This window comes from Pseudophryne corroboree, chromosome 4, assembly GCF_028390025.1.
Source record: "Pseudophryne corroboree isolate aPseCor3 chromosome 4, aPseCor3.hap2, whole genome shotgun sequence".
Taxonomy (NCBI): domain Eukaryota; kingdom Metazoa; phylum Chordata; class Amphibia; order Anura; family Myobatrachidae; genus Pseudophryne; species Pseudophryne corroboree.
In genome coordinates, this window is record NC_086447.1 from 915857349 (window position 1) to 915929437 (window position 72089).

Sequence of the window (72089 nt, forward strand, 5' to 3'; positions counted from 1 at the left end):
ATGACAGGCAGGAGGCACTTGTGGATGCGGAAGGTCTCCTGAAAGACAAGACTTGAAAAGGCGCTGATGAATTTGGTGAAGCTCACCGTGAGCTCACCGAGAGTGATACTGAGGAGCTGGAAGGCACTGAGGTGCTTGGAGGCACGGAGGTGCGTGGAGACGCTGGGGTGCTTGGAGGCACTGAGATGCTTGGAGACACTGAGGTGCTTGGAGGTACTGAGGTGCATGGAAACGCTGAGGTGCTTGGAGGCACTTGAGGTGCGTGGAGACGCTGAGGTGCTTGGAGGCACTGAGGTGCATTGAGGCACTGAGGTGCGTGGAGATGCTGAGGTGCTTGGAGGCACTGAGGTGCGTGGAGACGCTGAGGTGCTTGGAGGCACTGAGGTGCATGGAGATGCTCAGGTGCTTGGAGGCACTGAGGTGCGTGGAGACGCTGAGAACACTGGAGATTGTGAGACGGAGGACACGCTGAATGCTGGGAACACTGGAGACTGTGAAACAGGGAACACACTTGCACAAAGGGAGCACTGAAGTCTATCACTAAAGAGAGACGATACTCAGGCGCCGGGCTATGTCCGGCATACACCTTTGAATTCCCCGCCTTCCTCCGATTGGTGGAGGGGAGCCAGTGACGTCACCCGCCCACCACCCACGTGACAGCCGGGCGCAATGGCGGCGCCCACGCTCTGGAGAACCGTCGGGAGCAGCGCCGCCAGACGCCGGGACCCAGCGACCACCGGAGGCGGGGACCGCTAGAAGGACCAGCGGACACGCAGTGGTAAGTGTGGCGGCCGCTGCCCCTGGCATGTGACACATAGCACCAAATCAACTGTGCTCCCCCGTTTTGCACCCTGTTACTTGTACAGCAGTGTGGGAAGCCAGGCTCAGCGTCTCTGTAGTCCTGTGGAGAAAAAATGGCGCTAGTTAGAGCTGTGAGGGCTAAGCCATGCCCCCTTAATGGCGCGCTTCAGTCCCGCTTCTTTTATATATATTTATACTGGCGGGGGTTTATATATTCATGCCAGTGTTCAGTGATGAGGTTTAATGCTGCCCAGGGCGCCCCTGCTGCACCCTGTACCTTACAGTGCCGCTGTGTGTGTGGGAACATGGTGCGCAGCGCGTTACCTCAGACACTCAAATCTTCTGCCGTCACTGAAGTCTTCTGATCTTCTTCTACTCACCTGTCTTCTGACTTCTGGCTCTGCAAGGGGGGTGACGGCGCGGCTCCGGAAACGAGCATCTACGCACAGCTAGCGATCAGACCCTCTGGAGCTAATGGTGTCCAGTAGCCTAAGAAGCAGAGCCTTTGAACTCACTGGAAGTAGGTCTGCTTCTCTCCCCTCAGTCCCACGAAGCAGTGAGCCTGTTGCCAGCAGTGCTCCCTGAAAATAATGAACCTAACATAAAGTCTTTTCAGAGAAATTCAGTAGAGCTCCCCTGTATGTGACCAGTCTCTGAGCACAGAATCTAACTGGAGTCTGGAGGAGGGGCATAGAGGGAGGAGCCAGTTCACACCCATTCAAAGTCTTAAAGTGCCCATGTCTTCTGCGGATCCCGTCTATACCCCATGGTCTATGAAGCATCCCCAGCAACCTCTAGGACGTATGAGTAATTGTGGAGAAACAGAATAGACGTTGGTGACAGATAAGTTTGCAGAGGCAAAGAAGATTTTATAAAATGTGACAAGTGGATTGGGCACTACAGGGGAGTGATTTTCTACTTGGTCTACTCCCCGTGAAAAAATGTTGTGTTTGTTGTATCGCTATTGGGACTATCCCAGCCATCAATCCAGTGTCCTGTCCATCCTAAGTTCATAGGAAACCCGGTTTCTGTGAGATAATTATCTCTACCTGTGATGGACATGAATCTAGAACAGAGAAATGTAACCTTAGTCTTCGTGGGTGTCTAACATACTTTGTACTTCCTGAGCGGGAGCACATTATATGTATATCATATCTAACAAAGTTCCTGTTAAGTTAATCAGGGGCCATTTCTGCTAGAAGAAGAAGAAGCAAAAGTTTAGAGGCCCCATCTTAACCCCAGCAAGTTTTGTCAAAGGATAATGTTGCATTTATTTTGTTCTTCCCATTAGTCGAATCTGTGTTTTCTATATGGCTTGTGATTCCTTACTATATGTCCCTTGGTCCCATCTATGTGTTGTTAGGAATGTTTGTGTTTGTTTTTTGCCTTGCATTACCTCATTCCTGCCTCTAGGGGTCTCACCTGTTGCCTCAGGTCTGAATGGCAGTTGCACACTGCCTCTGCACGGTAATTACATGATTGTGTGCACCTGCAGCCCAACGCCTGGGGCTGCTATTTAACTCCAGCTCACAGGCACCTAGTTGCAGATCATTGTGGTTCCGTATGGAGTGAGACTGGGCTCTCTCCAGTAACCCTGTTCAGATTCTGCCTTATTTGCTTCTTGGAGACTTCCCTGCAGTTTGCTAAAACGCATGTGCCTTGCTTCTGGACTTCTTACCCTGCCGGTTCAGCATCTACATTTCTGGACTATTATTTGCAGTTTGTTTCCATTCCTGCCTGATCACTTCATTTTTTTGGTATGTTATTTTTCCCCTGCTTGATTTAAACACGGATTTCTTCATGTTTATTTTGCATTTATGTTTAACCTGAAATATTCCATTTATCGTGTTTTGTTCCATATAATCAAGCATCCAGTTTATATTTATTTTTACCACCACTTTTTCCATAATAAACTTTACTTAATTTTCACCTGGCTTCAGCTGACATCTTTCCAAGCACGCACACACAGAGAACTCTAGAAATCGTTACAGAATGATCTGCCAAAATAAACGTGTGCAGGAGTTTTGTTTTGATTCAGCTGAATCTCATAAAATGGCTTCACTTCAGAAAGGTTCCCTGCCTCTCAAGTTTTTGCCGTTTTTGAGTTCTGCATTGCTGGTGGATTTCAGAGAGAAACTGGAGGGTATTCAAATCCTATCTTCAGAGATACTGTCTGCTCTGCCTGAAGATTCAGTAAGATTACCTGCTCCCTTTAAGGAGACGCAGGAAAAAAGGGGAAAAGATCAGTCTGGTGCTCTCAATTCTGGCTGCTGTTTTTCTAGCGTAAGCAAAGGCAAGTTTTGGAGTTTTCCACGACCCAGTCTCTCTGAGGAAGAAAGGAGACATAGAAGGGATAAGAAGCTCTGTTTTTATTGCGGCAGGTCGGGACATTTTATTCAGTTATGTCCTGCTCGCAAACATAAAAAGAGCTTTTCTCATTCTGCCATAGTGCCAAATTCTGCTCAGTTATGCCACTGTGGTGCTCAAATTTCGAAAGGAGGGGTGTACGGCCAAGCGACCCCTGGAGGGGTGTCCGGCCAAGCGACCCCAGGAGGGGTGTCCGGCCCAGCGACCCCAGGAGGGGTGTCCGGCCCAGCGACCCCAGGAGGGGTGTCCGGCCCAGCGGCTCCAGGAGGGGTGTCCGGCCCAGCGGCTCCAGGAGGGGTGTCCGGCCCAGCGACCCCAGGAGGGGTGTCCGGCCCAGCGACCCCAGGAGGGGTGTCCGGCCCAGCGACCCCAGGAGGGGTGTCCGGCCCAGCGACCCCAGGAGGGGTGTCCGGCCCAGCGACCCCAGGAGGGGTGTCCGGCCCAGCGACCCCAGGAGGGGTGTCCGGCCCAGCGACCCCAGGAGGGGTGTCCGGCCCAGCGACCCCAGGAGGGGTGTCGGTCCCTGCTGCCCTTGCCTTCGGGCATGAGGTCCCTGCTGCCCTTGCCTTCGGGCATGAGGTCCCTGCTGCCCTTGCCTTCGGGCATGAGGTCCCTGCTGCCCTTGCCTTCGGGCATGAGGTCCCTGCTGCCCTTGCCTTCGGGCATGAGGTCCCTGCTGCCCTTGCCTTCGGGCATGAGGTCCCCGTTGCCCTTGCCTCACGGCATGAGGTCCCCGTTGCCCTTGCCTCACGGCATGAGGTCCCCGTTGCCCTTGCCTCACGGCATGAGGTCCCCGTTGCCCTTGCCTCACGGCATGAGGTCCCCGTTGCCCTTGCCTCACGGCATGAGGTCCCCGTTGCCCTTGCCTCACGGCATGAGGTCCCCGTTGCCCTTGCCTCACGGCATGAGGTCCCCGTTGCCCTTGCCTCACGGCATGAGGTCCCCGTTGCCCTTGCCTCACGGCATGAGGTCCCCGTTGCCCTTGCCTCACGGCATGAGGTCCCCGTTGCCCTTGCCTCACGGCATGAGGTCCGAGAGGTGTCCGCTTCGCCAGAGGTCCAAGAGGTGTCCGCTTCGCCAGAGGTCCTAGAGGTGTCCGCTTCGCCAGAGGTCCTAGAGGTGTCCGCTTCGCCAGAGGTCCTAGAGGTGTCCGCTTCGCCAGAGGTCCTAGAGGTGTCCGCTTCGCCAGAGGTCCGAGAGGTGTCCGCTTCGCCAGAGGTCCGAGAGGTGTCCGCTTCGCCAGAGGTCCGAGAGGTGTCCGCTTCGCCAGAGGTCCGAGAGGTGTCCGCTTCGCCAGAGGTCCGAGAGGTGTCCCCTTCGCCAGAGGTCCGAGAGGTGCCCGCCTTGCCAGAGGTCCGAGAGGTGCCCGCCTTGCCAGAGGTCCAAGAGGTGCCCGCCTTGCCAGAGGTCCACGCCTTGCCAGAGGTCCGAGAGGTGCCCGCCTTTCCAGAGGTCCACGCCTTGCCAGAGGTCCGAGAGGTGCCCGCCTTGCCAGAGGTCCGAGAGATGCCCACCTTGCCAGAGGTCCACGCCTTGCCAGAGGTCCGAGAGGTGCCCACCTTGCCAGAGGTGCCCGCCTTGCCAGAGGTCCGAGAGGTGTCCACCTTGCCAGAGGTCCGGCCAAGGTCTGTCCGGCCCCTGGAGGGGGTTCTGCCTGCCCAGCCCCAGGAGGGGGTTCTGCCTGCCCAGCCCCAGGAGGGGGTTCTGCCTGCCCATCCCCAGGAGGGGGTTCTGCCTGCCCAGCCCCAGGAGGGGGGTCCGCCTGTTCAGCCCCAGGAGGGGGGTCCGCCTGTTCAGCCCCAGGAGGGGGTTCCGCCTGTCCAGCCCCAGGAGGGGGTTCCGCCTGTCCAGCCCCAGGAGGGGGTTCCGCCTGTCCAGCCCCAGGAGGGGGTTCCGCCTGTCCAGCCCCAGGAGGGGGTTCCGCCTGTCCAGCACCAGATAGAGGTGCCTGCCATGTTCGAAATCCAAGATTTGCCTGAGGAACTGCCTTACTTTTACGGAAATATCTCTCACTGTTTAGCTCTCTTCAGATATTTTCTGAGTTTTGATGACTTGTCCCCTATAGATATCATCGCTAACTTATGTATGAGATTCAGAGGGAGGGCCTTGAAGTGGGTAAATGGTCTGATAGATAAGGGAGATCCAGTGTTACAAGATTTGCCCGCTTTCCTCAAGGCTGTGACCGAAAGATTCAGTCCACCAACTGTTCTCACTCTCCTAGATGAGTCTACTAAGGTGTGCCCCTCTGAGAACCTGCCTTTGCAGTCTGGGGAGCGCCCTCAGTTTTTCAGATGTGGGCAGGTATCTCTAGGTGTTCACACAGATTGCTCGGCAAGTTTAACATCTACAAGTTTACCATCCGCTCTTGATTCCATCCAGGAAAATAAGAGGTCAGTTCTACCGCTGGGTGGTGGCTCCGACTCTGAGAGTGAGCTTCTGGATGATCCGAAACTCGTTTTTGATGGACCTGTATTGCCTAAAAGTGTCTTTGTGACACCTTCAAATAGGGTTAGGCAACCCATTAAGAAAAAAGGAAAAAAGAAGAGAAGGTGAACTTTGAGGCGTCTGGAATCCGCCTGTTTAAGGGGGGGATAATGTTAGGAATGTTTGTGTTTGTTTTTTGCCTTGCATTACCTCATTCCTGCCTCTAGGGGTCTCACCTGTTGCCTCAGGTCTGAATGGCAGTTGCACACTGCCTCTGCAGGGTAATTACATGATTGTGTGCACCTGCAGCCCAACACCTGGGGCTGCTATTTAACTCCAGCTCACAGGCACCTAGTTGCAGATCATTGTGGTTCCGTATGGAGTGAGACTGGGCTCTCTCCAGTAACCCTGTTCAGATTCTGCCTTATTTGCTTCTTGGAGACTTCCCTGCAGTTTGCTAAAACGCATGTGCCTTGCTTCTGGACTTCTTACCCTGCCGGTTCAGCATCTACATTTCTGGACTATTATTTGCAGTTTGTTTCCATTCCTGCCTGATCACTTCATTTTTTTGGTATGTTATTTTTCCCCTGCTTGATTTAAACACGGATTTCTTCATGTTTATTTTGCATTTATGTTTAACCTGAAATATTCCATTTATCGTGTTTTGTTCCATATAATCAAGCATCCAGTTTATATTTATTTTTACCACCACTTTTTCCATAATAAACTTTACTTAATTTTCACCTGGCTTCAGCTGACATCTTTCCAAGCACGCACACACAGAGAACTCTAGAAATCGTTACATGTGTTTAATAATGTGGCTTGTGTTTTCTGTCTAGGGGGGTCTATATTGACTATGTGTCCTACTACTCCTACAATCTCTGGCAAAATGCCCTTCCTTCCTACAAGTGTAACATATTATTGACCTTGACTTACCATTAGGGATTTGGGGTTAGAGCTGATGGGTCTTTCCTGTATGTGCCTGTATACTTACCGTCCTCAACCTCTCCTCCTGTTGTTCTCTGCGCCTAACAATATTCTTGTGATGTTCAATAGCACACTCTCTAAGATTAGCTACTGTGACCCCTTTCCAATTTGGTAAAGAAGTCTGCACCCTGACCCTCAATGCCTTATTGAGACCGTCCATTAGCACAAAGACAGCCACCTCCCTGTAATTCTCTCATTGTTCCCTATATCCAATACCCCAGTGTATGTGGCCATTATTGCAGATGTCCTCTGACATATCCACCATTATCATAGGTGATTTCAATATTGCTATTGATTGTCCAAAATCTACTGCTCATGCCTCCAAACTACTCTCTCTAACCTCCTCTCTTGGCCTCTCCCAATGGAGTGATTCCTCTACTCATCAGGAGGGCCACTGCCTTGAGCTAGTATTCACTAGACTATGCTCCAGCTATGAACTCACTAACACTCCTTTTCCCCTCTCAGATCACAACCTTATCACCTGGCATGCTCTCCTCCGTTTATTCAAACCCTGTGTTGCTGAAGTCCTCCAATCTTCCTCAAACCCGCAGAAATATTAACACAATTAATCTTCAAGAACTTTCCACTTCACTCCAGCAACTGCTTTCACCTATTTCTGCATTCACCTTTCCTGAGATGGCTGTATCACACCTGAATGAGACTCTAGAACTAGCCCTTGATGAAGTGGCTCCAGCTACCCATCACACTCCACGTAGGCCTAGATGTCAACCATGGCACTCCAAATTAACAAGACAACTACAATTTAATACCTACCGGCAAATCCTTTTCTCCTAGTCCGTAGATGATGCTGGGGTCCACATCAAGACCATGGGTTATAGACGGTTCCGCAGGAGCCATGGGCACTCTTAAGACTTTTCAGTGGGTGTGAACTGGCTTCTCCCTCTATGCCCCTCCTCAAGACCTCAGTTATAAGAACTGTGTCCAGGGAGACGGACATTTCAAGGAAAGGATTTACTTTAAACTAGTGGTGAGATACATACCAACTCACACCCTAACCATGCCGCACACATGGCATTCAATGTAACACACGCCAACAGGCATGAACCAATTGCAGCAACATGCTGAACTAAGATAAAACAACTTGTGTAACTGTAATAACTAAACTGCAGGTAAAGTACGCACTGGGACGGGCGCCCAGCATCCTCTAAGGACTAGGAGAAAAGAATTTACCGGTAGGTATTAAAATACTGTTTTTGTAGTTGTCTTATTAATCGCTTTGTGCCCCCCTTATTTACACCCTGAATACTTGTAGTTAGAAGTGGAGGAGGACCAGCTATGTCTCTGCAGCCTGAGGAGAGAGAGAAAATGGTGCTGAGTAGTGTGCTGGCTGCCTGAGGAAGAAGCTCCGCCCTTTTTACCTCAGAGACTGTTTGTAATATTTATACTGGCGGGGGTAGGGCTCTTTGCCTGGGCATCTTATACCCCCTATTAGCCAGTTTATAGAGGTATTTTGCTTCCCAGGGCACCCCCCGCGCACCCCGCGCCCTGCACCCTTCAGTGCCTGTGTGTGTGGGCAGCAATAGCGCGCTGCGCTCCCGTCAGCCGCGCTGTACCTCAGCCGTCACTTTACTTGATAGAAGATCTGTCTTCTTCTACTCACCTGTCTTCTGACTTCTGGCTCTGCGAGGGGGGTGACGGCGTGCTGTGGGAGTGAGCATCTAGACACGGCTAGCGTTCAGTACCCTTCAGGAGCTAATGGTGTCCTGTCAGCCAGAAGTAGAGCCATGAAACGCTTCAGGAAGTTGGTTCCTACTTCTGCCCCCTCAGGCTCACGAAGCAGGGAGACTGTTGCCAGCAGTTCTCCCAGAAAATAAAAAACCTAACATAAGTCTTTTCAGAGAAACTCAGTAGAGCTCTCAGAGTGCATCCAATCTGCCTGGGCACATTTCTAAAACTGAGGTCTGGAGGAGATGCATAGAGGGAGGAGCCAGTTCACACCCACTGAAAAGTCTTAAGAGTACCCATGGCTCCTGCGGAACAGTCTATAACCCATGGTCTTGATGTGGACCCCAGCATCCTCTAGGACGTATGAGAAAACTCACACGAAAAGTTGAACGTCAGTGGCGTAAATCTCGTATTTCAAGTGACTTCCTCAAATATAAGACTGTCTACCATTCTTATACAAATGCCCTGGACACTGCCAAACAAACATATTTCCAAACTCTTATCTCTGCTCAAGCCTTTAACCCCAAACGACTCTTTAATACATTTAAATCACTTCTGAATCCTCCCTCATCTACCCCACCAGCCACTATCAAGGCACAGGATCTTGCTTCCTACTTCAAGGAGAAGATTGATAACATCCAAGATGAAATGGTATGCACTTTGGCAGCCAGTGACCTGCTCCGTTCTTTACCTGAACCCTCCGGCACACTCTCTTCATTTGATCCCACAAATGAAGATGAAGTATCATCACTCTTCTCATCCTGCTTCTCTCTACTACCTCTCCTCTTGATCCTTTACCCTCACAAATAAGTAACGCTCTGTCTCTGGTTCTCATCCCTACTTTAACTAACATCTGTAATCTCTCTCTCTCTCTCTACTGGTATTTTTCCTTCACTCTTCAAGAATGCAGTGATTACTCCCATTTAAAAAAAAAATTTTTTTTGACCCTAATGCTATCTCAAACTACCGCCCTATCTCTCAGCTTCCTTGTCTCTCTAAGCTACTTGAGAGACTTGCATACACTCGACTCACACACTTTCTTAACTCATACACTTTGTTGGACCCACTTCTGTCAGGCTTCCGTTCCCAACATTCCACAGAGACAGCACTGAATAAAGTGGTTAATGATTTGGTCACTACGAAGTCTAAATGCCATTACTCACTACTGTTAGGGTCTCCTGCCCGATGCTGCCACGTCGTCATGGCAACCGGGAGACAAGTGCTAGCGGAGTAACCTGAGCGCAGCTGATACTCCGGTTCGGGTCTTTTGCTGTGCAGTGGTTACAGGCTCTGTGCACGGCAGGGGATCCGGTGCTGGTTTTTGTGCTCACAGTCTGTGAGGTCTGACTGGGGCGTGGACAGCACCTGCTATATAAGGCCTCTTCTCAGGTTAAGCAGATGCTGCTGAATCTTTGTTGGTTTGTCAGTTCCTGAAAGTTAGCCAGTACTGTGTAGCTTTGTATTTGTTGTTGCTTACTGCAAATAGGCCTGGGGATATGTTACTACACTCTGCCAATCCAGACCTAGCAGTAAGACTGGAGTCAGTCGTTTAACTTGCTGGGGTTCTTTTGCTACTCTGTGAACTTAGCAAGTTTGCAGCTGTATTCTCAGACTTGCCTGCCTAAATCCTATCTCACTGTGCAAGGTGTTCAGGTGTCAGTTTAGTGGCAGTAAGCTGAACCTGAAACTCTCCTTGTGTCTATCATTCCATCTCTGACCAAGGAGTTTACTGTCACACCCGTTGGTAACCCTTTAGGGTTTTGCTGTTGCCCTTAGCAACAGCATTTCGGGTTCTCTACGTATTAAAACACAACATCTTGCTTTTTCCATCTGAGCATTACTAATACTAGGGAGACACCCAGATTCTTAGCCTCTGGGCTTCTCTGTTCACTTTGTGTTTATTTTGTTACCCTATCACCTTCTGTGTACGTAATGTCATATCCCCCAGTCTGTCTGTGAGTTCATTTGTTTTGCATCCCTATCCGTTCAGACACCAGTACATTCCTGCAGGCACTGGTGTGCATAACAGTTCAGACACCAGTACATTCCTGCAGACACTGGTGTGCATAACAGTTCAGTCACCAGTACATTCCTGCAGGCACTGGTGTGCATAACATATTCAGCAGCCTAATACTCCTGTTGAAATTTTGTGGGAATATGGAGCATACCCCTCAAAATACGTTGCAACAGGTGGTCGATCGGGTGCAGGTCCTGACTCGACAATTTAATGATTTGTCCATTAAAATGCACACCTCCCAGGCCGCTGGCGGAGCTCCCGCAGCAGCAGCACCTTCGGGGGTTAAGGAGCCGAAAGTAAATCTCCCGGATCGTTTTTCTGGAGATCGCTCGCAGTTCTTTTGTTTCAAGGAGAGCTGCAAGCTATACTTCCGGCTTAGGCCTCAGTCTTCTGGGTAGGAGATTCAGCGGGTGGGCATAGTGATTTCCTTGCTACAAGGAGACCCACAGGTCTGGGCATATGGGTTGCAGCCTGACTGTCCATCGCTTAAAAGTGTTGATGCTGTTTTTACGGCACTGGGCATGTTGTATGATGACCCTGACAAGATGGCCTCAGCCGAGGCTCAGATTTCGATCTTTAAGCAAGGGCGAAGGCCAGTTGAGGTATACTTTACGGAGTTTCGGAGGTTGGCCCATGATACCCAGTGGAATGACCCAGCCCTGAGACACCAGTACCAAAGAGGTCTTTCTAACCAGATAAAAGACCAACTGGTACAATATCCCTTGCCTGATAGCTTGGATCAGCTCATGCAGTTATCCATCCGGGTGGATAGACGGCTCAGAGAGCGTAGGCTTGAAAGGGAGACCGAGGTTTCCTTCTTTCCCAAGGGAACCTCAGACTCTGAGGAATTTTCCAAGGACCCTATGCAGATTGGGGCTACCCGCCTCTCCTCGCATGAGAAGACGCGGAGGAGACAGCAGGGGTTGTGTTTGTACTGTGGGAATAAAGGTCATGTGGTAGTATCATGTCCAGAAAAGCCGGAAAACTTCAGGGCCTGAGGGTGATGGGAAATATCCTGTCAGGCCAGAAGTCAGAATTTCCCAAGAAGACTTTTATCATTTGGTGACCTTGAAGATCCTTGGTCAAACTGTCAAGACTGAGGCCTTTGTGGACAGTGGGGCCGATGGGGTTTTTATGGACCGCCAATTCGCCCTGAAACACTCTGTTCCCTTAGTACCCTTGGCATCGGAAATTGAGATTTGTGGGTTAAACGGGAAACCATTATCCCAAGGTAAAATTACCTCTTGCACTAGCCAGATTTCTTTGTTTATTGGAGCCACACACTCTGAAAAATTGTCCTTTTATGTGACTGTCTGTACTTTTGCCCCATTGGTGTTGGGGTTACCCTGGTTAAGGGCCCACAATCCTCAATTTGACTGGGTCTCTGGGGAGATTCTTAGTTGGGGTACGGATTGTTTCAGGAGTTGCTTGTGCCTTCCAGTCAGGCTCTCACTGCTAAGTTTGCCAGGATTGCCAGTGTGTTATGCAGATTTTGCGGACGTGTTCTCCAAAAAAGTTGCAGAGGTACTACCTCCCCATCGCCCCTATGACTGTGCCATTGATTTGTTGCCAAATGCTAAGCTTCCCAAGAGCAGGTTGTACTCCCTGTTACGTCCTGAGACTCAGGCTATGGCAGAATACATTCAGGAGAACTTGGCTAAGGGATTTATCAGACCTTCACAGTCTCCAGTTGGGTCGGGGTTCTTCTTCGTGGGTAAAAAGGACGGTTCGTTGCGACCCTGCATCGACTTCAGGGAATTAAACCGTATCACGATTAAAAACTCATACCCACTGCCTCTCATTTCGGTCTTGTTTGACCAGCTTCGTACTGCCAACATTTTTTCTAAGATTGACCTACGCGGTGCGTACAATCTAATCCGAATAAGAGAGGGGGATGAATGGAAGACTACCTTTAATACCCACTCAGGGCATTATGAATATTTGGTGATGCCTTCTGGGCTCTGTAATGCCCCGGCAGTCTTCCAGGATTTCAAGAATGATGTACTCAGGGAATATTTGGATAGATTCTTAGTTGTATACTTAGATGACATCCTAATCTTCTCCCATTCCCTGGAGGAACATCGGAAGCATGTACGCTTAGTCCTCCAGAAACTCAGAGACCACCGGCTTGGGGCGAAGCTGGAGAAGTGCGAATTTGAAGTTCAGCAAATCGCATTTCTAGGATATATTATCTCCCCAGAAGGTTTCCAAATGGAGGGTTCCAAGGTACAGGCAGTCCTGGATTGGGTGCAGCCCACTAGTTTGAAGGCGCTTCAGCGTTTCCTGGGCTTTGCGAATTTTTATAGACGATTTATCGCTGGATTTTCGTCTATAGTAGTGCCCTTGGTGGCACTCACTAAGAAAGGGGCGGATGTTGCTCACTGGTCTTGTGAGGCTAAAGCGGCTTTTGCCCGTCTCAAAAGGGCATTTGTATCGACCAAGGTGCTGCGACACCCAGATCCAGAGCGTCCTTTTGTGGTGGACGTGGATGCCTCTGAGATGGGTATTGGGGCAGTGCTCTCTCAGATGGGAGTGTCTGATAATCGCCTTCATCCCTGTGCTTACTTTTCCCGTAAATTTTCGCCTGCCGAGATGAATTATGACGTGGGTAACCGGGAATTGTTGGCTATTAAGGATGCACTCGAGGAGTGGAGACACTGGCTTGAGGGGGCTAAGTTTGTGGTCTCAATTCTCACCGACCATAAGAATCTGGCATATTTAGAGTCAGCGAAGCGTCTCAATGCCAGGTTGGCACGATGGGCTTTGTTTTTTGCTCGCTTTAATTTTTTTATAACATATCGCCCTGGGTCAAAAAACATCAAGGCTGATGCGCTCTCGCGGAGTTTTGCTCCAATCCAGGAGACCACCGAGGAGCCGTTGCCCATTGTGTCCCCATCATGTATTAAAGTGGGCATTACCCAGGACCTCTTATCATTAGTCCTTAGAGCACAGGAGCAGGCTCCTCCAGACCTTCCGGTAGGTCTTTTGTTTGTGCCTCCTAGGTTAAGAGAGCGAGTGTTCCTGGAATTCCATGCCAAGAAGTCGGCAGGTCACCCGGGTATTGTCAGAACTCGGGAGTTGCTATCTAGGGCGGTGTGGTGGCCCTCGGTGGCTAAGGATGTGGATCAGTGGGTTCGGGCATGTGACATATGTGCCCGAAATATGACTCCTAGAGGGGTTCCTGTTGGCCCATTACATCCACTCTCTATCCCATCTAAGCCATGGACCCACATTTCAATGAATTTTGTGGTGGACTTGCCCAAATCCTCGGGGATGACAGCCATCTGGGTTGTCGTTGACAGGTTTTCGAAGATGGCGCACTTCGTTCCACTAGTTGGGCTGCCATCGGCCAGATGCCTGTCTGAATTATTTATGCTGCATGTTGTGCGTCTCCACGGGTTGCCACTTGATGTGGTCTCTGACCACGGATCCCAGTTTGTGGCCAAATTCTGGAGGGCATTTTGTTCCGATCTCCAGATTTCTGTCAGCTTGTCGTCAGGCTACCATCCGCAGTCTAATGGGCAGACTGAAAGGGTGAACCAGTCCTTGGAGCAGTTCCTCAGGTGTTATGTCTCCAAGGGTCAGACTGACTGGGTTGCTCATCTGTCCATGGCGGAGTTTGCCTATAACTGTTATGATTCCCGTACTCCAGACCAGAAGAGATCTTATGACAGAGGTCTGAGTACTGGGAATATATGCTGGTTGTGGGAGCAGGAGAGCCTAGTAACCCCTGGCGCCCTAACTCCGTTGTCTCGCCCGTGTTATCAGAAATCCCTTGCGAGACTATGGATGCTTGAGCCCATGGCAGCCGCGTTCGAAGGGCGGATTATGTCTGCCCAACCCCGATGCCCCCGCAGGTCTTAATGGGAGACAAAGGGAAATCCGAGACAGGGTGATAACAAGGGGCCCTCTGACTAAGCAACCAGGCCAGGGGTTACAAGCTAACTAACTTTAACCAAAGGTATGTGCGGACTAGCCGCCAGGGAAAAGGACAACCAAAGATCCACTGATCGTTACTCCTATCCAGCACCGCTGGATACCAGAGTGGATCTGTGGGAGCGGAATCCTCCGCAAAAGCTCCAGAACACAAATTAACTAAATAATAAACAGTAAGCGGACAAGCCGCAACACACGGCTGAGCCGCTACTCACGACCACCACAGGATGTTAAAGGTGCTCGGTCAGACTTCAGGAATAGATGGCAAACTTCCGAGTACAGGATCTCTGAGGACAGGAACAACCGGATTGAGCAGAACTGGAAACTCTCTGTAGCAGACACAGGCAAACAGGAAGCTATCACCGGCGTCTGTAAGAAGTCCTGAGGGTGCCTTTATTCAGGAACCCTCCAATCAAGATCCAGACAGGGTAATCAACGGAAATGCCGTGCAGCTTGCATGCTGCACGGCCAGCACATAATTAGGTAATATAGGACAGACCCAGCAACGGGGAACGCGGCTGAACGTGGCGTCCCCGTTGCTAAGGTCAGAGCGGCTCTGTGCGCCCGGCGTCTAGCGTTGCCAGGGAGCCGGCGGCTGAACGCGCACGGCGTCCCTGGTTGCTAGGCGCCGGGCCGCACCGACGAGCGGACCCCGGCGCCTAACAGTACCCCCCCCTTGAGGAGGGGTCAAGGAACCCCTAAAGCCAGGTTTCTGAGGAAATTCTCGAAAAAATGCCCTTTTGAGCCTTGGGGCATGAAGGTCCTCATCCAGGACCCAAGACCTTTCCTCTGGCCCATAACCTCTCCAATGTACCAAAAAATAAAGCCGACCCCGGAACAACTTGGAATCGAGAACCTTCTCCACCAAGAACTCCTGCTGACCCTGTACATTAACTGGAGATCTCCCCTGAGATATTTTACGAGGAAATCTACTGGACGAAACATAAGGTTTAAGCAATGAGCAATGGAAGGTATTTCCGATCCGTAAAGTTTTTGGTAAGCGTAACCGGAAAGCAACTGGATTGACTTTTTTGAAAATGAGAAATGGTCCAATAAATCTAGGACCCAATCTGGCTGAGGTTTGTCGGAGTTTAATGTTGTGAGTCGACAACCACACCCTGTCTCCTACTTTAAAAGTGCACGGCCGCCGGAGCCTGTCAGAAAATCTTTTTTCCCGGAATGCTGCTTTTCTGAGAGCCAGGTGCACTTTTTTCCAAATAAGTTTAAGATGAGAGGTCAGGGCCAGAGAGGAGACAGAGGAATGTTGAAAAAATGAATTAGCTCTGGGGTGAAAACCAAAAACTGCAAAAAATGGAGACACATTGGTGGAGGAATGACAGGCATTATTATAAGCAAAGTCCGCCAATGGAAGAAACTCAGACCAGTCATTTTGGAGTTTGGCCGAGTACAAACGCAAATATTGTTTAAGAGATTGGTTAACTCGCTCAGTCTGTCCATTGGATTGGGGATGATAGCCGGAGGTTAATGATAATTTCATCTTCAATGAAGCACAAAAGGACTTCCAAAATTGTGCAATGAATTGTGGACCCCTGTCAGAGACAATATCAGTGGGTAAGCCATGGAGTCTGAAAACATGGCGGAGGAACAAGACTGCCAATCCCTGGGCAGATGGCAATCGGGGAAGAGCAATGAAATGGGCCATTTTGCTAAAACGGTCCACTACCACCCATATGACTCGGCATCCAGCTGACAGAGGGAGGTCCACCACAAAATCCATGGAGATATGCGACCATGGCCTAAGGGGAACATTCAAGGGCATAAGTTGACCAATAGGCAAAGAACGGGGAACTTTATGCGGTGCACAGACCTGACAAGAAAAAACAAACTCTTTAATGTCTTTGGAAAGACCAGGCCACCATACTGAGCGGGAGACTAATTCCAAAGTCTTAGCGATTCCCGGATGCCCGGCAACCTTGCTATCATGAAACTCCGCCAAAACAGTAGCTCTCAAAAACTCAGGGACAAAAAGACGACCAGCAGGAGTATTTCCAGAAGCTTGATGTTGAAGCAGTTTTAACTGGGTAAATACATCCTGTGTGAGGCCTGCCCGAATGACTGAAGACGGAAGTATGGGAGTAACAGGACAGTTGTCTTGCACTGGAAGAAAACTGCATGACAGGGCATCTGCCTTAGTATTCTTGGAACCTGGCCTGAAGGTGATAATGAATTTGAAACGAGTAAAAAATAAAGCCCAACGAGCCTGCCGGGCATTCAGTCGTTTAGCAGATTCAATGTATTGAAGATTTTTGTGATCAGTCAAAACTGAAATGGTATGGGTCGCTCCTTCAAGCCAATGCCTCCACTCCTCGAAAGCCCATTTAATAGCCAGCAATTCCCGGTTACCAACATCGTAGTTGGATTCTGCAGATGAGAATTTCCTGGACATAAAGGCACAAGGATGTAATTCAAGGGAATCTGGATCCTTCTGAGAAAGGATAGCCCCTACTCCAACCTCCGAGGCATCAACCTCAACAATGAAAGGCAATTCTGGGTTGGGATGTCTAAGGACAGGGGCAGAGACAAAGGCTTGTTTCAAGGCCTGAAAAGATAACTCAGCTTCACATGACCAATTGGTAGGATCTGCTCCCTTCTTAGTAAGTGCCACAATGGGAGCAACTAGGTCAGAGAAAGAGTGAATAAATCTTCTGTAGTAGTTCGCAAACCCTAAAAAGCGCTGAATTGCTTTTAAATTGGTGGGTTGCGCCCAACTAAGGATGGCTTGGAGCTTCTTAGGTTCCATACGGAATCCCCGAGGGGAAATAATGTACCCTAAAAAGGATACCTCCGTGACATGAAATTCACACTTCTCCAGTTTGGCATATAGGTGATTTTCACGTAATTTCTTTAGCACCTGACGCACCTGGGTAACATGTTGTTCTACAGAGTCAGAATAAATCAAAATATCGTCTAAGTAGACTACAACGAATCTTCCAAGAAATTCACGGAGCACATCATTAATGAGATCCTGGAAAACTGCCGGAGCGTTTGACAGGCCGAATGGCATAACCAGATACTCATAGTGGCCTGATTGAGTACTGAATGCCGTTTTCCACTCATCCCCTGACTTGATTCTGATGAGGTTATATGCTCCTCTAAGGTCAATTTTAGAAAAAATCACAGCCGAACGTAGCTGATCAAAGAGGACAGAGATCAGCGGCAGAGGGTAAGTATTCTTTACTGAGATTTTATTCAAAGCTCTAAAGTCAATGCAGGGTCTGAGTGAACCATCCTTCTTCTCTACGAAGAAGAAACCTGCACTTAATGGGGATTTAGATGGCCTGATAAAACCTTTCCCAAGGCTTTCTTTCACATACTCATTCATGGCCACAGTTTCAGGACCAGACAATGCATATAACCTTCCTTTAGGCAACGTGGCACCAGGAATTAGCTCAATGGCACAATCGTAAGGCCTATGGGGAGGCAGAATATCCGCATTGCCCTTGGAAAACACGTCGACAAAATCCTGATATTCCTCAGGAATGGGTGCAGGAACGGCGGCAGCTACTCGGATAGGAAGCGTAATACATTCTTTATTACAGATGGTACCCCATTGTAAGATCTCCCCCGACTGCCAATCAATGATGGGATTATGAAAAGCCAGCCAAGGGTGACCCAGAACCACAGGAACTGCTGGACAATGAGTAAGAAAAAACTCAATCTTTTCAGAATGCAGGGCACCCACCGAGAGTAAAACAGGAGGTGTACCTAGAGAAATAACCCCATTGGACAAGGGACTCCCATCTAAACCATGCATGGTGACACACCTACCCAAGGTTAACTGAGGAATACCTAAGGCCTTGGCCCATGTTAAATCCATAAAGTTCCCTGCAGCTCCACTGTCCACAAAAGCAGAGACCGAGGAACAGAGGCTGCCAAAGGAAACTTTAGCAGGAACTAACAGTGAATTATTTGAGGAGATAAGCTGCAGACCAAAGTGAACCCCCTCACAACTCACTTGGTCAGGAAGTTTCCCGATTTGTTCGGACAACTACGGGCAAAATGTCCCTTACCTCCACAGTATAAACAAAGACCAGAATTTTGCCTCCTGGTTCTTTCTTCAGGAGACAATTTGGAGAGACCTATCTGCATAGGCTCCTCCATGTCTACAGGAATGGAAAGCACACAAGGAGTAGACCCGACAGATGCTCCTTTTTCAACCCTCCGCTCTCTGAGCCGACGATCTATCTTAATAGAGAGCTCCATGAGTTTATCGAGAGTCTCAGGAGCGGGATACTGAAGGAGACTGTCTTTTATAGAGTCAGATAAGCCGAGGCGAAACTGACTGCGCAGGGCTGGGTCATTCCATCCACAGTCGTTCGACCAACGGCGAAACTCCGTACAATAATTCTCTGCGGGATTCCTACCCTGTCTAAGAGCACGCAACTGACTCTCAGCGGACGCCTCTCTATCAGGGTCGTCATACAATAGCCCTAAAGATTTTAAAAATGCGTCTACAGACGATAAGGCCGGATCGTCTGTCTTTAAACCAAAAGCCCAGGTCTGAGGATCCCCCTGAAGCAGAGAAATAATAATTCCAACCCGCTGAGCCTCCGTACCTGAGGAGACTGGTCTTAAACGAAAATAAAGTTTACAAGACTCTTTAAAATTAAAAAACTGTTTTCTATCCCCAGAAAAACGGTCAGGCAGATGCATTTTTGGTTCAGGGATGACCCTCGGGGAAGTCCGTAACAGATCTTCCTGTGAGCTCACCCGGAGGGACAGATCCTGAACCATCTGAGTAAGTTCTTGAATCTGACTAACTAGAAACTGGCCAGGATTTGGCCCAACACCGGCGGGATTCATGAGGCCGACAAAAATCTCCCAACTGAATAAGTGAAAAAATTAACTCTTGTTAAAATTTTTTTCTTTTGTCTGGCCGGTGATAATGTTATGATTCCCGTACTCCAGACCAGAAGAGATCTTATGACAGAGGTCTGAGTACTGGGAATATATGCTGGTTGTGGGAGCAGGAGAGCCTAGTAACCCCTGGCGCCCTAACTCCGTTGTCTCGCCCGTGTTATCAGAAATCCCTTGCGAGACTATGGTTGCTTGAGCCCATGGCAGCCGCGTTCGAAGGGCAGATTATGTCTGCCCAACCTCGATGCCCCCGCAGGTCTTAATGGGAGACAAAGGGAAATCCGAGACAGGGTGATAACAAGGGGCCCTCTGACTAAGCAACCAGGCCAGGGGTTACAAGCTAACTAACTTTAACCAAAGGTATGTGCGGACTAGCCGCCAGGGAAAAGGACAACCAAAGATCCACTGATCCGTTACTCCTATCCAGCACCGCTGGATACCAGAGTGGATCTGTGGGAGCGGAATCCTCCGCAAAAGCTCCAGAACACAAATTAACTAAATAATAAACAGTAAGCGGACAAGCCGCAACACACGGCTGAGCCGCGACTCGCGAACACCACAGGATGTTAAAGGTGCTCGGTCAGACTCCAGGAATAGATGGCAAACTTCCGAGTACAGGATCTCTGAGGACAGGAACAACCGGATTGAGCAGAACTGGAAACTCTCTGTAGCAGACACAGGCAAACAGGAAGCTATCACCGGCGTCTGTAAGAAGTCCTGAGGGTGCCTTTATTCAGGAACCCTCCAATCCAGATCCAGACAGGGTAATCAACGGAAATGCCGTGCAGCTTGCATGCTGCACGGCCAGCACATAATTAGGTAATATAGGACAGACCCAGCAACGGGGAATGCGGCTGAACGTGGCGTCCCCGTTGCTAAGGTCAGAGCGGCTCTGTGCGCCCGGCGTCTAGCGTTGCCAGGGAGCCGGCGGCTGAACGCGCACGGCGTCCCTGGTTGCTAGGCGCCGGGCCGCACCGACGAGCGGACCCCGGCGCCTAACAATAACAACGCGGCTCACTCTGCTACAGGGATCTCTCCCTTCCTTTGTGTGTATGGGCATCATCCTAAGGCCAATTCTTTTGACCCCCTGGACTCCACGCCTGGTGGTTCCTCTGTGGTTTCGGTCCTTAGAGGTATTTGGAGGAAAGTGAAGAAAGCCCTTGTGTCTGTGTCATTAGTGACCAAAAGGGTTTTTGATAAGCGGAAAAGACCCTGCAGCTTCAAATTAGGAGACTTCGTCTGGTTGTCTACCAAGAATTTGAAGTTGAGACAGCCATCTCATAAGTTAGGCCCCCGGTTCATCGGCCCTTATAAGATCACCAGGGTTATCAATCCGGTGGCATTTCAGTTAGATCTGCCCCATTCTTTGGGTATCAATAAAACATTTAATTGTTCCCTTTTAAAACGGTCGATTAGTAATCCTTCTTCCAGTGGAAGACCTACCCCTCTTCTGATACGTGGCCAAAGGGAGTTTGTTGTTGAAAGGATTCTTGACTCCAAGATGGTTCGGGGTCGGCTGTCATTTTTGGTGCACTGGAAGGGGTATGGCCCGGAGGAGCGGTCGTGGGTGCGCAGCTGTGATCTTCATGCCCCCAGACTGATACGCACTTTCTTCTCGCAGTTCCCCGATAAACCCGGTGGTAGGGGTTCTTTGACCCCTCGTCAGAGGGGGGGTAATGTTAGGGTCTCCTGCCCTGTGCTGCCACGTCGTCATGGCAACCGGGAGACAAGTGCTAGCGGAGTAACCTGAGCGCAGCTGATACTCCGGTTCGGGTCTTTTGCTGTGCAGTGGTTACAGGCTCTGTGCACGGCAGGGGATCCGGTGCTGGTTTTTGTGCTCACAGTCTGTGAGGTCTGAGTGGGGCGTGGACAGCACCTGCTATATAATGCCTCTTCTCAGGTTAAGCAGATGCTGCTGAATCTTTGTTGGTTAGGCAGTTCCTGCAAGTTAGCCAGTACTGTGTAGCTTTGTATTTGTTGTTGCTTACTGCAAATAGGCCTGAGGATTTGGTACTACACTCTGCCAATCCAGACCTAGCAGTAAAACTGGAGTCAGTCGTTTAACTTGCTGGGGTTCTTTTGCTACTCTTTGAACTTAGCAAGTTTGCGGCTGTATTCTCAGACTTGCCTGCCTAAATCCTATCTCACTGTGCAAGGTGTTCAGGTGTCAGTTTAGTGGCAGTAAGCTGAACCTGTGCACTGCAAGTGAGGATTAGGATTGTGGAGACTCTCCTTGTGTCTATCATTCCATCTCTGACCAAGGAGTTTACTGCCACACCCGTTGGTAACCCTTTAGGGTTTTGCTGTTGCCCTTAGCAACAGCATTTCGGGTTCTCTACGTATTAAAACACAACATCTTGCTTTTTCCATCTGAGCATTACTAATACTAGGGAGACACCCAGATTCTTAGCCTCTGGGCTTCTCTGTTCACTTTGTGTTTATTTTGTTACCCTATCACCTTCTGTGTACGTAATGTCATATCCCCCAGTCTGTCTGTGAGTTCATTTGTTTTGCATCCCTATCCGTTCAGACACCAGTACATTCCTGCAGGCACTGGTGTGCATAACAGTTCAGACACCAGTACATTCCTGCAGGCACTGGTGTGCATAACAGTTCAGTCACCAGTACATTCCTGCAGGCACTGGTGTGCATAACAACTACTTATTTTTCTAGATCTATCTGCTGCATTTGACACTGTAGACCACTCTCTTCTCATACATACACTACATCCCTAGGTCTTCAAGACACAGCCCTTTCTTGGTTCCTATCCTACCTATCTAATCGCTCCTTCAGTGTTCGCTTCTCTGAATCTACCTCCTCTTCGCTACCTCTTTCAGTTGGAGTGCCGCAAGGCTCAGTCTTGGGTCCTCTGCTTTTCTCTATCTATACCTCATCTCTTGGTAAACTAATCAGCTCTTTTGGATTTCAGTATCATCTGTACGCAGATGATACTCAAATCTACCTATCCTCCCCTGACTTGTCCCTATCTGTACTGGACCGTGTCACTGAATGTCTTTCTGCCATTTCATCCTGGATGACATCTCGCCACCTCAAACTGAATATTTCAAAGACAGAGTTAATTATATTTCCAACAGCCAATAGTAGGTACCAACCTGATATCTCTATCACTGTTGAAAACTCGACTATCTACCCTACCCCACAAGTTCGCTGCCTAGGTGTCATCCTTGACTCGGATCTGTCGTTTGTTCCCCACATTCAATCTGTCTCAAGATCATGTTACATGCATTTAAAAAACATATCCAAAATACGACCATACCTTACACAAGACACTGATAAAACTCTAATCCACGCTCTCATTATCTCCCCAATTGATTACTGCAATAGTCTCCTAACTGGTCTTCCCAAAACGAGACTCTCACCACTACAATCCATTCTGAATGCAGCGGCGAGGCTTATCATCCTCGCTAGACGTTCATCGTCTGCAGATCCACTCTGTCAGTCCCTTCATTGGTTACCTGTACTCTACCGCATTCAATATAAAATAATTTTATCACACACAAGGCCATTAACCAAACTACACCAATGTACATCACTTCGCTTATCTCAAAATATCTCCCAACCCGACCTCTTCGCTATTCACTAGACCTGCGTCTCTCATCCACACTCATTACTCGCTCCCACTCACGATTGCAGGACTTTCATCGGGCTGCACCCACTCTGTGGAATGCCCTACCACGCACAATAAGACTCTCCTCTAGTCTCCAAACCTTCAAGCGTTCCCTGAAAACTCACCTCTTTAGGCAAGCATATCAAGTTCCAGAACCGCCCACATAACTTTCATAAACCTTTCTATCAAATTGCATCCACTCTGTACAGTCCACACATATCCTCACATGTCTTCTCATTCTTCACTTTACCTTCCTCTCAAACCCAGTTCATCATTGCTGTATGATCATATCATACAGCCCTCCAAGAACCTTGCAATCTGGCGAACAACTATGCAATAGATAGCACCTTTCCTTGTGTACACATGCCTATTTCCCTATAGATTGTAAGCTTGCGAGCAGGGCCTTCCTACCTCTATTATCACTGACCTGGTTTGGAAGTGTTGTGGACTCTGGGTTTCTTCCGATGGCTGGGAAGAGGAACCGCAACTGGGTCACAGCAGAGATGGCCGAATGTACGTTTTCATCATGCAGGATTAGGACGACAGGCAGGAGGCACCGGTGGACGTTTGAAGATCTCCTGAAAGACAAGACTTGAAAAGGTGCTGAAGAATTGGGGGAAAAGTATAATAAGCTCACTGAGAGCAATACTTATTTGCTAGAGGCACTGAGGTGTTTGAAGGCGCTTAGGCGCTTAGGGACGCTGAAGTGTTTTAGTGTCGCTGAGGCGCTTGGAGGTGCTGAGGCGCTGGAGGCACGGAGGTGCTTGGAGGCACGGGGGTGCTTGAGACACTGATATATGTGGAGGCAAGGAGGTGCTGGAGGCACGGACGTGCTTGGAGGCATGGAGGTGCTTTGAGGCACGGAGGTGCTTGGAGGCACGGAGGTGCTGGAGGCACGGACGTGCTTGGAGGCATGGAGGTGCTTTGAGGCACGGAGGTGCTTGGAGGCATGGAGGTGCTGGAGGCATGGAGGTGCTTGGAGGCACAGAGGTGCTTGGAGGCACGGAGGTGCTTGGAGGCATGAAGGTGCTTTGAGGCACGGAGGTGCTGGAGGCACGGATGTGCTTGGAGGCATGGAGGTGCTGGAGGCACGGAGGTGCTTGGAGGCATGGAGGTCTGGTGAACACTACTCTGGAGAATATATTATACTCAGGCACTGATGCAGTGCCTGACGCCTGAATTTATACTTCCCACCACCGTCTGGCTGGTGGGAAGTGCCTGATGATGTCACCTGCCCAGCCGTCGGACAGAGCGCCGGTAGCCGAGAGCCGTCAGTGAGGACGGCCGCAGAGAGGAACAGCGCACCCGGAGAGGTAAGTATAGTGGGTGGGCAGGCGGCGTGACAGTACCCCCTCCTCTAGGGGTGGCCTCTGGACATTTCCCAGGTTTTGTAGGGTTCTTGGTATGGAAAATTCGGATTAGTCAAGGAGCTGAGATCTCAGAAGCTCCTATCCAACTTCTCTCCTCAGGACCATAACCTTTCCATTCTACCAGATACTGCAGGCTCTTCTGACGATAACGGGAGTCCAGAATAGTCTTGATCTCGAAGTCTGTCCCAGTTTCAGTTTCCACCGAAGTGGGGCTTGAGGGCTTAGAATGAAAACGATTAAGGATGAGAGGACGAAGGAGAGAAACATGAAAGGCATTCGGTATGCGTAGATGAGAAGGTGATCTCAACTTGCAGACCACAGGATTCAGGATTTGTAACACAGGATATGGACCGATGAATCTTGGGGCGAACTTCTTCGTGGGAACTTTTAGCCAGAGGTTACATGTGGAGAGCCATACCCTGTCACCAACCTTGTATTGGGGAGCGGCTTGCCATTTCTTGTCCGCGAAGAACTTGTATCGGACAGAAACCTTTTTAAGATTAGCATGAATCTTACTCCAAATTTATCTGAAGTGTAGTAGAGTGGAAGTCACTGCTGGAACCTCTTCTGTTGGAAGAATTGGTAATTCCGGAACTCGTGGGTGGAAACCATAGTTGATGAAGAATGGAGATTCGTCAGTGGAGGAATGAAATGAATAATTATGTGCAAACTCCGCCCAAGGCAACAACTCTACCCAGTTGTCCTGTGAAGGGGAGAGATATAGACGGAGGAAAGTCTCCAAATCTTGATTGACTTGCTCCGTTTGCCCATTAGTTTGGGGGTGATAAGTGGATGAAAACTTAAATTTAATCTGTAAGGCCGAGCAGAGAGCTTTCCAAAACCTTGTGGTGAATTGACCCCTCGATCAGAGACTATTTCTTGAGGTAACCCATGCAACCGAAAATGTTCTCGTATGAATAATAGAACTAATTTAGGAGCTGTCAGCAGACCAGTCAATGGAACGAAGTGCGACATCTTCGAGAAACGGTCGACGATCACCCAGACGGTGTTGTAACCTTTGGAACAGGGCAAATTAGTGATGAAGTCTATGGAAATGTGAGTCCAGGGTTTCATAGGAATGAGCAAAGGACGAAGCAGCCCAGCAGGAGGCAGGCGAGGGGATTTATAAACTTGTACATCTTCTGGGCACCGGGATGACCGGAAAACAGATATGGGCCCATTGTAGTATTCTCGGCCGGAATTCAGCAGGTACGGACATTCTTCCAGTAGGAGGACCTGGAGTAGTTGAGGCATTGGAGACAGAAATTGGATTCAGAATTAAACTCTGCTCAAAAGAATCATCTTCATCTGTGGATGTTTGTGAATGGGACAGCGCATCCGCTTTAGTATTGGAAGTCCCGGCCCGGTACTTGATGACAAAAGAAAATCGAGTGAAGATAAGTGCCCATCTAGCTTGGCGAGGATTCAAGCACTGTGCGGTTTTGATATACAACAAATTTTTGTGATCAGTGTAAATGGTAATCACATGTTTGGCCCCTTCTAAGAGATATCGCCACTCTTCCAAGGCAGATTTAATTGCCAAGAGTTCCTGGTCTCCAATAGTGTAATTCAGTTCGGCCGGAGAGAATTTATGGGAGTGGAAGCCACACGGATGCAATTTCTTATCTGAGGAGTACTGAGGGAGAATGGCCCCAACTCCGACCGAGGATGCGTCAACTTCTAGGAAGAAAGGTTCTTCGAAATCTGGTTGTTGGAGTGTCAGAGACGGTTTTGTTTGTGTCCCCGGAGGGGGCGCTAGTGGGTCAGTGGAGGTAGGTGGAATGAAGTGAGGAGGCAGTACTGGGTTTCTGCGCATGTGCACAATGTAGATTTATTAATAACAGAAAAGTCCAGATAATAATGCAGCAGAAAGTAAACAAACGAATGCAATGGAAATGACAATGGTAACGGCAATGGTAATGGCAATGGAATAGTATGGTTTGAAACTGAAAGTCTATGGCAGAGTTTGTAATGCAGAAATGGAACCAGAGTAATTAAAATGTGGAGCCAGCAGAGGTGGAATGATGGTAGCAAACCTGGTAGAAATGCAGGAGACTGGATGGTAATGTTCACTGTGCTGTTGGAAAGCACAATCAGCTTGCAGGCTGAATCACAGGTGAGAGTGTTAGAATGCACCTGGATAGGGAGTCTCTACTGCTGATGGCTGGAGCACATTGCAGGTGTGGAAGGTGTGAAGCCAGAAAGGTATTGCTGTGATGCTGGTGCTTGTAGTTCCACGGGGTAACAGGTACAAGAGAATATCCAGGAACACGGAGGAACAGGAGAATGTCCAGGAACACGGAGGATCAGGAGAATATCCAGGAACACGGAGGAACAGGATAACAGGTCCAAACACACGAGTAGCAGGAGTGACACAAAGTTCAGGACAACCTCTGACTCACCCAGCAGCTCCTGATATACCCCCTGACCGGCAGGCATTGGCTGGAGTGAGACAAGGGGGTGCGGCCAAGCTCCGGATTGGCTGCCGCACTTACACTGGGGAATACTGTGATGGCGGCGCCCATGCCGCGGCCCGGCAGGAACGCGGCGCGCTCACACGCCCGTTGACTCCAGGGGTGCTTCCAGGCCTGAGGGTGCATCCACGAGCAGGGCGACAGGTGACAGCAACGTGCAGTGACCCCAGACGGAGTCCGCTCCGGCGGACCGACATAACAGCGGTGAGTCGATTCCTGACAGTACCCCCTCCTTTATGGGTGGGCACCGAACACCCACGTGGCTTGGAAGGATGAGACCTGTGAAAAACACGGACCAACCTGGGAGCGTGGACATCGGCAGAGTTCACCCAACTCCTCTCCTCAGGACCATAACCGGCCCAGTCGATGAGATATTGCAGACGACCATACCGGTGACGGGAGTCCAGGATCTTCTCTATCTCGAACTCTATGCCCCGCTGAGTTGGAATGCTGGGGCCAGCTGGAAGAGCTCTTTGGAAGCGATTCAGGACTAATGGTCTGAGGAGAGAGACATGGAAAGCATTAGGAATACGCAATGAAGAGGGTAACTTGAGCTTGTAAGCCACAGGATTTAGAACTCTTTCGATGGAGAAAGGACCGATGAAGCGTGGTGCAAACTTCATCGAAGGCACTTTAAGACGAAGATTCCGGGTTGACAGCCAGACTTTATCCCCAGGTTTCAAGCTGGGAACTGCACGTCTCTTGCGGTCGGCAAAGAATTTGTACCGAGCAGAAGCCTTTTTGAGTGAAGTATGAATCTTCCTCCAGATGGTTGAGAACTGACTGAGGACAGTAGTGGCAGCAGGGACATCGATGCTAGGAAGGTCTTGAAGATCAGGAACTCGTGGATGTTGCCCATAAACAGCGAAGAACGGAGTGGTTTCAGTAGCTGTATGGTAGCGGAAATTGTGAGCGAATTCGGCCCACGGAAGCAAATCCACCCAGTCATCTTGGGAAGATGATACGTACAGTCTCAGGAAAGTTTCCAACTCCTGGTTTACCCTCTCTGTCTGCCCATTCGTCTGAGGATGATATGCTGACGAGAACTTGAGATGGACCTGCATGGCAGAACAGAGGGCTCTCCAAAACCTTGCCACAAACTGGACTCCACAGTCAGATATTATTTCAGTGGGTAGTCCATGTAAATGGAAAATCTCCCGCAGGAAGATTTGAGCCAGTTTTGGAGCTGAAGGAAGTCCTTGGAGTGGAACAAAATGAGCCATTTTGGTGAATCTGTCGACCACTACCCAGATGGTGTTGTATCCTTGGGAGGAGGGAAGGTCAGAGACGAAATCCATCGACAGATGTGACCAAGGATGGCTGGGGATGGATAATGGCTGTAGTTGACCTGCTGGAGACTGACGAGGAGTCTTGTGCTGCACACATTTAGGACAAGACGCTACAAAGTCTTTGATGTCAACTTTCATTTTTGGCCACCAGTATGTCCCGGAGAGAAATTTAAAAGTCTTTAGGACACCAGGATGCCCAGTAAACTTAGACTGATGGGCCCAAGACAGCACCTTAGAACGGAGTTCAGGAGCAACAAAAATCTTACCAGGAGGCGGAGCTGGAGAAACTTGTGATGAGGCAAATGCTACAAGATCCAGGATGGAGCGTGGTGCTGAATCGGACATCTCGTCCTCGGATTCCATGGATCGAGACAGGGCATCTGCTTTGGTATTCTGAGAACCTGGGCGGAAATGGAGCTTAAAATTAAAACGGGAGAAGAACATAGCCCATCGGGACTGGCGAGGATTAAGGCACTGAGTGTTAGGCGCCGGGGTCCGCGCGGCCGTGCGGCCCGGCGCCTAGCAACCAGAGACGCCGGGCGCACAGAGCCGCTCAGACCCTAGCAACAGGAACGCCACGGTCAGACTGCATTCCCTGTTGCTGGGTCTTAATTAATCAGTGCCTGTGTGTTCTGGCCATGCAGCATGCAGCTGCACGGCATCATCATGTAATTACCCTGTCTGGATCAGGATTGGAGGGCTCTCAAATATAAGCACTCCCAGGACTTCTCACAGACGCCGGTGATAGCTTCCTGTTTGCCTGTGTCTGCTGCAGAGAAAGTTCCCAGTCCCGGTCTATCCGTTTGTTCCTGTTTTCAGTGATCCTGTACTCGGAAGTTACCATCTATTCCTGGAGTCTAACCGAGCACCTTTAACATCTGGTGGTGTTCGTGAGTCGCGGCGCAGCCGTGTGTTGCGGCTTGTCCGCTATAATTTATTATTTTGTTTATATTGTGTTCTGGAGCTTTGCGGAGGATTCCGCTTCCACAAGATCCACTCTGGTGTCCAGCGGTGCCGGATAGGAGTGTCGGATCAGTGGATCTTTGGTTGTCCTTTTCCCTGGCGGCTAATCCGCACATACCTTTTTGATTAGTTAAGTTAGCTTGTAACCCCTGGCTTGGTTGCTTAGTCAGAGGGCCCCTTGTTATCACCCTGTCTCGGACTTCCCCTTGTCTCCCATTAAGACCTGCGGGGGCATCGGGGTTGGGCAGACATAATCCGCCCTTCGAACGCGGCTGCCATGGGCTCAAGCAACCATAGTCTCGCAGGGGATTTCTGATAACACGGGCGAGACAACGGAGTTAGGGCGCCAGGGGTTACTAGGCTCTCCAGCTCCCACAACCTGTATATGGTTCCTGTACTCAGATCCCTGCCATAAGATCTTCTCCAGTCTGGAGTACAGGAATCGTAACATTATCACCGGCCAGACAAAAGAAAAAATTTCAACAGGAGTTAATTTTTTCACTTATCCAGTTGGGAGAATTTTGTCGGCCTCATGAATCCCACCGGTGTTGGGCCAAATCCTGGCCAGTTTCTGGTTAGTCAGATTCAGGAACTTACCCAGATGGTTCAGGATCTGTCCCTCCGGGTGAGCTCACAGGAAGATCTGTTACGGACTTCCCCGAGGGTCATCCCTGAACCAAAAATGCATCTGCCTGACCGTTTTTCTGGGGATAGAAAACAGTTTTTTAATTTTAAAGAGTCTTGTAAACTGTATTTTCGTTTAAGACCAGTCTCCTCAGGTACGGAGGCTCAGCGGGTTGGAATTATAATTTCTCTGCTTCAGGGGGATCCTCAGACCTGGGCTTTTGGTTTAAAGACAGACGATCCGGCCTTATCGTCTGTAGACGCCTTTTTAAAATCTTTAGGGCTATTGTATGACGACCCTGATAGAGAGGCGTCCGCAGAAAGTCAGTTGCGTGCTCTAAGACAGGGTAGGAATCCTGCAGAGAATTATTGTACGGAGTTTCGCCGTTGGTCGAACGACTGTGGCTGGAATGACCCTGCCCTGCGCAGTCAGTTTCGCCTCGGCTTATCTGAATCTATAAAAGACAGCCTCCTTCAGTATCCCGCTCCTGAGACCCTTGATAAACTCATGGAGCTCTCTATTAAAATAGATCGTCGGCTCAGAGAGCGGAGGACTGAAAAAGGGGCATCTGTAGTTTCTTTTCCCTGTGTTCCTTCCGTTCCTGTAGACATGGGGGAGCCTATGCAGATTGGTCTCTCCAAATTGTCTCCGGAAGAAAGAACCAGGAGGCAAAATTCTGGTCTGTGTTTGTACTGCGGAGGTAAGGGACATTTTGCCCGTAGTTGCCCAAACAAGTCGGGAAACTTCCTGACCAAGTGAATAGTGAGGGGGTTCACTTTGGTCTACAGCTCATCTCCTCAAATAATTCACTGTTGGTTCCTGCTAAAGTTTCTTATGACAGCCTCTGTTCCTCGGTCTCTGCTTTTGTGGACAGTGGAGCTGCAGGAAACTTTATGGACTTAACATGGGCCAAGGCCTTAGGTATTCCTCAGCTAACCTTAGGTAGGTGTATCACCATGCATGGTTTAGATGGGAGTCCCTTATCCAATGGGGTTATTTCTCTATGTACACCTCCAGTTTTGCTCTCGGTGGGAGCTCTACATTCTGAAAAGATTGAGTTTTTTCTTACCCATTGTCCAGCAGTTCCTGTGGTTCTGGGTCACCCTTGGCTGGCCTTTCATAATCCCATCATTGATTGGCAGTCTGGGGAGATCCTACAATGGGGTACCATCTGTGATAAAGAATGTATTACACTTCCCATTCGAGTAGCTGCTGCCAGCTCTGCACATATTCCTGGAGAATACCAGGATTTTTTGGATGTGTTTTCCAAGGGCAATGCTGATATTTTGCCTCCCCATAGGCCTTATGATTGTACCATTGAGTTAATTCCTGGTGCCACGTTGCCTAAGGGAAGGTTATATGCATTGTCTGGTCCTGAAACGGTGGCCATGAATGAGTATGTGAAAGAAAGTCTTGAGAAAGGGTTTATCAGGCCATCTAAATCCCCTTTAAGTGCAGGTTTCTTCTTCGTAGAGAAGAAGGATGGTTCCCTCAGACCCTGCATTGACTTTCGAGCCTTGAATAAGATCTCAGTAAAAAATACTTACCCCCTGCCGCTGATCTCTGTCCTCTTTGATCAGCTACGTTCGGCTGTTATTTTTTCTAAGATTGACCTGAGAGGAGCATATAATCTCATTAGAATCAGGTCAGGGGATGAGTGGAAAACGGCATTCAGTACTCAATCAGGCCACTATGAGTATCTGGTCATGCCATTCGGCCTATCTAACGCTCCGGCAGTCTTTCAGGATCTCATTAATGATGTGCTCCGTGAGTTTCTGGGAAGATTCGTCGTGGTCTATTTAGACGACATTTTGATATATTCTGACTCTGTAGAACAACATGTTACCCAGGTGCGTCAGGTGCTTAAGAAATTACGTGAAAATCACTTGTATGCCAAACCGGAGAAGTGTGAATTTCACGTCACGGAGGTATCCTTTTTAGGGTACATTATTTCCCCTCGGGGATTCCGAATGGAACCTAAGAAGCTCCAAGCCATCCTGAGTTGGGCGCAACCCACTAACTTAAAAGCAATTCAGCGCTTTTTAGGGTTTGCAAACTACTATAGAAGGTTTATTCACTCTTTCTCTGACCTAGTTGCTCCCATTGTGGCGCTCACTAAGAAGGGAGCGGATCCTACCAATTGGTCATGTGAAGCTAAAGCATCTTTTCAGGCCTTGAAACAAGCCTTTGTCTCAGCCCCTGTCCTTAGACATCCCAACCCAGAATTGCCTTTCATCGTTGAGGTAGATGCCTCGGAGGTTGGTGTAGGGGCTATCCTTTCTCAGAAGGATCCAGATTCCCTTGAGTTACATCCTTGTGCCTTTATGTCCAGGAAATTCTCGTCTGCTGAATCCAACTACGATGTTGGTAATCGGGAGTTGCTGGCTATTAAATGGGCTTTTGAGGAGTGGAGACATTGGCTTGAAGGAGCGACCCATACCATTTCAGTTTTGACGGATCACAAAAATCTTCAATACATTGAATCAGCTAAGCGATTGAATGCCCGACAGGCTCGTTGGGCTTTATTTTTTACTCGTTTCAAATTCATTATCACCTTCAGACCTGGTTCCAAGAATACCAAGGCAGATGCCCTCTCACGCAGTTTTCTTCCCGTTCAAGACAACAGTCCTGTTACTCCCATACTTCCGCCTTCAGTCATTCAGGCAGGTCTCACACAGGATGTTTTCTCTCAATTGAAGCTGCTTCAACATCAAGCTCCGGGAAATACTCCTGCTGGTCGTCTTTTTGTTCCTGAGTTTTTGAGAGCAACTGTGTTGGAGGAATTTCATGATAGCAAAGTTGCAGGGCATCTGGGAGTCACTAAAACTTTGGAATTGGTATCCCGCTCAGTGTGGTGGCCTGGTCTTTCTAAAGACATTAAAGAATTTGTTTTTTCGTGTCAGGTCTGTGCACAGCATAAAGTTCCTCGCTCTTTACCTATTGGTCAACTTATGCCATTGAATGTTCCTCTTAGACCATGGTCGCATATCTCCATGGATTTTGTGGTGGATCTCCCTCTGTCAGCTGGATGCACAGTCATATGGGTGGTAGTGGACCGTTTTAGTAAGATGGCTCATTTTGTTGGTCTTCCCCGATTGCCATCTGCCCAGGGATTGGCAGTCTTGTTCCTCCGTCATGTTTTCAGACTCCATGGGTTACCCACTGATATTGTTTCTGACAGGGGTCCACAATTCATTGCACAATTTTGGAAGTCTTTTTGTGCTTCGTTAAAGATGAAATTATCATTAACCTCCGGTTATCATCCACAATCAAATGGACAGACTGAGCGAGTGAACCAATCCCTAAAACAATATTTACGTTTGTACTCGGCCAAACTCCAAAATGACTGGTCTGAGTTTCTTCCATTGGCAGAGTTTGCTTATAATAATGCCTGTCATTCCTCCACCAATGTATCTCCATTTTTTGCAGTTTTTGGTTTCCACCCCAGAGCTAATTCATTTTTCCAACATTCCTCTGTCTCCTCTCTGGCCCTGACCTCTCATCTTAAACTTATTTGGAAAAGAGTGCACATTGCTCTCAGAAAAGCAGCTTTCAGGGAAAAAAAAATTTCTGACAGGCTCCGGCGGCCGTGCACTTTTAAAGTAGGAGACAGGGTGTGGCTGTCGACTCGCAATATCAAACTTCGACAAACCTCAGCCAGATTGGGTCCTAGATTTATTGGACCATTTCTCATTATCAAGAAAGTCAATCCAGTTGCTTTCCGGTTACAGCTACCAAAAACTTTACGGATCGGAAATACCTTCCATTGCTCTTTGCTCAAACCATATGTTTCATCTAGCAGATTTCCTCGTAAAAAACCTCAGGGGAGATCACCAGTTAATGTACAGGGTCAGCAGGAGTTCGTGGTTGAGAAGGTTCTCGATTCCAGGTTGTCCCGGGGTCGGCTCTATTTTTTGGTGCATTGGAGAGGTTATGGTCCTGAGGAAAGGTCGTGGGTCCTAGATGAGGACCTTCATGCCCCAAGACTCAAAAGGGCATTTTTTCAAGAATTTCCTCAGAAACCCGGATTTAGGGGTTCCTTGACCCCTCCTCAAGGGGGGGGTACTGTTAGGCGCCGGGGTCCGCGCGGCCGTGCGGCCCGGCGCCTAGCAACCAGAGACGCCGGGCGCACAGAGCCGCTCAGACCTTAGCAACAGGAACGCCACGGTCAGACTGCATTCCCTGTTGCTGGGTCTTAATTAATCAGTGCCTGTGTGTTCTGGCCATGCAGCATGCAGCTGCACGGCATCATCATGTAATTACCCTGTCTGGATCAGGATTGGAGGGCTCTCAAATATAAGCACTCCCAGGACTTCTCACAGACGCCGGTGATAGCTTCCTGTTTGCCTGTGTCTGCTGCAGAGAAAGTTCCCAGTCCCGGTCTATCCGTTTGTTCCTGTTTTCAGTGATCCTGTACTCGGAAGTTACCATCTATTCCTGGAGTCTGACCGAGCACCTTTAACATCTGGTGGTGTTCGTGAGTCGCGGCGCAGCCGTGTGTTGCGGCTTGTCCGCTATAATTTATTATTTTGTTTATATTGTGTTCTGGAGCTTTGCGGAGGATTCCGCTTCCACAAGATCCACTCTGGTGTCCAGCGGTGCCGGATAGGAGTGTCGGATCAGTGGATCTTTGGTTGTCCTTTTCCCTGGCGGCTAATCCGCACATACCTTTTTGATTAGTTAAGTTAGCTTGTAACCCCTGGCTTGGTTGCTTAGTCAGAGGGCCCCTTGTTATCACCCTGTCTCGGACTTCCCCTTGTCTCCCATTAAGACCTGCGGGGGCATCGGGGTTGGGCAGACATAATCCGCCCTTCGAACGCGGCTGCCATGGGCTCAAGCAACCATAGTCTCGCAGGGGATTTCTGATAACACGGGCGAGACAACGGAGTTAGGGCGCCAGGGGTTACTAGGCTCTCCAGCTCCCACAACCTGTATATGGTTCCTGTACTCAGATCCCTGCCATAAGATCTTCTCCAGTCTGGAGTACAGGAATCGTAACACTGAGCTGCCTTCAGATAGAGCAGGTTTTTATGATCCGTATAGATGTTAAATGGAAACTTCGCCCCTTCCAGGAGATACCTCCATTCCTCAAGGGCCAGTTTAATCGCCAGAAGCTCTTGATCTCCGATGGAATAATTAACTTCAGCAGGAAGAAATTGGCGGGAAAAGAATCCACAGGGATGGATCTTCCCGTCAGCTCCTATCTGAGAGAGAACAGCTCCCACTCCTACTGTGGAGGCATCCACCTCCAACTCGAATGGCTTATTAACATCAGGTTGTAGCAAGACTGGTGCGGTCATAAAAGCCATCTTGATTTTCTGAAACGCAGCCAGGGCATCTTCTGACCAGTTGGAATGATCTGCCCCTTTTCGAGTTAAGCTGGTAATAGGAGCAATGAGAGTTGAAAAGCCTCGGATGAATTTCCTATAATAATTGGCGAAGCCCAGGAATCGTTGAATTGACTTGAGAGTATTCGGAATAGACCAATTGGCAATGGCTTCCAATTTTGCCGGGTCCATCTGAAGATCTGATCCAGAAATTATATACCCCAGGAAGGGTATGGAGGCAACTTCGAAGGTGCACTTGGACAACTTGCCGTAGAGACGATTCTCACGAAGACGTCGGAGAACTTCACGGACTTGGAGACGATGAGAGGAGAGGTCTTGAGAGAAGATGAGGATATCGTCCAGGTAAACTACGAGATATTTGTACAGAACGTCACGGAAGATTTCATTAACAAAGTGCTGGAACACTGCTGGGGCATTGCTCAACCCGAATGGCATTACCAGGTACTCGTAATGGCCATCCCGAGTATTGAAAGCCGTCTTCCATTCATCACCGCTGCGGATTCTGATGAGATTATAGGCACCGCGGAGATCTAACTTGGTGAAGATGCGGGCTCCTTTGACCCTATCAAATAACTCGGTAATAAGAGGTAACGGGTAGCTGTTCTTAATGGTAATGTCATTAAGTCCCCGGTAGTCAATACATGGACGTAGTCCTCCATCTTTCTTTTTAACAAAAAAGAAACCTGCCCCAGTGTTACGATTCCTGTACCCCAGACTGGGGAAGATCTTATGGCAGGGATCTGAGCACAGGAACCATATACAGGTTGTGGGAGCTGGAAAGCCTAGTAACCCCTGGCACCCTAACTCCGTTGTCTCGCCCGTGTTATCAGAAATCCCCTGCGAGACTATGGTTGCTTGAGCCCATGGCAGCCGCGTTCGAAGGGCGGATTATGTCTGCCCAACCCCGATGCCCCCGCAGGTCTTAATGGGAGACAAGGGGAAGTCCGAGACAGGGTGATAACAAGGGGCCCTCTGACTAAGCAACCAAGCCAGGGGTTACAAGCTAACTTAACTAAATCAAAAGGTATGTGCGGACTAGCCGCCAGGGAAAAGGACAACCAAAGATCCACTGATCCGACACTCCTATCCGGCACCGCTGGACACCAGAGTGGATCTTGTGGAAGCGGAATCCTCCGCAAAGCTCCAGAACACAATATAAACAAAATAATAATAATAGCGGACAAGCCGCAACACACGGCTGCGCCGCGACTCACGAACACCACCAGATGTTAAAGGTGCTTGATCAGACTCCAGGAACAGATGGTAACTTCCGAGTACAGGATCACTGAGAACAGGAACAAACGGGTAAACCGGGACTGGGAACTTTCTCTGCAGCAGACACAGGCAAACAGGAAGCTATCACCGGCGTCTGTGAGGAGTCCTGGGAGTGCTTTTAACAGAGAGTCTTCCAATCAGCTGTTTGGAGGCTGATTGGATTTAAATGCTATGCAGCTGACAAGCTGCATGGTCAGGGAAACAGATGAGTGATAATTACAACATGCCATGCAGCTGCATGCTACACAGCCAGGAAACCAGTGAAGATATAAACTTAGACCCAGCAACGGGGAACACGATCCGACAGTGGCGTCCCCGTTGCTAGGCGCCGGCCGCACTGACGAGCGGACCCTCGGCGCCTAACAGTACCCCCCCCTTGAGGAGGGGTCAAGGAACCCCTAAATCCGGGTTTCTGAGGAAATTCTTGAAAAAATGCCCTTTTGAGTCTTGGGGCATGAAGATCCTCATCTAGGACCCACGACCTTTCCTCAGGACCATAACCTCTCCAATGGACCAAAAAATAGAGCCGACCCCGGGACAACTTGGAATCGAGAACCTTCTCAACCACGAACTCCTGCTGACCCTGTACATTAACTGGTGATCTCCCCTGAGGTTTTTTACGAGGAAATCTGCTAGATGAAACATATGGTTTGAGCAAAGAGCAATGGAAGGTATTTCCGATCCGTAAAGTTTTTGGTAGCTGTAACCGGAAAGCAACTGGATTGACTTTTTTGATAATGAGAAATGGTCCAATAAATCTAGGACCCAATCTGGCTGAGGTTTGTCGAAGTTTGATATTGCGAGTCGACAGCCACACCCTGTCTCCTACTTTAAAAGTGCACGGCCGCCGGAGCTTGTCAGAAAATTTTTTTTTCCCTGAAAGCTGCTTTTCTGAGAGCAATGTGCACTCTTTTCCAAATAAGTTTAAGATGAGAGGTCAGGGCCAGAGAGGAGACAGAGGGATGTTGAAAAAATGAATTAGCTCTGGGATGGAAACCAAAAACTGCAAAAAATGGAGATACATTGGTGGAGGAATGACAGGCATTATTATAAGCAAACTCTGCTAATGGAAGAAACTCAGACCAGTCATTTTGGAGTTTGGCCGAGTACAAACGTAAATATTGTTTCAGGGATTGATTCACTCGCTCAGTCTGTCCATTTGATTGTGGATGATAACCGGAGGTTAATGATAATTTCATCTTTAATGAAGCACAAAAAGATTTCCAAAATTGTGCAATGAATTGTGGACCCCTGTCAGAAACAATATCAGTGGGTAACCCATGGAGTCTGAAAACATGACGGAGGAACAAGACTGCCAATCCCTGGGCAGATGGCAATCGGGGAAGACCAACAAAATGAGCCATCTTACTAAAACGGTCCACTACCACCCATATGACTGTGCATCCAGCTGACAGAGGGAGATCCACCACAAAATCCATGGAGATATGCGACCATGGTCTAAGAGGAACATTCAATGGCATGAGTTGACCAATAGGCAAAGAGCGAGGAACTTTATGCTGTGCACAGACCTGACATGAAAAAACAAATTCTTTAATGTCTTTAGAAAGACCAGGCCACCACACTGAGCGGGATACCAATTCCAAAGTTTTAGCGACTCCCAGATGCCCTGCAACTTTGCTATCATGAAATTCCTCCAAAACAGTTGCTCTCAAAAACTCAGGAACAAAAAGACGACCAGCAGGAGTATTTCCCGGAGCTTGATGTTGAAGCAGCTTCAATTGAGAAAAAACATCCTGTGTGAGACCTGCCTGAATGACTGAAGGCGGAAGTATGGGAGTAACAGGACTGTTGTCTTGAACGGGAAGAAAACTGCGTGAGAGGGCATCTGCCTTGGTATTCTTGGAACCAGGTCTGAAGGTGATAATGAATTTGAAACGAGTAAAAAATAAAGCCCAACGAGCCTGTCGGGCATTCAGTCGCTTAGCTGATTCAATGTATTGAAGATTTTTGTGATCCGTCAAAACAGAAATGGTATGGCTCGCTCCTTCAAGCCAATGTCTCCACTCCTCAAAAGCCCATTTAATAGCCAGCAACTCCCGATTACCAACATCGTAGTTGGATTCAGCAGACGAGAACTTCCTGGACATAAAGGCACAAGGATGTAACTCAAGGGAATCTGGATCCTTCTGAGAAAGGATAGCCCCTACACCAACCTCCGAGGCATCTACCTCAACGATAAAAGGCAATTCTGGGTTGGGATGTCTAAGGACAGGGGCTGAGACAAAGGCTTGTTTCAAGGCCTGAAAAGATGCTTTAGCTTCACATGACCAATTGGTAGGATCTGCTCCCTTCTTAGTGAGTGCCACAATGGGAGCAACTAGGTCAGAGAAAGAGTGAATAAACCTTCTATAGTAGTTTGCAAACCCTAAAAAGCGCTGAATAGCTTTTAAGTTAGTGGGTTGCGCCCAACTCAGGATGGCTTGGAGCTTCTTAGGTTCCATTCGGAATCCCCGAGGGGAAATAATGTACCCTAAAAAGGATACCTCCGTGACGTGAAATTCACACTTCTCCGGTTTGGCATACAAGTGATTTTCACGTAATTTCTTAAGCACCTGACGCACCTGGGTAACATGTTGTTCTACAGAGTCAGAATATATCAAAATGTCGTCTAAATAGACCACGACGAATCTTCCCAGAAACTCACGGAGCACATCATTAATGAGATCCTGAAAGACTGCCGGAGCGTTAGATAGGCCGAATGGCATGACCAGATACTCATAGTGGCCTGATTGAGTACTGAATGCCGTTTTCCACTCATCCCCTGACCTGATTCTAATGAGATTATATGCTCCTCTCAGGTCAATCTTAGAAAAAATAACAGCCGAACGTAGCTGATCAAAGAGGACAGAGATCAGTGGCAGGGGGTAAGTATTCTTTACAGAGATCTTATTCAAGGCTCGAAAGTCAATGCAGGGTCTGAGGGAACCATCCTTCTTCTCTACGAAGAAGAAACCTGCACTTAAAGGGGATTTAGATGGCCTGATAAACCCTTTCTCAAGACTTTCTTTCACATACTCATTCATGGCCACCGTTTCAGGACCAGACAAAGCATATAACCTTCCTTTAGGCAACGTGGCACCAGGAATTAACTCAATGGTACAATCATAAGGCCTATGGGGAGGCAAAATATCAGCATTGCCCTTGGAAAACACATCCAAAAAATCCTGGTATTCTCCAGGAATATGTGCGGACCTGGCAGAAGCTACTCGGATAGGAAGTGTAATACATTCTTTATCACAGATGGTACCCCATTGTAGGATCTCCCCAGACTGCCAATCTATGATGGGATTATGGAAGGCCAGCCAAGGGTGACCCAGAACCACAGGAACTGCTGGACAATGGGTAAGAAAAAACTCAATCTTTTCTGAATGTAGAGCTCCCACCGAGAGCAAAACTGGAGGTGTACATAGAGAAATAACCCCATTGGATAAGGGACTCCCATCTAAACCATGCATGGTGACACACCTACCTAAGGTTAGCTGAGGAATACCTAAGGCCTTGGCCCATGTTAAGTCCATAAAGTTTCCTGCAGCTCCACTGTCCACAAAAGCAGAGACCGAGGAACAGAGGCTGTCATAAGAAACTTTAGCAGGAACCAACAGTGAATTATTCGAGGAGATGAGCTGTAGACCAAAGTGAACCCCCTCACTATTCACTTGGTCAGGAAGTTTCCCGACTTGTTTGGGCAACTACGGGCAAAATGTCCCTTACCTCCGCAGTACAAACACAGACCCGAATTTTGCCTCCTGGTTCTTTCTTCCGGAGACAATTTGGAGAGACCAATCTGCATAGGCTCTCCCATGTCTACAGGAACGGAAGGAACACAGGGAAAAGAAACTACAGATGCCCCTTTTTCAGTCCTCCGCTCTCTGAGCCGACGATCTATTTTAATAGAGAGCTCCATGAGTTTATCAAGGGTCTCAGGAGCGGGATACTGAAGGAGGCTGTCTTTTATAGATTCAGATAAGCCGAGGCGAAACTGACTGCGCAGGGCAGGGTCATTCCAGCCACAGTCGTTCGACCAACGGCGAAACTCCGTACAATAATTCTCTGCAGGATTCCTACCCTGTCTCAGAGCACGCAACTGACTTTCTGCGGACGCCTCTCTATCAGGGTCGTCATACAATAGCCCCAAAGATTTAAAAAAGGCGTCTACAGACGATAAGGCCGGATCGTCTGTCTTCAAACCAAAAGCCCAGGTCTGAGGATCCCCCTGAAGCAGAGAAACTACAATCCCAACCCGCTGAGCCTCCGTACCTGAGGAGACTGGTCTCAAACGAAAATACAGTTTACAAGACTCTTTAAAATTAAAAAACTGTTTTCTATCCCCAGAAAAACGGTCAGGCAGATGCATTTTTGGTTCAGGGACGACCCTCGGGGAAGTCCGTAACAGATCTTCCTGTGAGCTCACCCGGAGGGACAGATCCTGAACCATCTGGGTAAGTTCCTGAATCTGACTAACTAGGAACTGGCCAGGGTTTGGCCCAACACCGGTGGGATTCATGAGGCCGACAAAAATTCTCCCAACTGGATCAGTGAAAAAATTAACTCCTGTTGAAATTTTTTCTTTTGTGGCCGGTGATAATGTTACGATTCCTGTACCCCAGACTGGGGAAGATCTTATGGCAGGGATCTGAGCACAGGAACCATATACAGGTTGTGGGAGCTGGAAAGCCTAGTAACCCCTGGCACCCTAACTCCGTTGTCTCGCCCGTGTTATCAGAAATCCCCTGCGAGACTATGGTTGCTTGAGCCCATGGCAGCCGCGTTCGAAGGGCGGATTATGTCTGCCCAACCCCGATGCCCCCGCAGGTCTTAATGGGAGACAAGGGGAAGTCCGAGACAGGGTGATAACAAGGGGCCCTCTGACTAAGCAACCAAGCCAGGGGTTACAAGCTAACTTAACTAAATCAAAAGGTATGTGCGGACTAGCCGCCAGGGAAAAGGACAACCAAAGATCCACTGATCCGACACTCCTATCCGGCACCGCTGGACACCAGAGTGGATCTTGTGGAAGCGGAATCCTCCGCAAAGCTCCAGAACACAATATAAACAAAATAATAATAATAGCGGACAAGCCGCAACACACGGCTGCGCCGCGACTCACGAACACCACCAGATGTTAAAGGTGCTTGATCAGACTCCAGGAACAGATGGTAACTTCCGAGTACAGGATCACTGAGAACAGGAACAAACGGGTAAACCGGGACTGGGAACTTTCTCTGCAGCAGACACAGGCAAACAGGAAGCTATCACCGGCGTCTGTGAGGAGTCCTGGGAGTGCTTTTAACAGAGAGTCTTCCAATCAGCTGTTTGGAGGCTGATTGGATTTAAATGCTATGCAGCTGACAAGCTGCATGGTCAGGGAAACAGATGAGTGATAATTACAACATGCCATGCAGCTGCATGCTACACAGCCAGGAAACCAGTGAAGATATAAACTTAGACCCAGCAACGGGGAACACGATCCGACAGTGGCGTCCCCGTTGCTAGGCGCCGGCCGCACTGACGAGCGGACCCTCGGCGCCTAACACCCAGCAGGTGATGATGAGGGACGGATGAATCCTTTCTGTAGATTTTCTTGGATGTATTTACTCATTGCTTCGGTTTCAGGAACAGATAACGGGTAGGTGCGCCCCCTAGGTGGTTTTTTGCCAGGAACAAGGTCGATGGGGCAATCCCACTCTCTATGGGGCGGTAGAACATCAGCGGCCTTTTCGCTGAAGACGTCAGCGAAGTCTTGGTAGGCTGTAGGAAGAGTAGACGGGGTCTTGATTTCAGAGGTCTTGACAGGAACAACTTGGGCTAAACAAGACTGACGGCAATGTGACCCCCAAGCAGTTAATTGTAATGTAGACCAGTCAATCTGTGGGTTATGTAGCTGGAGCCAGGGCATACCTAACACAATCTCCTGAGTTGCCTGTGGAATAACTAAAAACTTTATTAACTCAGAATGTAGGAACCCAACCCCCAGTATCACTGGCCTGGTTTGTTGAGTGATATACCCCTTAGAGATACGGCTACCATCTACTGCCGTAATGTAGACGGGACATGAAAGTTCACAGACCGGCAGATGAAACTTGTCTACCGCAGCTTGAGTGATGAAATTCCCCGCTGCACCACAGTCTACCAACGCAGTTGCAGATTGGAGTCCAGCCGTCGTCTCTAAGGTCACAGGAAGAATGAGATCTTGAGTTGAAGGAGCTTGCTTGAAAGATCCCAACTTGACTCCTCCTTTACAAGTCAGGATCTGGCGTTTCCCGAATGCACTGGACAAGAACTTATTTGGTGGCCTACTGCCGCACAGTAAAGACACAGTCTCTCACGGAGTCTCCTTGACCGCTCCTCAGCAGTTAAGCGGGACCTATTAATTTGCATAGGCTCATCAGAAGGTGGAGGCTGCAACTGTACAGGAGGTACCATTCTTGGTTTGCGACACTCAGCACGAGCACGCTCATTGTTGCGTTCGCGGATGCGAGAGTCCAACTTGATACATAGGGAGATTAGCTCGGGTAATTGCTCAGGAATATCACGAGTTGCCAGTTCATCTTTTATCCTCTCCGAGAGTCCATGCCAGAAGGCTGCTACCAAGGCTTGGTTATTCCACTGGATCTCTGCGGCTAGCGTCTGGAACTGGATGACGTATTGACCCATACTGCGAGTCCCTTGACGGAGCTGGAGAAGATCTACGGAGGCTGATGTTGCACGACCCGGTTCATCGAAGATGCGTCTGAAGATGGAAACAAACTCGGCATAGTTGTTCATCAACGGGTCGGCACGTTCCCACAGAGGAGACACCCAGCTCAGGGCTGATCCAGAGAGCAGTGAGATGATATAAGCAACCTTGGATCTTGGCGTGGGAAAATTGTGAGGTAAAAGTTCAAACTGGACTTCACACTGGTTGAGGAACCCACGGCATAACTTCGGACTGCCATCATACCTGCTAGGCACAGGCAAGTGCAAACGAGATACAGGAGCAGATGCAGCCGGAGAAGAAGAAGAACCCCCAACACTGGCATGTGCAGGGGTAACAGGAACTGGAGGTGCAGGCGCACTTAGCAGAGATTGTTGTAACGTATCAATCCGGGAGGACATCCCTTGCAGAAACTGGAATATCTGCTGCTGCACAACCTCTTGTCCATCCAAACGGGAGACCAGATTTTTTAAGGCCCCTGACCCCACACTCTGACCACCGTCCGAGTCCATCGGTCCTGAACTTACTGTCAGAGACGGTTTTGTTTGTGTCCCCGGAGGGGGCGCTAGTGGGTCAGTGGAGGTAGGTGGAATGAAGTGAGGAGGCAGTACTGGGTTTCTGCGCATGTGCACAATGTAGATTTATTAATAACAGAAAAGTCCAGATAATAATGCAGCAGAAAGTAAACAAACGAATGCAATGGAAATGACAATGGTAACGGCAATGGTAATGGCAATGGAATAATATGGTTTGAAACTGAAAGTCTATGGCAGAGTTTGTAATGCAGAAATGGAACCAGAGTAATTAAAATGTGGAGCCAGCAGAGGTGGAATGATGGTAGCAAACCTGGTAGAAATGCAGGAGACTGGATGGTAATGTTCACTGTGCTGTTGGAAAGCACAATCAGCTTGCAGGCTGAATCACAGGTGAGAGTGTTAGAATGCACCTGGATAGGGAGTCTCTACTGCTGATGGCTGGAGCACACTGCAGGTGTGGAAGGTGTGAAGCCAGAAAGGTATTGCTGTGATGCTGGTGCTTGTAGTTCCACGGGGTAACAGGTACAGGAGAATATCCAGGAACACGGAGGAACAGGAGAATGTCCAGGAACACGGAGGATCAGGAGAATATCCAGGAACACGGAGGAACAGGATAACAGGTCCAAACACACGAGTAGCAGGAGTGACACAAAGTTCAGGACAACCTCTGACTCACCCAGCAGCTCCTGATATACCCCCTGACCGGCAGGCATTGGCTGGAGTGAGACAAGGGGGTGCGGCTAAGCTCCGGATTGGCCGCCGCACTTACACTGGGGAATACTGTCATGGCGGCGCTCACACGCCCGTTGACTCCAGGGGCGCTTCCAGGCCTGAGGGTGCATCCACGAGCAGGGCGACAGGTGACAGCAACGTGCAGTGACCCCAGACGGAGTCCGCTCCGGCGGACCGACATAACAGCGGTGAGTCGATTCCTGACATGGAGTACAGGAGCGGACATGAAAGCTGATTTTAAGTGGGAAAAGGCCTCTATGGCTTCAGGAGGCCACAAACCCGAGTTGGAGCCCTTCCTCGTCAGGGCAGTAATGGGCGCAACAATGGTGGAGAAACTCCTAATGAATTTGCTATAATAGTTCGCGAAACCCAGGAATCTTTGTATTGCTTTCAAGGAGAGTGGCTGTGCCCAGTCCCGAATGGCGGAGAGTTTCTCCGGGTCCATGCGAAGCTCCGTCCTCGAGATGATATAACCGAGGAACGGTATTGATGTTACTTCAAAGGTACACTTGGAGATCTTGGCATAGAGATGATTCTCACGTAATCGACGGAGTACCTCTTTGACCTGTGTCCTGTGTTCAGCAAGATCTTTGGAAAAAATCAGTATGTCATCCAAATATACCACGACACTTCGGTATAACATGTCTCGGAAGATTTCGCTGACGAATCCCTGAAAGACAGCAGGAGCATTGCTAAGACCGAACGGCATCACCAGATACTCATAATGCCCATCCCGGGTATTGAAGGCGGTCTTCCATTCATCTCCCTCTCTGATGCGTATAAGGTTATAGGCCCCTCTCAAATCGAGCTTGGAAAAGACGCGAGCTCCCCGAACTCTATCAAATAGCTCTGTGATTAGAGGCAAGGGGTATTTATTTTTGATGGTAATATCGTTTAAGCCGCGGTAGTTGACACAAGGTCTTAACCCTCCGGCCTTCTTTTTCACGAAGAAGAAGCCCGCTCCAGCTGTGGAGATAGAGGGGTGAATGAATCCCTTGTGAAGATTGGACTTGATATAATCCGACATGGCTTGTGTCTCGGGAAGGGACAGAGGATAAATCTGACCCCAAGGTGGCATTTTCCATGGGATGAGGTCAATTGGGCAGTCCCAAGGCCTATGGGGTGGTAGTTGGTCAGCCGCCTGTTCCGAGAACACATCCTTGAACTCTTGATACACCTCCGGAATAAGTTCTTCCTCCGCCTTAGTAGCAACACGAAGCGGACAGACAGGGGTGAGACAATTAGCGTGACAAAAAGAACTCCAAGACAGAATCTATGAGGTCTTCAAATCGATATGGGGATTGTGAATTTTGAGCCAAGGCATTCCGAGAACCAAATCGTGATGCATTTCCGGAATCACCAGGAATTCCAAATATTCTTGATGTAGAGCCCCGACCTGTAGTTTAACTGGAACCGTGCACCCTGTTATGAGACCCTTGGATATCCTAGTACCATTGATAGCTGTCAAAGAAATAGGCCGCTCGATGGGCCATACTTCCAAATTCAGGCTTTGAACACAGAGAGAAGAAACAAAATTTCCCGCAGCCCCGGAGTCCAAGAGGGCCTCAAAAGACTTGGAAGTAGACTCGGTGGTTAAAGATACAGAGAGCAAACAGTCCGAAGTAGGAGAAGATTTGGTTGTAACCCCCAACTTGACTCCTCCGGAACAAGCTAGGCCTGCCCGTTTCCCAGACGGGATTTGCAGGACTTGATGAAGTGACCTGCAGCTCCGCAGTACAGACAGAGTTTGCCTTCCTGACGACGCTGTCGCTCTTCCAGAGACAATCGAGACCGGTTGATCTGCATGGGTTCGTCCGGACTTGAAACCACCGCTTGCCTTGCAGAGGGAAGCCAGAATCTAGAACGATCTGATCGACTACGCTCACCTCCACGTTCCTGCATCCGGAGATCTACCTTGACGCAGAGAGATATCAATTCCTCCAAAGAATCCGGAAGCTCCCGAGTGACCAACACATCCTTCAGGCGATCAGAGAGACCGTTCCAGAAAGCAGCTCTCAGGGCCTCATTATTCCAGCGAAGTTCAGAAGCAGTGGTTTGAAAATTAACCACATACTGACCCATGGATCGGGAGCCTTGATGGATACGGAGCACGTCAGAAGAGGGGTAAGTGGAAACCAATTAATCAGATCGTTCCCATAATGGAGACACCCAATTCAAGGCAGATCCTTCCAGCAGAGAAATAATATATGCTACCTTGGACCGGTCTGTAGGGAAATGATGTGCAAGTAGCTCGAAATGGACCTCGCATTGGTTTAAAAACCACAACAATTTCTTGGATTCCCATTATAACGGGACGGAGTAGGCAATTGAAGGCGCGGATTGGCACCGGCAGATGGCTGAACATTGCTGGAGACGGCAATTGGTGCGGCCACGGGAACTGGCGCTGGAATTACAGAGGCTAGGGACGCTTGAATCTGATCCAAACGTCCGGACAACTCCTGGAGGTACTGCATCACCTGACCTTGTGCCGCTTCCTGACTTTGTACTCGGGAAAACAGATTCTGGATAGCAGTTAATTCCGTGTTCCGATCCCCCGGGTCCATGGTGCCTGAGTAAACTATCACTGACCTGGTTTGGAAGTGTTGTGGACTCTGGGTTTCTTCCGATGGCCGGGAAGAGGAACCGCAACTGGGTCGCAGCAGAGATGGCCGAATGTACGAAAAGTACGGGGAAAGTATAATAAGCTCACTGAGAGCAATACTGAGGTGGTAGAGGCACTGAGGTGTTTAAAGGCACTTAGGTTTAGGCGCTTGGAGGCGCTGAAGCGCTTGGAGACGCTGAGGTGCTTGGAGATGCTGAAGCGTTTTTAGTGGCGCTGAGGCGCTTGGAGGTGCTGAGGCGCTGGAGGCACGGAGGTGCTTGGAGGCACGGAGGTCTGGTGAACACTACTCTGGAGAATAGATGATACTCAGGCACTGATGCAGTGCCTGACGCCTGAATTTATACTTCACACCACCGTCTGGCTTGTGGGAAGTGCCCAATGACATCACCCGTCCAGCTGCCGGACAGAGCGCCGGGAGCCGAGAGCCGTCAGCGAGGACGGCCGCAGAGAGGAACAGCGCGCCCGGAGAGGTAAGTATAGCGGGCGGGCAGGCGCCTGACATCTATGACTGTTTGTTATCACCCAGTTTGTTATTTCCAGTTGTAAAGCGCAGCGGAATTTGCTGCGCTATATAAGAAACTGTTAATAAATAAAATAAATAAAAGCCTTATGGAAATATTCAGATGTCATTTCACTGTCCTTCTGTCTGATGGAGAAAATTTTGCTCCACTTAGCAGTGGGGAAATACAATCCTAGTTGTATGTTAATTCGTTCCACGTTCTCCTGATTGTGTTCATCGGTCATAGGACTATCCGACTGTAATTTACAATCCGTAATACATTTTTGGGTGTCAATATTAGGGGGTAGGCACGCTTACAAAAGTGTCCGCCAATCATTGTTTGCCGGTTCATGGGTATTACCCAGATCCCTGATAAACTTCTGACAGCTGGCTAAATGCTTCTGGGGATCGGGGAATTCTGAAATGATTGACCGCAGCTCTGATCTGGACCACGGGCAATACATTGCATTGTTCCTGGTGAGGATTATTCCCTGACTATTGGTCCTCCTTTTGGGAGTTACTATTTCCAAGACAGGATGTAATCCTACCATTCCATTCCTAATCTGCTCACTGAACAGTCTCACACTTACCGATAGCTGTGATCTCAACAGTCCTTTCAGTAGGGGACACTGTTACTGCTCTTACTGGTTGGACAGGCCCCACCTGAGTTTCCTGTAAGGTGACTGCCTGAATGAGGGCTGAGATTAGGCTGGATCCCTCATCTTCCTGTGACCTATAACCTTGGAGAGATTTCAAAACAGGATACAACTAGCACGGATTAGGGTTAACACATTGCTTCTGCATTCTACTATCATTTACAGATGTACCATTGATTGTAGCCATTTCCTCCCCTTTGACTTGTGTCAGTAAGGGTGTGATCATACTTACATCCCTGCCAGGTTTGGAACTTGCTGTGCGAGTTAGTTCCCTTTGCACCTCCCCCTCTTGCTGCCACAGATTTAAACAATCGTTATCTCTGATCCTTTGTTTTCTAGATTTAATCAGACATATTTTAATCCTTATGTTCTGCAGTACCTCTGATTCAAAAGCTACCCACCCCAGGGAATTATGCACTATCTTTAGCAGTCATACGTACTTATTCATTGCAATAAGCCTCTGCGTGTGGACCATATTTCCCACACATAATAAACCTTGCTGACCCCCTGGGCCGCAATTCTCCAGCCTGAACCCTGCATACTGAACGTCTCTCACTTGAGCAACTGGCTCCCATAATTGTGGGTCTTTACCCACAAACACCAAAATACTCAATGCAAGCAGACGGTGAAAGTTACTCAAGCGCCTTTCACAACTATCGTGTGATTTGTACTTAGCGTCCGTACTCCTACGCAACCTTGCATACACACGCGACCAGCGTGCCTTTAATGCCGCGTGCGCTCTCCTGTACTTTGTCCGGACCACGTGTACGCAATAAAACAAATCACACAATCTCTATAAATGTGGGCAATACAAACTATAATCGCTCACAAACACAACCCACACTTGTTCTGGGTAAACCTTTACAACCAGGCCAGAACTGCGTTTTGTATCTTTATAATTACTCCCTTAATACACTTATTTCAAATTTATCTATATAGCAAACAAATGTATCCGATTTCACACAGGTCTAAAATGACTAATAACCAATGGTAACACTATGTTGGGGGAGTATGCAAAATATTGGTACGCTTTGTGTACGCTTTTGGTGCCAACAAAAAAATTACACAGATTTTTTTAAATAGCTTTTTTCCTGTCTACCTCCGGATTCTATCAGCACCTCTGCAGACCAGACGCAATCTAACAGCACAAAATTAACCATTATGGTAAGAACTTACCGTTGATAACGGGATTTCTGTTATGTCCACAGGTATCCACAGGATAACATAGGGATATGCCGGAGTGACAGCGGAATTGGCACCAATCGGTCACAAGCTTTCTGGCCTCCCAGGATGCATCGGGGCTTCTCTATATATCCCGCCCACTAACTCAGTCAAATCAGTTCTTTTCCACAGCAATTTAGGCAGGAGCATCAGGTAGTACCCTGTTCAGGCGATAAGAACACACATGCACACCCTTCATTGCAAGAAGGAAGAGGTTTAGTGATTGTCAAGATCCTCAAATCAGGTGCGTCAGGGTGGGATCCCTGTGGATCCCTGTGGACATAAGAGAAATCCCGTTATCAACGGTAAGTTCTTACCATAACGGTTTATTTCTCTGGCTGGGTCCACAGGTTATCCACAGGATAAGATAGGGATTTCCCAAAGCCAGTTTTAGTGGTGGGGACGCTCCTGATTAGACAGGAAGCCCTTTTGCCCGAATCTAGCATCATGAGAGGCAAAAGTATCCATGGCATAATGTCTAATGAAAGTGTTAATGAAAGACCTATTGTGTCTGTCTTACCCATCTGTTCTGCTAAAGCACCCTGTTGTGCTGCCCATGAAGGACCTACCTTACGTGTAGAGTATGCAGAGACATTAGCCAAAATAGGGAGATGAGCATGAGAATAAGCTGCTGAAGTTACCATTCAGAGCCCTCTTGCCAGCGTCTGTTTACTAGCAGGCCATCCTCTTCTATAAGAGCCATAAAGGATGAAGAGAGAATCTGTATTTCTGATGGCACTAGCACAATCTATGAAGATTCTTACCCGGACCACGTCCAGCGACGCTTCTCCCGCAGATAGTCCTGGTACCTGAAAAAGCTGGGACTACAATCTCCTCTTTAAGGTGAAACTTTAAAACCGGCTTCGGAAGATAACCAGATTTAGTTCTAAGAACTACCTTCTCTGGAAATTATATTAGAAAAGGAGACTTACACTACAGTGCTCCATAATCTGATGCTCTTCTAACTGACACCCTTGCCAGTAAAAAGAGCACTTTAACCCTTCAAGATCTGCTCTCTTAAATGGGTTAAACAGAGACCCCTGAAAAAGATTTTAAGACCTAGATTCAAATCTCAGGGAGCTGCAGGAGGAATGAATGGAGGTTGAATGTGTACAATTACCTGAAAAAAAGTACATACATCCTGTTAATTAGCATCTTTCTCTGAAACTAAACAGTAAATGCTGGTACTTAACTCTCAAGGAAGGTACTTCCAACTCCTTATCCAATCCTGCTTAAAGAAAAAAAATCCAAAATCATGGTTTAAAAAGATTTTGGATTCAAACTTCTTTCACCATACTAATGAGTACATACGAGCTTAAGAAAGTTTTTCTTGCTCTAAGTATAGTTTGAAATATTTGTTTTGAAAAATTCTCTAGCTTTTTAAGATAGAGCTTTCAACAGCCACGCCGTCAAAGACAGGCGATCCAGATGGCTGTGACAACAAAGACTCTGCATTAGCAGATCTGGACGTTGAGGGAGCAGTATTGGTGCTTCCACTGACATTCTTAGCAGATCTGTGTACCAATGCCTTCTTGGCCAAGCTGGAGCTATCAGAATTATGGCTCCTTTTGATTGCTTTATTTTTCTCACTACCCAGGGTAACAGGAATATCGTAGAAAACAGATACGCCAGATGAAATTTCCATACTACTGACAGTGCATCTACAAGGATTGCTCCGGGATCCTTTGTTCTTGATCCGTACCTTGGAACCTTGTAGTTTAGACGTGATGCCATGAGATCTATCTCTGGCAGACCCCATCTGTTTACCAGAGTCTGAAACACGTCTGGGTGTAATGCCCATTCGGTCTCCTGAATGGAGTGTTGACTGAGAAAATCTGCTTCCCAGTTCAGTACTCCTGGAACAAACACTGGTGACAATGCTGGATGATGGAGCTCCGCCCACTTCAGTATGTGAGTCACTTCCTCCATCAATCTCTTGCTGTGAGTTCCTCCTTGATTATTGAGGTACGCAACTGCATTGTCTCAGCGGTTCTAGACCGGTCTTCCTTGCAAACTGTCCTTTGCCTGAACTAGAGCCATATATATGGCCCTTATTTCTAACAGATTTATTGGCAGACTACTTTCCTTTATGGTCCATTTTCCCTGGAACCAAAGGCTTTCGAGCACCGCTCCCCAGCCCTGAAGACTGGCATCTGTTGTCAGGACTTTCCACTCTTTTATCCAAAAGGGTCTCCCCTTGTTTAAATGGTCTGTCTGTAGCCACCACGCTAGAGACCTTTTTACATTTACTGGAAACTTTATCATCTGCTTTTTTATTGTCTGATGATTTCCATTTAATTTGGTCATAATAAGGTGCTGTAGAGGTCTGGAGTGGAATTGTGCATATTCCACCATGTCGAAGGTTGACACCATCAGACCCAACAGTCGCATTGCTGCATGGACTGACATTGTCCGAGTGTGCAACACCTCCTGAGTCATGACCTGCACCTTGGCTATCTTTTTCTTTTGGCAAGGAAATTCTCTGTAGACTTGAGTCTAATATAGCCCCCAAATGAACCATCCGTTGTGACGGATTCAGAGACGACTTTTCCCAATTTATGAGCCACCCGTGTCTTTGTAGACAAATTACTGTCTGATGAAGATGGCTCAGAAGCAATTCTTGCGAATGTGCTAGGATTAACAGGTCATCAAGGTAGGGAAATATTCTTATCCCCTGCTTGTGGAGATAAGCTGCCATAACCACCATAATTTTGGTAAACACCCCAGGTGCTGTTGCTAGCCCGAAGGGCAAAGCTTGGAACTGGAAATGTTGCTGGAGGATGGCAAACCTGAGATAACATTGATGAGATGTAGGTAAGCATCCTGTATATCCAGAGATACCATGTAATCTCCTGGTTCCATGGCCAAAACAATGGAGCGCAATGTTTCCATGTGGAACCTTGGAATACAAATGTATTTGTTTAACATTTTGAGATTGAGGATTGGTTGGAACGACCCATTTGGTTTCTGAATCAGAAATCGATTGGAATAAAACCCCTGTCTCCATTGACACGGAGGTACTGGGATAATTACTCCAGACTGAAGCAATTTCTGAACTGCTTCTTGTAAGGCCCTGGCTTTCAATTCTATTCGAGATGGGCTGGTACAAAAAAAACCTTTGAGGAGGCTGTCTCCTGAAGGGGAACCCATAACCAAGAGATACCACCTTCTGCACCCAAGCATCTGTTGACGACTGTTGCCATATGCGTGCAAACTGAAGGAGTCGGCCTCCTACCCTGGAATCCTCCAGGCAGAGGCCTGTATCTTCAGGCTGATGGATTCTGATCAGGCTTGGAAGCTGGGTTTCTAGTAGCCCATTGCTTCTTACCCCTGGCTGTTCTATTGAACCGGGGTTGCTTAGTCTCTTCTTTAGCTTTTGCTTTGCCTTGCCATCGAAATGGCTGGAATTTTGAACCCTTAGTCTTAGGGTTATAACTAGCCGGAAATCTGACCTTCTTGGATTCAGCTTCCAATTCTAGAATATCTGATCATTGTTTTCCAAACAATATATTACCAATGAAGGGTAATGCTTCCAATTCTTTCTTGGATTCTGCATCTGCTTTCCAAGTGCATAGCCAAACTGCGAGCGGCTACTGTCGTTTAGAGGCAATCATACCCATATCAATTGCTGCTTCTTCCAAATATTGGGCAGCTTGTTTTAAACGGCCTAGATAATATTTCTGCTCCCTATTAGGAGGGGAGAGGCCATTCTCTAATTCCTCCATCCATCCTACCATTGCCCTTGCCATCCAGGCCAAAGCCATAGATGGCTTTACCACAGCTCCTGAGAGAGAAAAAATATTTTTCAAGAAGCTGTCTACCCTTCTGTCTGTGACATCATTTAGTGAGGTAGATGACAATTGTAAAGCAGACTTATGCACAAGTCGTAGTACATGTGCATCTACTTTAAGAGGAACTTCTCTTTTTTAACAATCCGCAGCTGGAAATGGATAATAAGAATCCCATTTCTTCGGAATCTTATATTTCTTACTGGGCGTCGCCCAGGACTCATCCATCATTTCCGTCAGATCATCTGATGCTGGGAATTCAGTCTTAACCGTTTTTGTTCATTTAAATACAGGTGCTCTAGATTTTGACACTGTCTCAACTGATTCCTCCAAAGAGAGAACAGTCTTCATTGCATCAATAACTCTGCGAATGATCATCATACAGAGTATTTGAATATACTGTATCATCATCTGTTGAATCATCTTGTGTAGTTTGCAACATAGACGTATCTACATTAGTCTTACCTGCACCTTGGTTGAACTGGTTGCTTGTAGAGGCTACTGGAACCAAACCATATGGTGGGAGCTGCATGTATGGGTTCATAGTATACCCTATTCCTTGGGGTGGACCTGCCGGAGGTAATCTGTCCGCTATTGCAGACAAAGTCTGTGCGAACATACTCCATGGCGGATCTACTGGCTGTTGAACCAACTCCTTCTTTTTAGTTTGCCGATAAGCAAAGCAGTTTGCACATAACCCCTCACAAGCGACTAACTGATTTACTCCAATTAACCCTGTTTTACAAGATAAACATGTTAAGGATGTGGGAGTGCCTGATAAGTCATCATCACTTTTGCTGCTCACAGACATAGAAAAACAATTTTACAACTACACAATCTGTGACTGGAAATCACCTATATATAGATATATAGAAGTGAGATCAATCTGATCACAACCGTGCTCCTGATTTGAGGTTCAGAACAGAACTGACAACACATAAAAGTCAGCATACATACTAGCAGTCAGTCACATGTTAAAGTATTAGACATTATCATATGAGAATACAATCACCATCATAATAACTTACAAGTAGGATAATTGCATTTCTGTTTTAAACTGGTTTTTATCAAACATAACATGCAGAAAACAGTAATATACAGAACTCATATGCAATGTGTACTAAAATTAAGAATTCATACTAACAAGTAGAGAGAATTTTAGTACTGTATACACTGCCTCAGTAGAGCGGGATACAGGGAGACTCACCACACTTCCATAACCACAAAGACGCTCGCAAGACGATGAGTGAATTCAGACGCTACTGATGTACAGTACCGCTCCTGATGACTGATGAGAGACACGGACGCACACCAACGGACACAGCCACTCATTCCAGACATAGTGAATGCCACGTGTATGCAGACGCTACGGCCTGCGACTCGGCCTAGGCGGGATCTCTAGTGTACATAACCGCAGCGTCTAAGCTGCGACCGAGTACCCACGTGGTAGCGTCCGAGACGGAAGTGAGGTCATTCAATTCATGGACGGGAGACGCACAGAAACTGGTCATGAACTTGGAGGAGGGGCGACTAGGAGAGCATCCGATTCCCCCATTGACTTAAACCTTAAGGATCGTGGCCTCAACCTAGTCCTGGCGCCTATGATCCCTAAAGCAGAGCGCTGTCGCACCCAAGATGTTCGGCGCATCAACACACTGTTTGTAGTCTCCACCAAAATCAGTGTAGCTGTGTCCGGACCCCCTAGTAAGAGAAATCCATTGCCTTACCTTCTTCCCATGCTCCAGCCACAGCCTGGTAACGTCTGCTGGACCTGCTAGAATCATCCGCCACAGACGCCCGTCGAGACAGCACTGTACCGCGGAGGTAAGCGTTGTTGTGACCCAGTGGGGAGTTGTTGGAGCGACTCTTTCTAGTATGCGTTGAAAACGCTATTAAGAAAAGTCCCCCAAGAAAAAATAAAACCCAGTAAGACTATAAAAATAAAATAATAAAAAGCTACAGGCTGCTATAACAGCAGCCTCTGTGACCATGGCTGGCTCCTTGCCGCACCAAACAAAAAAACTGATTTGACTGAGTCAGTGGGCGGGATATATGTGTCAGTGTCTGGAGTCTTACTGGTACGCTGGGGCCGTGGGGCTGGCTTCCTTGGTGATGTGCGGGCAGCGGCGGAGGTGGGCTGCTGCGCCAGAGCCGTGGGCAGCAGTAGCGGCGGTGAGGGGGTCGGCTCGTGGTGGCGGGACGTCGCTACAGTAGGTCGCTCTTGCTGGGCCATTGCTAGGAGACCAGGAGCAGTGAGCAATGTGGCTTTGCAAAAAGGTCTGCATTACTGGGCGCCGCCATGTTGGAGACCAAGTTTTGAGCATAGTACCTGTTTCCTGTCTCTTTAAGCCAATCCAGGGGAAGCTCTCCCTATAAAAGGGGGCTGGTTTAGGACAGGGATGCCAGTGCTTCAAGTTACAACCCTGTTGTAGGTGCTTTAGCCTGTGCTCCCAGGATTCCTGCTGTATTCTAGTTCCTCCTGATCTTGCTTGGTCGGTTCTCTGTTGCTCCTGCAGCCCTGCCGTTCCTACCCTGCTACTGCCTGTGGAAACGCTCCTGGAAAACCCGGTCCAGTATGACTCTTTAGGCACAGTCGGCCCCGGGTCTTCTGCCTCGTCTTTCAAGCCACACTCCACAGATCTCCTTCACCAGCCACGCCTTTGTACCACTGACCACCGCCTGCAGATTATTATCTTCAGCCTCGTTTTCCAAACCACAGTCCACAGTCCTCGTCTCCAGCCACGTCTTCAACCATCAGCCACAGTTCCACAGTTCATTATCTAGTCTCGTCTTTCAAATCACAGTCCACAGTTCTTTGCCTCCAGCCACGTCTTAACCATCGTGCTCCAGCCTCTGTTCTCTACCTCAGCCCTGTACATAATAAATGCTTTCCATTGACTCTCAAACCCTGCCTACGTTCTTCATTGCTCCGTGTCCCATGCGAAGGAACTATATCCAGCCCCCTTTATCTGGTTCATTCACAGCCTGCTACCTCCTCGGGCAAATCTCAGCTGCCGGATCCTCAAACTCTGCTAGATGTGACAGTAAGCACTGGCCCAATGGATTTGACAGGTGATCAGGCTTCAGGAGGGGATTCAACTACAGATATCTGGTCTCGCTTACGTAAGCAGGAGGCCACACAATCTCAAATCGTGCAGTTCGTGCAGAGGTATGTCCGAACGTCTTGATTCTCTCTGTGTTGCCATGACGGCCTCTCAAGTATCTACAGCTGCTCCCACATTAGCACCTCCAGTCCCGCTTCCTCCTGTACCAGTACCACTTCCACGGTTGCATTTGCCACCTCTCAATAAATTTGATGGGAATCCAAAACAAAGCCGCGGGATTCTTAACCAGTGCGAAATCCAGTTCGAACTACAGTCGGCCAACTTCCCATCGGCACGAACCAAAGTAGCCTATATAATTTCTTTACTTACCGGGCAAGTATTGGAATGGGCTTCACCTTTGTGGGAGAGGATGGATCCCATCTTATCTAACTATCCAGAATTAGTGGCTACCTTCCGAAAAATCTTCGACGAACCGGGCAGGACTTCAGCTGCCTCGTTGGAGATCCTGCGTCTGCGTCAGGGCACGCGTACGGTCAGTCAGTATGTGATCCAGTTTCGCACCCTTTTCTCGGAACTGAACTGGAACGAGTAGGCTCTCATTGCAGCTTTCTGGAGCGGTCTCTCCGAAAAGATCAAAGATGACCTCGCAACCCAGGACGTACCTGATAAGTTGGATACACTAATTTCTTTATGCAATAAGTTAGATCTGAGGTACAGAGAACGCTGTATGGAGAGGTTGCGGTCAGATCGCCCTAAGCCTAGAGTTGTTCTTCCACCAACACCATAATCACCAACTGCGGAAGAACCCATGCAGATTAATCGTTCCCGCCTCTCCAATGAAGAAGGTCAGAGACGGCGACAAGGGAACCTCTGCCTGTATTGTGGTGCATCCGATCACTTTGTTAAAACTTGCAATCTACATCCGGGAAACGCCCGCTCCTAGTTTGTGCTGGAGAGGTCAAGCTAGGAGAATTCTCAGAATTACATACCAAGAAAGAGTCTGTCCTGTTAACCCAATTGGAGCTCCCTTCTTCTTCTCTTCTCATCCCTGCACTACTCGACTCCGGAGCCGCTGAAAGCTTCATTACATCAGCTCTGGTCAAACGATCTGGAATACAAACAGTTCCTTTGGATTGTACCATTTATGTTACTGCAGTGGATGGAAGTTATATCCCTGAGGGTATTATATCATTTCGTACTATTCCTCTCAAGATGAAGGTCGGAGTTCTTCATTCAGAAGAAATCTCTTTCCTTGTAATTCCTAAAGCCTCTCATGAACTAATCCTAGGGTTTCCATGATTAATCAGACACAATCCCCACATAGATTGGCAAGCTATGGATGTTCTCTCTTGGGGACAAGACTGTTTTCTGAACTGTTTACCTTCAGTTAGACCTCTCTGTTCTTCCAGCCCTTCCAGTCTTCATGTGGAGTACCAAGCTTTTCAAGATGTTTTCAGTAAGCAAGTGGCGGACACCTTGCCTCCGCATCGTACTTTGGATTGTCCTATTGAGCTAGTACCGGGTAAGACTCCTCCCCGAGGTCAAATTTACCCTCTCTCACTTCCCGAGATGCAGGCCATGTCGGAGTATATCCAGGAGAACTTGGAGAAAGGGTTCATCGGGTCTTCTACATCACCGGCTGGAGCGGGGTTTTTCTTTGTAAAAAAGAAAGATGGGGGGTTGCGGCCCTGTATTGACTATAGAGGTCTCAATGACATAACAGTTAAGAACAGATATCCATTACCTCTGATTCCAGAACTGTTCGACCGTGCTAAAGGAGCTACTGTATTTACTAAGTTGGACTTACGGGGGGCCTACAATGTTATACGTATTCGCCCAGGGGACGAATGGAAGACGGCATTTAATACCTGCGACGGCCATTACGAATAGCTGGTAATGCCTTTTGGCCTATGTAATGCCCCAGCCGTCTTTCAAGAGTTCGTTAATGAAATCTTCAGAGATCTTCTCTATGACTGCTTGGTAGTATATTTGGATGACATCCTCATTTTTTCAGAGGATCTGAAGACCCATCGGGAACAAGTCAAAGAAGTGTTAACTCGTTTACGAAGGAATCAGCTATTCTGTAAGTTAGAGAAGTGCACCTTTGAAGTACCCACAATTCCATTCCTCGGTTACATTCTTTCAGGGCAGAAGTTACAGATGGACCCCGCTAAAGTCCAGGCGATTCAGGATTGGGCACTTCCAGCTACCCTTAAAGGAATTCAATGTTTCCTAGGGTTTGCTAACTTCTACCGAAGATTCATTCAAAATTATTCTTCTGTCATAGCTCCTATAACCGCATTAACTAGGAAGGGAGCCGATCCTGTCAAGTGGTCTCCTGAGGCTTTGGAAGCTTTTGCATCTTTAAAGGAGACCTTCACGACTGCTCCAGTTCTTCGACAACCCGATCTTAGCCGTCCGTTCTTGGTGGAGGTTGATGCCTCTACTGTGGGAGTGGGAGCAGTATTATCCCAGCTTTTCGAGGACAAGAATGTCCATGCCTGTGCGTTCTTCTCGCGAAGATTCTCCCCCGCCGAACAGAATTATGCTATTGGGGAACAGGAATTACTGGCAATTAAGTTGGCCTTTGAGGAGTGGAGGTATTTGTTGGAGGGAGCTCAGCATCCAATTTCTGTAACCACAGATCACAAGAACCTCCTGTATCTACAGTCAGCCCGATGTCTGAACCCACGCCAAGCAAGATGGGCACTCTTCTTTACACGTTTTAATTTTAAACTCAGTTACTGACCAGGTTCCCTCAACAAAAAGGCAGATGCCTTATCTCGCTCCCTAAGTTCAGAAGAACCCTCTGACCGCAATTTACCCTGGAATCCACCTATTTTTCTGCAACTAATACCTCTCCACTTCCTCCTCCTGGGAAGATCTTCGTTGCACCAAATCTGCACAAAAAACTTCTCACATGGGCTCACTCCTCCTCCTTCATGGGCCATGCGGGCAGTCATAAGACACTTAGATTCATTCAGCGCTCCTACTGGTGGCCTCATCTCAGGACTGATGTTCAGGATTTCATGGCTGCCTGTCCAAAATGTGCTCAGCATAAAAGTCCCAAAGGTCCACCAGCCGGGTTACTCCATCCTTTACCGGTACCACTAAGACCATGGACGCATATTTCTATGTACTTTATTACAGATTTACCTATGTCTGGTGGGTGGAACACCGTATGGGTCATAGCTGACCGATTCTCTAAAATGGCACACTTTGTTCCTCTGGCTAACCTTCCATCTGCATCCCAGTTGGCAAAATTGTTTATAGCAGAGATCTTTCGACTCCATGGTCTACCACAGCAAATTGTGTCTGATAGAGGTCCTCAATTTGTGGCCAAGTTTTGGAGATCCCTATGTTCTGCACTTGGTGTGAAATTAAACTTCTCAGGCTATCATCCCCAAACGGATGGTCAAACAGAGAGAGTGAACCAGGATCTGGAGACTTTTCTGCATTTTTTCATGTCCTCCTCACAGGACAATTGGCTGGACTTCCTCCCATTTGCAGAATTTGCACATAACAATCTTTATCACTCTGCCACAAAATCTTCTCCATTCTTCATTAATTATGGTCACCATCCAAGAGTTCCTGACTACCAACTTCTGCCTACGCTCGAGGTTCCTGCCGCAGAGTCAACACTTCGACAACTTACTGAAGCCTGGAAACAAGTTCACAAGACTTTGCTCAAGACTTCCAAAAGATATAAGACCTATGCAGATCTGAAACGAAAAGCTGTACCAAGCCTTAAGGTAGGAGATCGTGTTTGGGTTTCCACACGTAACCTAAGATTAAAGGTCCCTACAAAAAAGTTTGCTCCCAGATTTATTGGGCCTTACCCAATCGAAAAAGTGTTGAATCCTGTAGCTTACAAAGTGAAATTACCTCCGCAGTTAAGAATTCCTAATGCATTTCAGTAGTAGATAAAGACAACCTTTTTGTCAAACTGACAGGTGGCACACACCCTTTCTCCTAGGCTCCACCCCCTTTAATATTAAATGATAGTGTTTGATATCGCTTTAATATAAAATTTTATATAAAATTTTATATAAATTTATAGTGTTCGATATTAAACCGTATTAAAAGATAATGACTTTGAAAAGAGTGTCACGCAACACCAGTCGCAGAGTGTCACGCAACACCAGGCGCAGAATGCGCAATAAAGATCACAAGCAACCAGCTTGTGATGAAAAAATTCACTATTTTGATTAGTCTGTACACTTTCAAACACTACTTTGTTATAGTTCACATGTTATAGTTCACACATTCCAACAATTTAAACGTCACGCTTGGTACACATGGTACAGTTTTAAAAATCCACAGATCTACGGACTACAATATGACCATGTCCATTTTCTTAGATGCACGGAAGCATCACACATGGCACTAATTTAAAAACATATTGATTTTAATGACCATGCGTGATAAATGATGACAGCACATTTTAAAAATCCACAGATCTACGGACTACAATATGACCATGTCCATTTTCTTAGATGTACGGAAGCATTATACATGGTACTAATTTAAAAACATATTGATTTTAATGGCCAGGCGTGATAAATGATGACAGCACAATTTAAAAATCAACAGATCTACGGACTACCATGACAAAACAAATTCAAAAGTCTTAGTACTACAGAATACAAAACGTGTAATGATGACACCTGTTTATTAAACCAGCTTGTTATCTCTGTAGAAGAACATTAGTGCCACCTACAGGGTTATGTGCTGACTCAAATGACAGTGCTTATAAATAAATATATATATATATATATCCCTTATCCAAAATGTTTGGGACCAGCGGTATTTTGGATATCGGATTTTTCCGTATTTTGGATTAATTAGATATCATAATGAGATATCATGGTGATGAGTCCTAAATCTAAGCACAGAATGCATTTATGTTACATGTACACCTTATAAACGCAGCCTGAAAGTAATTTTAGCTACAAATCAGTAATCCAGTGGATATTTATGGAATCATAAAATAATTTGCCTGAAAGTAATTTTAGCTACAAATCAGTAATCCAGTGGATATTTATGGAATCATAAAATAATTTGTTTTCATGTACATTAGTTCATAAGAACTTCTGTATAATGCTTTTTATGAATTAATTTTGTTATTAAATAATTTTATGGGCTTTTTATGAATTAATTTTGTTATTAAATAATTTTATTCTAATTGTTTGTTTGGGTGACTTTTTTTGGTGATTGGTTATCCGCTGTAGGAATCCAGAAAACCTCATCTTCTACAGTATAAGATATACCCATTTGGAAGGACTTCCGTTCAATCTATACAAGAACTTTAGAGCACTCAGGAATTGTTTTTTCTGTATATATATATATATATATATATAAGTATTTGGTATGTTTTTGAAGCGCTGAGTATGACGTGTAAGAACCCACTAACAGATTATATCTTTATTGTAACTGAAAAGAATTATTACATTTACTAATGTATAAACCAAAGTTTATATGTTTAAAAACCCCGCCCCAGCATCTTGGAAATGTGGGACGGCATACCACAGGTTGGTGGGGGCCATATGGCTCACAGCCATGGCTATAAGAATAGGACACAGCACTGAAGTGGGACAGAGCACTGAGAAGGAATTTCAAACGAACTTGCATCGCTATACACACGTGAAGACATTATGGTAAGTGTTATTATTATTATTATTATTTATTATTTTATTATTATTATTATCATTATGGATCTAGCATGTTATATTTTTTTATTTTACAAATATGGCTGTGAAATAAGTATAATTGTCACTCACTGAAGGCTGTTTAAATATGTGGTAATAGTGCCATCTAGTGGATCATTTTGGGAATGCACCGACACTGTATTTCATGTAAATCGTTTGACTAATCTCATGTTTATACAAATTGCATATTTTTTATTTTACAAATATAGCTGTGAATTAATGTGAGTAAAGTGCAAACAAGGTGTATAAAATGTTAGGAAGCGCTTCCTAACATTTCATATTTCATTTTTGCACTTTAATCTACAATTGGTATTTAGTAAGTACCATTGGGAGCCGCTTAGTATTGTTAGTAAGTACCATTGGGAGCCGCTTAGTATTGATTCAATTCATTAATTTTGTGTATGATAAAACACGCAGGATAGTTGATCATACGAGCACCAGGCATTTCTTTTGGTTTTTAATTAATGTGACTGCCTGAAGGTTGTTTAAATATGTGGTAATAGTGCCATCTAGTGGTTCATTTTGGGAATGCACCGACACTGTATTTCATGTAAATCGTTTGACAGATATTAATCGTATCTCATTTTCATTATTGGTTCAGAGACAGACAATGCAGAACATCAACAGCAAAGATGATTTCATGTGTAGATCCGATTCTGATGATAATGATTTGCCAAGTTATCAAACGACCCATGGTAAGCTATGTCTATAAATACCATTGACACGTTTTTATTTATATTTAAAGTTTAAATAGTATGAAATTATAGTCAAGGTCTACAATTTGTTCATTTTTACTTATTTTTAAAAGGTTAAATAGTATGAACGTACAACAGTCTGGATACATTGATAAGTAATTATTAAATAGTAATTATTAAATAATTATTATTTTCTAATTTTTATTTCTCCCAATTTATTTCTCCCAATTTAATGACAGTAATCACAAACACAGAGAATTTCAATTCGGTTGGAGATAGCCCATTTGGTTTAGATTTCAGCGTTATACCCGATTTTACTAATATTTTGAAATTGGCTCCAGCCTGTGAGTAACATGATATTTTTATTTTTTATTTATTTATTTATTTTTATTATTATTATTATTTATTTATTTTTTCACGGCTAAAGAATTAAAAATAAACCTTGTACAGTTGTGCTGATTTGTTGTCAACTGTACACACTTTATATTCTCAATAATACATCTCTTTTTCATGTTATTCTAATTTTATACCGTATGTAATATTTATTTTTTCATTTTTTCACCGGCTAAAGATTCCACAAAAATGGATGATGCGACGGCTGATGGTATTCTACGGGACATATTGAACAAACCTGAATATTGTCACAACGCCGCTATACAGACCAGCAATTTTGTTGATGTTCGACCGTTTTTCCCCCACGCGACAGGGGTCGGGCTAAAACATTCGAATATAAAGCAGGTGTGTAATCAAGCACTGTTATATGGCATATTGTTATGCTGTGATTTAAATGCTGATTTACGTGCATCAGCGTTTATATTTATTATATATGTATTACAGATGATGCTGTAGCAAGGCGATATGATCCTACGATACCAACAGGCCGTGAAACAGTCGCGCAAATACACAGGCCTAGTACAAATGGGAAAACATCAAAACGCACAACCGCCACTGAAACGGAGAACCATCAATTCGCAGCAGCAGGTGTATAATCAAACACTGTTATATGGTATATTGTTATGCTGTGATTTAAATGCTGATTTACGTGCATCGGCGTTTATATTTATTTTATAATATATGTATTACAGATGATGCTGTAGCAAGGCGATATGATCCTACGATACCAACAGGCCGTGATACAGTCGCGCAAATACACAGGCCTAGTACAAGCGTGAAAATATCAAAATGCACAACCGCCGCTGAAACGGAGAACCATCAATTCGTAACGCCTTCGATTGTACATAACAGCCTAAAGGATGTTGCTAGGTCATCGGTTATGGTGGTGCATAACGGTTGTATCAACCCGAACAAACGAAGACCGACTCGACCAAGAACGAATGAGAGAAGTCATAGTTCAGCATTTACAGATCTTAAAAGAAAATTGTCATATTCCGAAAATGATAAGCTGGAACGGAGAAGGATCGCGTTACAAACTGTATCAAGCATAAGTAACGATGTTGCTGTAACATCAAAACACACAGCGTTTAACACTGCAGACCGGGATGTCGCTGGTAATACAAAGACTGTAAAGGTTAAGAGGGCATCGCGTCTCTCAAGAAGTAATGTTAAGCAATTGTCGCAATCAGCTGTAATCACAATTCCAGATACACAGGTTTGTTCTGAAACAGAAACAAGGCACATAGCATGCATTGGTTTGTTATCAAATATTGACTTAAGAAGTAATGTTAAGCAATTGTCGCAATCCGATGTCATCACTATTCTCGATACACAGGATTGCTCTGAAACAGAAACAGCTGGTAATCCTGTAATATCAGATATTGATGACATAAATGGGCAAGAGCTTATTACAAACTGTGTAGAGTCAACGACACAAGATCTGCAGAATAGTTCTGATGAAGTATTATCAGCCGTTGCAGGAATTCCTGGTAATACTACAATGGTTGATTGTGTAACATCAATGCCCAATATTTTTACAACGACAACCATGGTACACGCATCGGCTGATGCTTGTGCACCGGCACGAGGGATAGCGCCCGACATAGTTGATGAATGTCAAAATACAGAACAATTAGGCCAAGACGCCGAAATACAATTTTACGCGTTGTTGGGTAAGATACGGGAAGATGTTGAGAACATGGGCGTAAAAGCCGGATATTTGTTAAAACACATTAAAGGTGTGAGCCACGGTAGTTAATGTAAACAAGACATTGTTAAAGAAGTTGTTGAGACGTATATGAATGTCATGTCAAAATACATAGATCGGTCAGTTAAGACAACTGAATTTATTAAAGCCAACATACATCATTTTGCAGAAATAAATGAAACTGAGCCGTGACTAGGCATGTTAGGCAATGGTTTGAAATGTGTTTTAAATTTAAATGCCTGTAAAAAAAAAACACAAATTAAACCTTGTTTAACATACAAGAACTCACAGTTATTCCGACATGCAAAGGTGAAACAGGCTGTAACAACATTAACCAGATTGAGAAAGCGCAAGCGGCACAGGGAACATGTGGTAGGCGGGAAGCAGAGTGCAATGTATGTAGATTTAGATCAATCGCCTCCCCAAGCATTACCGATTGACGAATCACAGACTGACAATATTGAGCGCATTGCAAGCCCCATATATGATGATGCAAGCTGTGTTGAGTCACCCGGTAATGACGAAGGTCGTCATCATGTATACTTAAAAGCAATTAACAGTTATGAACGACAACGACCGCATTTCAGAGCCGTTGAGTACCACAATCACTATCGGTTTGTTAATTTGGACAGGGTTACATCATTTGTAGAGGGGGTTCGAGCCATTCATACTGCTATACAGGCCATGCTCGATGGGGTCCTTGCGGGCGTGGATGCTGCCGACCGCGTTCAGCTTAGATTGGAGGGGGGTAGGTTACACAACGCCATCTATTCGCATCGTAAGCCGCAAGAAACATTAGACACTGCCAGTTTTTTGAACCAGATTACAAACACGCTTCAAAGTAACGCTGAATTCTTAATATCCACAGGCTTAAGATTTGTGATCAGTATTTTTAGTAACAGTTCAAGACGTGGTTTGACCGGTAGAAGTTTACACCGCTTGCCCCAAAGTTTAATAATAAATAAAAGAAAGAGATATCTCTATGACTTCAGACGCATCGGTAATAACCTGTGTTTGGCCGCTAGCGTCTGTAAACTTCTGGATAAAGGTAACAATGCCAATGATCATGTAATACAGGAGAGAGCGATCCAACTACATAAAGCTTTGAATCTGCCGCTTGATAAAGCGGTCAGCTTTAGCGATGTTGCAATTTTTGAAAATTATTTTAATGTTTCGATCAATCTCCTCTATTACAATCAAGGGGATTGGAAATACTACTGTATGGACAGCCGTTACAAAGACACGCTGTGTGTGTTATATCACGATTGTCACTTTTATAGGATACTCGATATCAAAGCGTTTCTTGGAGACCGATATTATTGCATCCGTTGTCATAGCGCTTACCATCATAGAAATAATCACGATTGTCTTTTCTTTTGTAAGGCTTGTCACAGGCTGGATTGTATTGACGATGGTGTGACGGCTTTAAGGTGTTCGGTGTGTAGGGTATTTTGTCGATCAAACGAGTGTTTAGAGCTGCACAAAGCTTTAGCTCTTGATCACAAAATATCCTGTCTTGAACATGTATATTGTGACAAGTGTTGTCTCTACAGGCAAACAGATCATAACTGCCGAGGCCTAAAGTGTCCCATTTGTAAGGTGTTCGTTGATGGGTTTTCAAACCATTTGTGCTATATACAAACCATCAAGCCGGAAGAGCCCACAAAGAAATACATCTTTCATGATTTTGAGTGTATGCAGGAGACGGGTGTGCACATACCAAACTACTGTTACGCTTTAACATTAACGGGGAGAAAGACTGGGAGATTAAGGATGTTGCGTGTATTGAATACTTTGTAAAGACGTTCATTAAACCAAAATTTGAGCATTACACATTCATAGCCCATAATGCAGGTCGCTATGAAGCGTATTTTGTGCTGCACCAGCTGATTAAGGAGAAATTAAAGATGGAATTATTATCTAGAGGCGGCAATATAATGTGCATCACGGTAAAAGATTTGAAGATAAGATTTATCGACTCTTTAAATTTTTTACCCATGCGGCTTAGCAAGTTACCAAAGGCGATGGGGTTTGACGGTACCAAAGGTTATTTCCCACATTTTTTTAACACAGCTGATAACCAAAATTACATAGGCGCTATGCCATCAATAGAGTATTTTGGTCCACAATACATGATGCCTGATGAATTATCTGAGTTTACAGCCTGGTATAAACAGCATGTACACAAACCGTTTAACTTTCAAAAAGAATAAAGAATAGAGACAAATTTAAAAAAAAATCAGAGTTCTTTCCAATCAGTGCAAAGAGCAGTTCCATTGAGTCCTTTTATCGTATCACACTGGAGGACTTTAGAGACATGTGTCAAAAATATTATGATAAAAAACAACCATCTAATTTAAATAAAAAGGAAAAAGAAGCATTAAATATATTGACAGAAGATCACACCATTGTAATAAAAGAAGCTGATAAGGGGGGGGGGATAGTAATCCTTGACCGTTCAGACTATATAAGTGAGTCCTTAAGACAATTAGTTAACCAGGAGCACTATAGTGTACTTAAAGGGGACCCGACCACAAAATTTCAGGTAGAACTTAAAACCTTACTAGAAGGAGCCTTGGAATCTGGAGTTATTTCCAGAGATATATATAATTTTCTATACCCTGCACATCCTCACATTCCTGTTTTTTATTATCTTCCTAAAATTCACAAATCCATCACTGCACCTCCCGGGAGACCTATTATTTCTGGTATTGATTCTTTGACTTCTAATCTTTCATTTTATGTTGATTCTTTTTTACAATCTCGAGTGTCCTCACTGAGGTCTCATATTAAAGACACCACACATTTTTTGAATTTAATCAACACCATTATATGGAAAGACTCTTATGCTTTCCTTACTTTAGAAGTTTCTGCTCTGTATACCAACATTCCTCATCAGTTGGGATGTGAGGTGATTAAAAGGAGATTAGACTCCGATGATGACCTCAGTGAGGAACAAAAATCATTTCTTATCACGTCCATTTCTTTCATTCTTTCACATAATTATTTTTTATTTCTTGGTGCTTTTTATTTACAGGTGATGGGCACTGCCATGGGGACCAGGTTCGCGCCCAGCTATGCCAACCTATACATGGGGGAGTTTGAACAAACCCATGTGTGGGATGGCGGCTGGGCGGAGAACCTGGTCCTCTATGGGCGCTACATTGATGATTTATTTATTATTTGGGATGGGGACCTTGATTCTGCGACACGATTCATTGAGTTTCTTTCTTGTAATGAATATAATCTTTCATTCACTTCCACTTTTCATACTTCTAAAATCAATTTTTTGGATGTAAATCTGGAGATTATTAATAACAAAATAGTTACATCCACATTTAATAAAAAAACTAACACTAATTCTTATTTACACTTCACGAGCTCACATTTTAGACCCTGGAAACAAAATATTCCCAAGGGACAACTTATTCGCCTGAGGCGGAACTGTTCCAATTTTGACACTTTTGTTGAACAAGCAGAAAGCTTACTCACATCCTTTAGGGAATGTGGCTATCCTGACAATCTCTTACAAAAAGCATTTATGGAAGTGTCTGATCTGGAAAGAAATAGCCTCCTAAAATATAATCCTAGGAAAGATGGATCTGTGGACAAAATGGACAGGAGTTCGGCATTTGTATGTAAATATAATAGCTGTGCAGGACAGATCCGTAATATACTAAACAGAAACTTTAAAATCTTAAGACAGGATCGCATTTTGATAGACACACTACCTAAAGTGCCACAAATAATATATAGAAAGAATAGGTCATTAAAAACTCTCTTGGCACCTAGTCACTTGAAAATAATAAACAATGATGATAAAAATGGACAACTTGTGTCAGGATCTGATTGGTTAACAAAAAAAACACTAGGCTTTTTTCATTGTGGAAAAAATAAATGCCAAGTATGTGTACATACACCAAGAAAAACAGTATCGGTGGATTTACCAAATAAAACTGATGTGCATTTAATTAAATCATTTATGAATTGCGATACTTCATATGTTATATATTTACTTTGGTGTAGCTGCCACTTATATTATGTAGGCCGCACCACTAGAAAATTACGCACCAGGTTTATGGAGCATAAAAGAAATATCGTCAAAGGCTTCCTTAAGCATAGTGTATCTCGGCATTTCTTAAATATACATCAGAAAGACCCTGGATGCCTTTCTATTATAGCTTTAGAACATGTGGCACCCACTGTGAGGGGTGGTGATAGATATACCACTTTATGCAAGAGAGAGATATATTGGATGCTACAGTTTAACTCAGTACATCGGACTGGGTTAAACGAGACAATGGAATTAAACATAGTAATTTAAAACATATAGACTCTTTGTCTCCCTAGCTTGAACATCCTATGTCTATGGTCGGTACAGGTGACAACTCTGTGACACCAGTGTGTGGTCTGTTTGGCCGTGGAGGCCACCACGCACAGCCTGGACGGGACGGTGGTTTATCCCTGTGAGCACGTCCAGGTTGAGCGCATATCCAGGACATCTTGGGATATTGGTGACACCTCTATCATTAGGGGACCCCCCACGGCCGGACGACCACCCAATCCTAGCTAGGATGACAAGTTTGGAGACAATCAAAGTCCTTTTGGATCACATCCCTCTCTCCCCCCCCCCCCTCACTCCCCTCCTCCCAAACCCCCCCCCCCCTCCTTCTCCGTCCTCCCCCCCCCCTTCTTCATATCCAGTGGGTTTTATCAAAATACAAAATATTGGTTTTTTACCCTTTGGGTTATTTTCCTATTTCAGCAAATCTCCAATCCCGAATTGTTACTAATGGTGATCATCAGTAATAGTATTGTCCCCTATGTGGCCTTTATTAAAGTATATATTTTTGGAGGAGAAACAATGTTTTTTGAAATTTAGGATAAATCTGTAACATATATATTTTAAGGAGAATCAATAAATATTTGATATATAGGATGAATTAAATGGCAATATGTATAACTATTCTATGAAGTTTATTATATAAGTTCTATCTGATCAGTATAATAAATGTATGTACTCCATTTAAAATTTAACTGCAGATGACCTTTGAAGGTTGAAAATGAGATTATTGACTAATGTAATTGGAAGTATCTACATATGTCAAAAATAATGATCTATCCACTCATGTATTATTATTTTTTTCCCCAGTTTAATCATGTGTTTTTTTATTTTCTATATGCCCACAGTTGGGCAAGATAGGTTTGTCCTCCCAGCCTCGGAGTTCCCGTTCTGCGGGTCACGTGATAGACAGGTGACGTCATCGCATCTCGCGACGACGATCATTGGAGTTGCCAAGCAACTACACAAACTGCGGTCTGGAGGCGGCGTGCGGAGGTATACTCGGGTTACCAGGCAACCGAGTTGCTTCCGCCGCAGCTGGTCACGTGATCGGGACACACGGGGCCGCAGAGCGGGACATCGAGACCGGGATGCTAAGCATCCAAAGGTTATACTACCATCTCAGGTAATGTCTGTAAGCCTGAGATGTATATATACTGTGCTAAAAGGATCTCTGAGAGTTATATAGAAATGAGTAAAAACTCTGAATCTGGAAATAGGTCATGTGACCGCATTGACCTTTAACATCTTCTTTATTGGTTTTATTTATGTTTATATGTCACATCATACATATCTTTTTCATAGGTTTGCCTCCTATACATCACTCTATTTATTTAGTAGGACTAGTGACGCTGTAAAAGTATTGTTTTTATAAAAACTATGGATGATTGATATTTTATTGTTACACACCTGTTGGGCATCAGGTGATTAAACAGGGTTTAAATAGATCCCTGAATCAGAGGGAGCTTTACTTCTGATGAAGCTAGGTGACCGTGCCTAGGGAAACGCGTTAAGTGTGAAGAAGCTGCTCAATATCAGTATTCCACATTATAACAGGATCCAGATATGGACTCATGCTAATTATACCTTGGAACATCTGCCTTGGAATCATTCCCTGTGGGACACACACACTACAGCACCAATCGGAGAGACCCAGCTTGGACACAAGTGATACAGCCTGCCTGCTGTTTTCTAAAAAGCATTTGGAAGCCTCCGGTTATACGGGTAAAACCAGCTGTAATTCAACTTATTTCCCCAGGGAACTTTTGGTTCAGCGTTCCAGTCCGGGATCCTAAGTGGACACTTACCAGCAGCACATTTAAAATCTTTTCAGCTCCTCATATGCCCTAACTTCATATGAATGTGTGAATGTTTATTTTATTCATGTTTTTATTCACTAATTAGTGTTTAGCTAATAAATACAAATGTTTTTTTCATCATCCATAGTTGTTTAATTATTTTAACATTGGAAAGACAGCCAGCGCCAGCTTCAGTGTATTTTGTTGCTATAACTTTCAAAAAGAGCTCGTACGATATTGTAAAGAAGATGTGAAAATATTACAAAAAGCTTGTGATGCTTTCAGATCGGCTGTTATAGCCATGACAGAACAGGAATTTCTAATAACAAAGAAAAAAAAAAGGTTGTGGTTAAACGTCACATCGAAGCTTTTCAATTAGTCATGTTGGCTTCCGTATGCATTGCCATGTACCGTTGTAAATTTTTACAGGAAAAGACACTTGCCCTTGTACCGGGTGATAACTATCACAAGACTCAGAAGCGTTACTCAACGCCAGCCATACAGTGGTTAATGTACATAGAACACAAAGAACGTGTGAGTATAAGACACGCTTTACAAGGGGGTGAGAAGAAAGTTGGTAAATACAGCCTGGATGGTTATGCCGTGATTAACAGCACACCCACTGCTTTTGAATTCCAAGGTTGTTTTTATCACGGCTGTGGTGCTTGTTACAACGCCGATGATAAAAACTAACTGACTAAAATGACCTATGGTCAATTACACCACAAGACGCAGGTAAAGTTGCACTACATTAAACGTTGTGGATTTCAGATACGTGAAATCTGGGGTTGTGAATTGAAGTCTATGCTAGATTCTGATGTGGATCTACAGCCTTTTCTGAAGGGTAAAGAATTACCCGAACCCTTGGAGCCGCGTGATGCTCTTTATGGCGGGCGCACAAACGCCATAAAGCTGTATCACAAAACAGGCTGTGATGAAAAAATTCACTATTTTGATTTCACCAGTCTGTACCCGTATGTTAACAAAACCAAAACGTATCCTATACAGCACCCACGCATTATTTATAAGGATTTTGGTGATGTCACAAAGTATTTCGGTTTTGCCAGGGTTAAAGTTTACCCGCCTCGTGGCCTATTCTTTCCGGTTCTGCCGGTTAAAATGGGCAGCAAGTTAATGTTTCCATTATGTCGCACATGCGCTGAGTCTGGATAGACTGAGCAGTGCGTTCATGATTCAGAAAAACGTGCACTCATCGGTACGTGGTGTACCGTGGAACTAAACTTGGCTGTAGAAATGGGGTACATGGTGTGTAAAATCTATGAGGTGTCGCATTTTGATGAGACATCTGACAAATTGTTTTCAGGCTACATTAAAACGCACCTCAGGGATAAACAAGAGGCCTCTGGTTATCCCAAATGGTGTACAGATGCCGAGAAACGCCAAGAGTATATAGACGCCTATCAAAAAAATGAAGGCGTGTCTTTACGACCGGATCACATAGAAATCAATCCCGCTAAAAGACAAATTTCAAAATTGTTTTTAAATTCCTTATGGGGTAAATTTGGTCAACGTAGCAACAT